The 61,800-nt window shown below is 34.4% G+C and overlaps 5 protein-coding genes across 5 annotated transcripts in view; 3 read left to right on the top strand and 2 right to left on the bottom strand.

Moving 5' to 3' along the window:
• Window positions 1–1,084: 1,084 nt before the first annotated feature.
• Window positions 1,085–8,229, bottom strand: LOC123662531. Its single transcript, XM_045597373.1, has 5 exons — window positions 8,175–8,229; window positions 3,228–3,305; window positions 3,147–3,184; window positions 2,650–2,800; window positions 1,085–1,380 (listed from the first exon to the last, which is right to left on the bottom strand). Exons 2-5 carry the CDS (start codon window positions 3,294–3,296, stop codon window positions 1,162–1,164), a joined length of 477 nt encoding a protein of 158 aa, XP_045453329.1. The 5' UTR covers window positions 3,297–3,305; window positions 8,175–8,229; the 3' UTR covers window positions 1,085–1,161.
• On the top strand, window positions 4,889–13,485 carry LOC123662555. The gene is made up of 4 exons (XM_045597398.1): window positions 4,889–5,148; window positions 5,730–5,906; window positions 11,714–11,841; window positions 12,481–13,485. Exons 1-4 carry the CDS (start codon window positions 5,055–5,057, stop codon window positions 13,267–13,269), a joined length of 1,188 nt encoding a protein of 395 aa, XP_045453354.1. The 5' UTR covers window positions 4,889–5,054; the 3' UTR covers window positions 13,270–13,485.
• Window positions 13,486–16,881: 3,396 nt separating this feature from the next.
• LOC123662530 lies at window positions 16,882–35,073 on the top strand. The gene is made up of 7 exons (XM_045597372.1): window positions 16,882–17,086; window positions 30,785–30,882; window positions 32,084–32,446; window positions 33,039–33,213; window positions 33,410–33,553; window positions 34,165–34,366; window positions 34,672–35,073. Exons 2-7 carry the CDS (start codon window positions 30,813–30,815, stop codon window positions 34,909–34,911), a joined length of 1,194 nt encoding a protein of 397 aa, XP_045453328.1. The 5' UTR covers window positions 16,882–17,086; window positions 30,785–30,812; the 3' UTR covers window positions 34,912–35,073.
• An 838-nt stretch (window positions 35,074–35,911) lies between these two features.
• LOC123662528 (putative transferase CAF17 homolog, mitochondrial) lies at window positions 35,912–36,952 on the top strand. The gene has a single exon (XM_045597371.1). It carries the CDS (start codon window positions 35,912–35,914, stop codon window positions 36,917–36,919), a length of 1,008 nt encoding a protein of 335 aa, XP_045453327.1. The 3' UTR covers window positions 36,920–36,952.
• Window positions 36,953–44,742: 7,790 nt separating this feature from the next.
• LOC123662527 (ubiquitin carboxyl-terminal hydrolase puf) overlaps window positions 44,743–61,800 on the bottom strand; it is a 69,926-nt gene continuing 52,868 nt past the window's right edge. Inside the window, exons 43-57 of the mRNA XM_045597370.1 lie at window positions 56,614–56,796; window positions 55,467–55,613; window positions 54,783–54,947; window positions 53,353–53,586; window positions 52,827–52,961; window positions 52,556–52,746; window positions 51,697–51,894; window positions 51,125–51,231; window positions 50,246–50,361; window positions 48,957–49,221; window positions 48,255–48,422; window positions 47,593–47,732; window positions 45,813–45,947; window positions 45,176–45,455; window positions 44,743–44,930 (exon numbers count right to left, since the gene is read on the bottom strand). Coding sequence (XP_045453326.1) covers window positions 44,743–44,930; window positions 45,176–45,455; window positions 45,813–45,947; window positions 47,593–47,732; window positions 48,255–48,422; window positions 48,957–49,221; window positions 50,246–50,361; window positions 51,125–51,231; window positions 51,697–51,894; window positions 52,556–52,746; window positions 52,827–52,961; window positions 53,353–53,586; window positions 54,783–54,947; window positions 55,467–55,613; window positions 56,614–56,796 — 2,652 coding nt within the window. The remainder of the gene's footprint in view (window positions 44,931–45,175; window positions 45,456–45,812; window positions 45,948–47,592; window positions 47,733–48,254; window positions 48,423–48,956; window positions 49,222–50,245; window positions 50,362–51,124; window positions 51,232–51,696; window positions 51,895–52,555; window positions 52,747–52,826; window positions 52,962–53,352; window positions 53,587–54,782; window positions 54,948–55,466; window positions 55,614–56,613; window positions 56,797–61,800) is intronic.

Below are 61,800 nucleotides of genomic sequence, written 5' to 3'. Positions count from 1 at the left end.
GCTACGAAAAATTAGGGAAGAACCGAATTTCTTCGACAACATTTTATGGAGTGACGAATCATCGTGCCGAAAGGATGGTTTTTACCGATTTTATGCAACTTGATTATTTTTGTTTATATATATATATATATATATATATATATATATATAGTATTGTATTGTATATGTATATTGTATATATATACAAGAATCGCTCGTTTAATAGTATTAGATTATATACATTTATCTGCTTATAAGAAGAGCTCAAACAAAAGCAAAATAAACGTCTCCTTTCTGGTTATGGTATTCGCATGTATAATAAAATCCCACAAACAATTTTGGAATTGTCTCAACATAACTTTAAAGTTTTTATTTCAAAAAAAATTAATAGATAAAGCGTATTATTCGGTGCAGGAATGCATGGTTGATAACGATGTGTGGACTTAGTGACGCTGTATATTTTATGCAACATGTTACTAATTTTGTACTAAAACACAGTTTATATACTTATTATTTTTCAAAAGAGTAACTGCGGAGTTTCTTGCCGGTTCTTCTCTGCAGAATCTATATTCCGAATCGGTGGTAGCTTTACTTTTACAAAAATAATAATTTAGTTTTAATTTGTTAAATGACGATTCGAAAGTCCTCATCAGACCTATTTGAATAAAGCTGTTTTTGGTTTTGATTAAAATCATTCAAGAAGTTAACCAAAGCAATGTGTTTGTCTTCGTAACTATTTCTTTTAATTTATACTCATTTTTCTTTTTGTGTAAGTAGTATTACTTACGTATTATGTATGTACTTACTTACTGTGTATACTAGTACTTTTTTATTTTGTTCTCAAGTTATTTATTTGTTTATGTATATAATAATATAGGTATATGTATGCGTATGTATTTATTTATGTATATGTGTGATATTTGCGCCCCTTTCCCACTAGCAATGCTAGTCCTCTGCCCAAACGTTGACTAGAGATAAGGCCGCCTTTTGCAACTAATACAACTTGATTATTTTTGTTCACTTAATTCAATTTTTGTTATCTTTTGTTTTGGTGTGCAAAAAAGTATAAATAAATAAGTTCGCATGTAAAAATAAAAGAAAAACATTAAAATTTGCGTGTTTTTTATTAGATGGTATAAATACAGCAGAAAGTAACAAGGGTTGGTGGTCTCTTTACATGATTTAAGCGAACAGTAGCGCAGATTTTTCTAGTATGTCTTTTAAGTAGGTCTTATTCTGATAAGGATAGCGATGATAGCGGCTTGTAAGAATGAAGAAAGGATCTACGGTGTAGCCAAGACCAGTGCATACGTGTAGGCCGCCGTTGCAGTAGTAACCGCGAGCACACTTCTGTCCGTAGATATCATCTTCCATTTTTTCAGTGCAAGTTTCTCCAGGTCCCTATATAACGAATAAAAAAAATCGTTTATTCCTTATTAAAAATAAAAAAAGTATATACTGGATGTTCGACTTCTAATTGCGTTCCTTTAAATGGGAGGTTCTGAAGGTAATAAGGATCACGTTCCACATGATAAAAATTTCCTAGCCCTTTTTTAAATTTACTTTGTCTCTAACTGCCACATATAACTAATGAACCGCATGTGGAAAACAATTTCTTTTTCTCGTAGATTGTTTTTCAACCGACTTCCAAAAAAGGAGGAATTTTTTCAATTCGATTATTTTTTTTTTATGTATGTTACATCTGAACTTTTGACCGTGTGGACCGATTTCGACAAATTATTTTTTAATCGAAAGGTAGTGTGTGTCAATTGGTCCCATTTAAATTTATTTGAAATCTAACAACTACTTTTCGAGTTATATCTAATAATGCGTTTTTACTTGACGCTTTTTTCGTCGACCTACGTTGTATTATACCGCATAACTTTCTACTGGATGTACCGATTTTGATAAAAAATTTTTTGTTGGAAAGGAGATATCCCAAGTTTAGTACCATGATAAGGAAACCAGGATCTGATGATGGGATCCCAGAGAAATCGAGGGAAACTCTTGAAAATCCGCAATAACTTTTTACTGGGTGTACCGATTTTAATAATTTTTAATTTAATCGAAAGTTGATTTTTGTCTTGTCATGTCATGTGTTACTTGACTATTTTTTCGTCGATCTAAGTTGTATTACTCGTCGATGTAATTGAAGTCGGTTTTTTTTTCGTTTGCGAGCAAACACAATTATTATTGCATATATACGCGGTTTCAAAAGGTATCGTGCGGAACGAGTCTATCGAAGTAGATCGTCTATTTAAACAAAGTCAAATTTAAAAATGAGCCAGGATTATTTTCACTCGGAACGTAATTTATTACACCTACAAAACCCCCCATATGAAGAAATGTAGTTAGGAGTCGAAGAACTTATATAATAATAAGAATAGAAAGGTATACATAATTAGCTTTAGTCCTATATTGAATGTATAACTTGCATTCCTTTAATCATTAAAATATGAGCTTGAGGATGTGATATGATGAGGATTGAAAATGTGAATATTCTGAAAGTAGGCATTGGTTATTAGGTAGTATTATATAGGTAGGTTTTTTCTATTTCCAACCGTAAAAACAGAAGAAAAGTGAAGGACATTTTTGTGAAAAAGTTTGTTTTATAATATGTAGTCAACAATAAAGTAAAAGTAACTACTTAAAATCTTATTTAATTTATACCCGGAAGCAGTCCAAACGGTTTCCACACTTCTCATTGTTGTAAGTACCCATAGTACATTTTTTGAACCGTTTGTTTCCTATTATAATGTCACATTTTTCTTGTGGAAGCAACCACCTGTGGGTATTTTCGCAAACTGGACATTCGACGATTCTGTAAAATGTAGGACGTCATACATTAACGCAAATGTTCGTGCAAAGCTCGTTTACAAAAATACCTAGTTATCATAAAGATACAAAATATAATTTATGTAAAAAGCACGTAAAAACTTAGTTGTAAGCTAGTTTAGTAAGTCTGTAGGCACATGAAAGATTCAAAAAATAAAATAATAAAATAATTTACAAATATATTCTACTTTCTTTTAAGCATGAACTACGAATGTATTCAGTCACGATGACTTAAATTTAAAAAAATACAAAAAAATATTTTTTGTGTTTTATATATTTATGCTATTTCTAAATAAAACTTAAACGAAAAAAAAAAATGCAAATAAAATTACCGTGATGTACACACAACAACAATTGACACAGAATTACCCTTCCATATCGAGTTGTGGCTCGTCCCTTTCAATAAGGTTTCTGGATTCGTAATCTCTATAATGAGCCAGACAATTGCCGACTATCAGGAGGATATAGATTACGGAATGCATGTTAGAGTTCTGAAATCAGTAATCATAGTTATTTAATTTATTAATGAAAGAAGGGAGAATACACCAGCATGCTTAGTATACCATATAATGATGTATTGCTATATAAAAGAAGAAAACAAGCAGGATCACTGGTCCCAAAAAAATAAAACTAAGTTTTACGATTTTAATTTGGCAATAAAAGTTTGAAAATAAAATAAAAAATAATGTAGATTTAATAGCGTTAAATATTTTACTAGGCATTTTTTTCTATCATGGTTTGAAACTCTTTCTTTTTTTTTCTACTTATAACATTCATGAATACCTTAATGATGGAAGAGCATAGAATTGGAAAAAGCTCGACTCGAGCTATGTCTATGCACTACTATGTCAATATATATATAGTTTTTTCGGCAGTTTTTCCTCAAGGCTTACATTAACGACATTAAATTTTTTTATTGTAACACGGTATTGACCTAAATGTTACAGGTTCATTTTCATCCGTTTTTAATTTTTTTCTCAGTGTTAATATTTGTCTTACATTTTAGTTTATCATTAATTTATTTCATACAGAAACAGATACCATAATTGACTATAACACTTAAAAAGTGAGCTGCAAATACCAGTAACATTTATTTTTAAAATAGGTATTAAATAATTAATAAAATTATTAATTGCAGCTATTGTTAAATTCATTCTAAGAATATATAAATGAAATGCAACGGAATCATCGGAATTATTCAACGCTATAAAATAACACTTTTAAACGTGATCGCTACATATGGGGTTCATACACAACAGCGAGAAAAATTAGATTTATTTATACTAATGTTGTAATAACTTCTTTTTGAATCATTAGTATTCTTTAATAATCACAATTGCCTAGCGTATGTACAAATGTCACGTTGTTTTGTTTGTACTCGTAGGTACGTGTTGTTTTTACGCCATGACGTGTCATTTAACACGTATTAATCTATTTTCATAACTATGACGAACAAACTTCACGAAACAAAATAAGAGTTATAGTTTTATTTATTAAAAATTTTAGAGGAAAAATAAAAAGGTAGGTACTTTCATCATGGTTCAAATTTTGGTATTCACCACAGGTTTGGTATTCAAACATTCACCTCGCGTGCCTGTTCGGTGGTAAAGTAAAAATATCGAAAAATCTCAGAAACTTTTTAATTAATAGATTTCTGGTTAAATGTTATTAAGTGCATAATTATTAATTATATTTATAATTCTTTTAGTGTTACTATCAAATATCTGTTCTTTTAGACCCAAATACTATTACCATTATTTATTCTTTTTAATATGATCGACATAATTTTTACAAATTATCATTTACAAAGATCATAGAAACTCTTTTATTATTAAAACTTTTCTCCCTATCACAATTCACTGACATGCTATTTAAAATTAAACCTAATTTCAAAATTGATTATCGCAAAGCATTTAAATGTGGAAATTTATCAACACGATGAGTCTTGCTGCATAACTTTCGGGTACAAATGATTTCGTTTAGAAGTAAAAGAGCTTTGGAATCAAAAGTATTTAAACGATTGGCACGACGAGGCAAGTGCGTCGCGGGTGCTTGCGCAAGCGCCGCCCGCCCAACGCCGCGCCCGCGATATGCGCATTCGTGAAACACAACTTCAACAATAAAGGCGTACTTCAAATTATTTCTGTGATAAGTGAACATACGTAAATCCGTTCAAAGGAAAAAACGATTCTGAAGTTAAGTTTTATTTTAAAACGTGTAAAAGCTCTACTACATAAATCATGGGTATGATTTCCCGAGTACGTGGACGCATTAGGAGTGATTCTTTCTCGAAGTTTCATCCAATCAAATCAGAAGACAAAATTGCAAACATTGGTATGTGAAATTCTGTAATAAAACATTATTAAACTGTGAATTTTTATATTACCTTTGAATAGGAAAAATAGTTTGATGATAAGAAACTTTGCACATGCTGTATGTTCATGATTGCAAGTATATAAATTAATAAATCCATTGATTGTTATTAAGTTATTTATTTATTTGTATAGTAAAGGTAACAGTTGTAAATAAATACGTATTGACTCATAGCATAAAGTTATAGTGTCACGAAAACTGACTTTCCTACTGTCTTTTGTAAAAAAAAAAAAATACAATTTGTTTGACAAACAAGCGTACGGCTTACCTGATGGTAAGCGAATATCGTAGCTTATAGACGCCTTCAAAACCAGAAGCATCGCAAGCGCGTTGTCGACCCTATCCCCCAATTTCCCCCAGGAGTAGGAAAAATAATAATATAACATAAGCTTATTGAACTTTTTTATGTCTAGTGACAACAAATCGTCCTTTTTAGAACGACTAAATATATTTTTAGATATATTTTTAAAAACGACTACTTTAATTTGCCTTGACGCTCCAACTACTTTAGTGATATAAAACAGCTCTTTTATTTTTTACAGTATGGCTGATATCATTAGTATTTTTACTCCCATATTGGGCTCCCAGAGGGTTGTTTGTCGCCCTGGGCGGTGCATGGTTAATGGCAGCTTACACTTGCTTAATGCTACCGCTGCTAATCTCCGCCAACTATCGCTACCCCGCTAGATGGTACCCTGCTGTCCTAAAAGTCGCACGAAGTAAGTCATTATAATTATAATTTATATAATGTTTGATACACAACTTTTTATTTAATTTAAACAGGAAAGAAACACCACCAACGTACAACTTGCTTAAAATCTATATTTACCTGTATTTAACTGATCAAAAGTATTTACTTAATGATCGATGCTGGATGTTTTTGTAGTATCTTATGATTTACGAAATTTACCTACTTATTGGAGCATATTAAGCATGTCTTCTGTGAACTAACAATTTTATTTAATTATTTTACTATGGAAATTAATATATTATCAAGACAAAATTCGTTGCATCAAAAGTCGTCCGAATGCTTCTAGGATCTTAGTTATAGTACGTATGTATATATATAATCGACATGGAAACACTTCACGAGTCATAGATACCATCGACCTTAATTGATTTAAGACTTTTGACAGAGAATTTAATTAAATTTAACCTAGTCAGTAAAAATAATAAACAATAATTCTATGATTCTTATGACATACAAATAGTACCTATAAAATAAAGATATTTCTTTTCATTTAACTATTTATCGTTTTACATTTCATATAAGTACTGTGTGTTTTATATACCTAAAGATTTTCTATTTTATTTCCTGAGAAGTAGTGAAAAGAGCATACAACGCCATTTAGTAAGCTGTTTTGTAAACAAGAGTAGAATCAATTGATTCGACCGCAGCTGTCTATGTTGTTTATAAACATGATGAAAATAACCATTAATGGCGCACATTCAGTGTTTACTGCGAATTAAAAATTGTATTACAATATGCATAATTATTCGCAGTTGTATTATTATCTCTGCGTACTTCACCTATACCTATGTATGGTACATATAGGTATGTTTATAGGCTTTAACTAAACAAAAAAAGAAAGAACAACGCCACCGAAGGACTAGAAATATTTGTTATGGTAAAAAAGTGTCTAAAATAATTGTCTCATAAGTGATTTTATACAAATTCATGTATTTCGTGGAACTTGGTAGTTTTATTGCTAAATGTACATCTTTAATTCCTATATAATGAATTCATCTTAAAATAAACTTATCAAAAATATTTTATTCCAAGAATCGGGTCACGTCAGTTTTTTGGTATCGAAAAATTCGTGAGTCAAGTCTTATACCTAAATATATCGCGTCTTGTCATCGAGATAAATGTTTTGCGAGCATTGAACATTTGAAATGACTTATGGCTTTACTCGTATTTTAATATTTATTTAATGTATATCTACTCTTAATTGATTTTCAATTATTATCTTTTTCACTTAGGATAATAAATCACATTCTTGAAATATTAATATTTAACTGTAAAAACACGAGATAAACTTCTAAATTTTTGTAGTACCAATATCTATATGTATATAGGAATACATAAAGGGAGTAAATAATAATAGATCAAAAACACATATGTAAATATATTTAACAAGTCCCACTAAAAATGTTAAAATTAAAATCAATTGCGTAGGTAATTGTATTAAAAATTGAAAGTAAAGATTAATATTTTGGCGAATTAATTGAAAAATTAAAATTAGTCACATAGTAGGTATTTATTATACTTATATTTTCAAACATCAAAGGTCAAAGTACGATTTAAAATAGTATATATAGGTAGTAAAAATGTTGCGTGGTGTTTACATATAGGAACATACCTATATAGTTATACGGTAAAGTCAGGTCATTGTCGAGAAGTTGAATGGAGCAACGGAAGCTGGCCCCGAGCCAGTATATTTGCGTCAGACCAATTTACCAATGCCTTTTTGACTTTTAGTAAATAAGTATTCTTTTATTTTTCAAGCTTAAAATTTACCAGATATCTTCACTGACTATGGTCTCGAAAAACGTTATTGTATTAAAGTCACAGTTTTAAATATTTATGTAAATTAAATTTAATAGGAACCTTATTTTATTAAAACATTATAGTTATAGTAATTTAAATCAGTCGTAGGTATTTATTTGATTTTCTTTTATACAATTTGTTCATGTTCTAACATAATTAATTATGTTAGACCAATTGTTAGACCAATGTCTATTCTAGCTTCGTCACTGTTATTTATAATTAGCTAAGACGTGGGATATAGCCCATTTCTATAGTTTTAAATCCGGTCAAGAACACTACACGGTACTTGGTACAATTACATGGTATTTAGTAACATGTGTGCGCCTGGAGAATTTTTTTGGCATTCTATCCGTACTTTATTTTAAAGTCAAAACTTCATTGTCCCCACAGGCTTTTTTATATATTTATATAGAATACTTTTAATGAATTTACTTACCAGAGTTATACTACTGAGCAGGATTTTTGATGTTGCTTCTGATGGATGGCTGCTCTGAACTGCTTTTTCCGAGGCAAGGGTTGGTCTTTTATACTCAACAATCCTTTGAAAAATTATTTCTTATAAAATATGGACAGTGATATGCCATACTAAGCATACAGAATTAATATTTAGTTAACACTAACAATTTTATCATCATATTACTGTCTTGATGAAATAAAGAATGTTTAATATACAATATATATAACGAAACAACAATAAATTTACCGAATTACCATATACTTACAAAAATATATATATTACTGTTAATGAAATGGAGCGGAATCAAACTTTTCAAGGCCTAAAACCCTCTTTCTTGTTCTTAATAATGACTAAACGGTACATTCGTCGGTGGTTAGATATTTTATGGATGTTTTAAAACTTCTTTGCTTATAAAAGGTTAGGACTCATTCAGTATGTAATAAATAAGTGTTGAAACGCTTAAATGCTTGACAAAGTCCTCTATTCCTTCAAAGGAGAAAGATCATATAAAGTATACATTAAATTGGCGCGCGATGACGCGTTCTCGCCACGGTCACAGCCCTGGTTTGCGACTGTTGCGCTGGCGGTTGCGGGTTCGATCCCTGCATATGACAAACATTTGTATTGGCCATACAGATGTTTGCCGTGGTCTGAGTGTTTGCGTTGTCCTTGTGGGTCTCCCCACTGTGCCTCGGCGAGCACGTTAAGCCGTCGGACCCGGTTAGTAGCAGTCAACGCGCCAACCCGCATTGGAGCAGCGTGGTGGATTAAGCTCTGATCCTTCTCCTGCATGAGGAAAGAGGCCTATGCCCAGCAGTGTGATATAGCAGGCTGAAGCGATATATTAAATAAAATAATTGTATTGTTGGTTTAATACTGCATTTACATTTTCTTTATTTCTGCTATAAGACGTTTTTCACCATAAAAAATATGTAAATAAGCGAAGTCTAAGTCCTATGAATCGGAAAGATTTCAGTGGTTTTAATACACTGTGACAGTTACTACCTTGAAATTTTCTCGGCTATATAAAATTATTTTTTTATTAATGTAAGATTTTTTTTAATAATAATTATAAAAGGAAAAAAGGTCAAATAAATTTGAAAGTCAAGACATCTTAGGGCAGCGTTTTCCATTCGCTGGGTCGCGACCCGGTAACGGGCCTTTAAAATAATAATAATAATAAATACTCTTTATTTATTGTATTGTTATAACTCCAAGACAGAAATTTTTTAAAAATAATCTGTGTATTAAAGTTTTTACGAAAAACTGATAGTTCCAAATTCTTGCATTCTTCTATAGTAAAACACGGTTACTTAATACGGTCTGAAAACTTATTCCTCGAAAAAAGAAATAAATAATAAAAATAAAAAATATTTACCTACTGAGTCTCCCCATTCAAGACTTAAAGTTATAGTTACTATAAAGAATCTAAAAAAGGTTTATTTTCAAATTAATTTGTAACGAAAAATGACATAGCTATTCAGTATTTTTAAGAGACACGACAGTGGATAGCGGCTAGTAAAATGAGTATCTTGCAGATTTCTTTGTTAGGAAACTGTAATAACATAATTAATTTAACAATAACACCTACGAAGTACATATCATTGTTTTATTAGCTTTGTAACGTCCTACTGCTGGCCATAGGTGTCTACTGCAGAGTTGAGGATTTATTTCCTACCATGAGTAACAATTACGATCAGGTTTCTATGATAACAACAGACGAGCTGAGGGTAGCTTGTGAGAAAACCCATAAAACAGACACCCAGACTGATAACAAATATTTACCCCAGCTTTTTTCGAAGTTATAATTATTATGTTAGGCCTTATTGGAACGAAGTTCCTTACGGTAGGCTTTTGACATTTGGCTAGGCGACCGAACTGAAAAAAATGTGATACTAAAACCGTAAGAAAAATATATAACAGAAGTGACGTAATATCAGTCACACGACTGTATAATATGACGTTTGTAAAACTAAAATATATCTAGTAAACTTTTTTTAAATTATTTATGTAATTTTATACTGTCGACAAAAATAAATAAAGCCATATGTTTTTTTTTTTTTATTTCACTTAATAGTTTGAATTATTGTTATTATTATTTTTTTTTTGATTTATTTTATTATACGGTATTTATTATTTTCTAAAATACTAAATTTCCTTAATACTTTTATGTACTTAATTAAAAACCAAATCAAGAACTAGAAAATATATATAAAATTCAAAATTTTCTTTTTCAAATTGTGTTGCTTCTATACTACCCGAAGGAACTTTGTTCCTACCTGGTGTCCCATGACACCACATAATTTTTTTAGAATACTACATTATACGCTAGTGTGTTCACACAGCGTAACAGTCGATTATTGCAATTTTTCAACAAAGGCGGTCTTATCACTTAGTAGCGGTCTCTTCCAGACAACCTTTAGAAATAGGAAAATATGCATTGAAAAGGTAGGTGCAGCAGCGCAATTATCTGTATAATTTGTAAATAAAACATTATGCGTGCAAACATGATAACATCAAATTTGTTTCGTAATGTAAATTCGGCTTAATCTTTTCACTAGCATAGACTACAAACTGTTATATAGGTACAAGCTTTAAAACGAAATCATTATATTAGACCCATGAAACAAATTATCTTAATATATATAAATCTCGTGTCACAATGTTTGTCCTCAATGGACTCCTAAACTACATAACCGATTTTAGTCAAATTTGCACACCGTGTGCAGTTTGATCCAACTTAAAAGATAGGCTATATTTTATTTTGATATATTCTGTTATTATTATATTTCAGAAAAAAATAAGGTGATACGAAGTTCGCCAGGTCAGCTAGTATACTTATAAGCTTGAGTTTAATTTTTTATTTCTTTATATTTTTTTAATATGAATTTACAGTTATAATAATACACAATTAGAGTTTATACATATTAGAAAATTACAAAAATCAATTAAAAATTCACAGATAGACATGAAATAGTAATTAAGGCATAAGTTGAGCTCGCAATAGAAACAACTTTTATACACATATTGATATTGGCGTGGGATGGTTTTTATTCTACTTCAAAATAAATGTTTGAAAGCTTGCGTCTAGCAGAGATATGACTTAAATTAAACAGATCGAAGTCAATAGTCATACACAAGTCATTGAAGTGTTTACCAACTCTTAGAGAAAATGAATTCCGCCTATAATTGCTTTTTGCCAAAGGCACATCATCATCATCATCATCATTACAGCCTATACAGTCCACTGCTGGACATAGGCCTCCATAAGCTCACGCCAAAAATAACGTGAACTTATGTGTTTTGCCCATAGTCACCACGCTGGGCAGTCACCAAAGGCACATAAATAGGTTTAAATTTTAAATTAATCGTAGATATCCTTTGAGTTTGGAACTCTATACAAGAGTTCATAGAAAGATTTATTGTTACTGAAGGACCAAAAAGGCCGTATAACATTAATAATATTATTATAATATTGTACATATTATAATGAATAACACATCATTATTTTTATACAGAAGTCGCCCACCGTCTTCGCGCTCCCACCTCTCGTGTGCTGGGAGTGCTTAAAGCTGCGTATGCGCCGATCGACCGTGCCGAGAAATTATTTCTTCAAATGAACAACCTATCCACAATGATAAGTCAGGTAGATAAAGTGTACTCTTCTCAAGATATAGTAACTATTAAATGTGACAACTAAATATAGGTTATCTGTAAATCGAGACTTCAAGTGAATCTTAGCCAAAAGATTGTAAGTGTAAATGGAAGTTAGTGCTGCTGAATTTTCCTGAATAGGTTGTTATTATATAGAACCGTAGAATACAATTAATAATATTAAAGAACCAATTTATTCAAAACCAGCTGTGTCTGCGACTTCGTCCGCGTGGAATTTAACAAAAAAGTTATTGTTCAATCCACAGAGTTATAAAATAAATTTCTAAAATAAAAGTAGCCTAAGTTACTCCTTACTATATCAGCTATCTGCCAGTAAAAGTTCCGTCAAAATCGTCTCAGCCGTTTCAGAGATTAGCCGGAACAAACAGACAGACATACAAAAATTGTTAAAATGTTATTTCGGTATATGTATCGTGTATACATCTATATGAATTTAGTAAAAAGCGGTTATTTTAATATTACAAACAGACACTCCAATTTTGTTTATTTGTATAGATTTTGTTTTGACATTTTACGTTTTCAATATTCATTTCAATCAACAATCAATTATTGTAATACTTTCTAACCATTGTTCACCGTAATAAAAAAATCCTATTGTTTTCTATTTCAGCTACTCATATTTACAGCATGCGACCGCCTCCTTGTATTTCGCGGCAGATTGACTTGCCTCTACTCGTTGATGTTTTATAACGTCATCACGTACTCTGTAAACTATGTTCGGGAAATTTGCACCAAAGAAGATTGGTCTCCATACGTCAATGTGACTCGGCATTCCCGAGTTAAGCATCTCGCGATGTCTGCAACAAAAATAGTATTGGAGTGGACCAAAGCAGTTACCTTCATAGTCACGATGACTTTTATTCTTTTAACCCTAGGTTTAGAGCAAGGCTTAGAACATTTCCGTCCGACAGCCCTGTACACCATCGTTACAGGATCTTACTATCTTCTGTCCGAGAAAACATTCCTAGAACTGTGGCCGATTGCTTTATCTGTATTGAAGTTGGAGCGACTCGAAGGCATGGAAACGCTATATTGTGGAGTTTGGGCGAGAGGCATAACTACTGCTATAGCAGTTCCTCTAGTCCCAATGTTGGCATGGAATGAGCGCTGGCGATTAGCATTTCTAGTTATGTATATTTGTATCATTGTACACGGACGTCATAGACTAGGGGAAGCATTATCTAAGTTGAATGAAGCTCAGGGATCCTTAGCTAGGTTCAGACGAGCGACTGCTAACGAACTCTCAACACTAGAAGATGTTTGTGCAGTGTGCCTCGGTATAATGAAATCCGCAAGAGTAACGCCTTGCGCTCATTTCTTCCACGCGGATTGCTTGCGGAAATGCCTCGCGACGTCTGATAGATGTCCAATATGTGTAAGGGAATACGTGTTTTGCTAGGAAAGGTTTCAATAAGACTGTTTAGAACTCGAAAAACATTCTTGTTTGAATTATTCGAACGCTATTTTTTTTTTGTCTGACAATTGTGTGATAAAGTTAGTGTATGATAAGAATTATGTTATATTTAATGGAAAGGTTTATTAGGCTGAGTCACTAAATGTAGTGACTTAAAAACGAGGTGATAAATATTAAACTGTATTACAAGCTAGAAACTCATTATGTTTTGTACTTATTCACAACACTTAATTTAGACTACTTATGTTTTTTAACGGACTTCCAAATACTTGTGTTTGCTAGCAAACGAAAAAAACCGACTTCAGTTAAATCGACAATTAATACAACGTAGGTAGACAAAAAAAAAATTAACAAATGCACTAGTCGCCACTACGATTTTCGAAGGTTCCCCTCGATTTCTTTAGGATGCTCTCATCAAATCCTGGTTTCCTTATCATGGTACCAAAAAAAAAAGAATCATCAAAATCGGTTTATAAACGACGAAGTTACCCGCGAACATACATAAAAATATATATATAAATATTTAAAGTCAGTTTTTTTTGCGAGCAAACACCATTATATAAAATTTATATATGTTATTATTATACATAACTTTAAGATAGGTACCTAATACTTAGTTATAGTTTTTTTTTTCATAATTTCATTTTAAAAAGTTCCAAATTAAAAAAAAATTCAAAACCTATCCAAATGTAAAAATATTGACGTTTTTTTTTCTCTTTTAATTGATTGCTATGATGTATATCAGTTAGATGTTAGCTTTTCATCATTTGTTGCCTTATAAGTATTAAATGTAAGTACAATACGTTGTAATCAGTATTACGTAAATGCGATTTATCGTTTATACAGATAAAGATAGGTATAGTTGGAAAAGCGTTTATGGTCGAAAACATAAAAAAATAACTGAATAATAAAAAACAGAAAATATTTAATAAACTATTTTCTACACGATAAATCTGTATTTAAATATATATGTTATGAAAATGTTTATATATAGTTTCACCCAAATTAAAATATATCATTAATAGTTTTCTTCGATTCTTAACTTTCCCTTTTTTATCGCCATAGCTTAAAAGTAACTCTTGATTTAAAAAAGAAATCTGTAAAACAAATACCCATATATTTAAGTATACATCATTATCACTTCAGCCTATCGCAGTCCACTGCTGGACATAAGCCTCCACAAGTTTGCGCTAAAAATGGCGCGAACTTATGTGTTTTACCCATAGTCACCACGCTGGGCAGGCGGGTTAGTGACTGGCTCTGTCGCACCGAGGACGCTGCTGCCTGTCTTCGGTCTGTGTATTTCAAAGCCAGCAGTCGAATGGTTATCCCGCCATCGGTCGGCATTTTAAGTTCCAAGATGGTAGTGGAACTGAGTTATCTCTTAGTCGCCTCTTACGACACCCACGGGAAGAAAGGGAGAGGCTATATTCTGTACTGCCGTAGCCACACAGCTAAAGTAAAGTATACAGCTGTACCTAATATAAAAAAAATGAATTACACTTAAAGAATGTTAAGTGCGCTTAAGACTAAAACTGATATCTATAATCTATAATCTATAATATATATAAAAGCGAAAGGTCACTCACTCATCACGAAATCTCCGAAACTATAACACTTACAAACTTGAAATTTAGCAGGTAGGCTCCTTATAAGACATAAGCATCCGCTAAGAACGGATTTTACGAAACTCCACCCCTAAGGGGGTAAAACGGGGACTGGAAATTTATATGAAAGTTCTATGTTTTTGAAGTAAGAGACTTGAAATTTAAAATGCAAACACTATAGATGGTGAAAAGGTGTCCAAATAACGTATCTTTAGAAATCATCTTTCTTTTGGGGTTAAAACGGGGGATGGTATGTTGACATACTCATCACTAAATCTCAGAAATTATAACAGTTACAAATTTGAAATTTGGCAAGTAGGTTCCTTATAGGGCGTAGACATCTGCTAAGAACGGATTTGACGAAATTCAACCCCTAAGGGGGTAAAACGGGGGCTGGAAGTTTATGTGAAAGTTCTATGTTTTTAAAGTAAGAGACTTCAAATTTAAAATGTAAGCTCTATATATGGTAAGAAGGTGTCCAAATAATGTATCTTCAGAAATCAACTCCCTTTTTGGGGTAACTTTGAAAACTTTGTGACACAATGATTTCAACGCGGGCGTAGCCGCGGGCACAGCTAGTCTTAACATAATTATTTGATTGATGATTTGATAGATTTTTATTTAATACCTACTGGTTTTTACTAAACATGCTGAGGTAGGGCACAGCAGGATACATCTTGCTCAAATCTGGAGCAGCCTGACTAGGGAAGAATCGACCGAGTCTCGACCTTACAAAATATCATAGCTAAATAATACTGCTTTCATGCAGTGTTGTGTTCTTGTGGTGAGTAAGTAAGTAAATAAGAGTAAGTCTATAAGCTACGGTAATCTTACTTACGTACTTGTTTGCCGACATAAGTAGTAATAATATAACCTACGACTTAGTAATAATAATAAACCTGATTTAACCATTTCTTTTCACAATAAGCAAAAAAAAAAGTACATCTGTATATTTTGCAATTAAACACGCTTAAAATGTGTATAGAACACTAAAACACTACTTTTACATTTTGATTTTTGGGTCCAAAACCTGTCATTATTTATTGAATATTTAATATAAAATATAGACATACATATAATTTTTTATTTTGTTACTGTACATCCCTCTTCATTAAAAAGATTGAGCGTAAGAGTAAAGAAAACCTATATTATGTCGAGGCCAGATTTCTAAAACCAGACCTTTGAGTGGTTATACTAAAAAAAAACCTTTACCAATTCTCTAAACAATAAAAATCCAGTGAATCTAGTCTAAGTAGTAGTAAATTAAATGAAACTAAAGGTATTAATTCTTCCTGAATTTGAAAGCTGTCGTTTGATTTTGTTTTACTCGTAGTGAAAATCATCATGAACATAATTTGTTCTCCGTATTATATTTTCTTATTCTCTTTCTTATACTTTCATTTTACAGGAATATTTTTACTTGTATAGATTTACACTTGCAGGACAATAAAGTAGAATGGAAAATTCCTTAAGCCTACTGCGCACGCAGAACAAACGCTCTGATACCACAGCTTCCCCAACACGCTAAGATTCATTGATCGAAACGGTAGGTTAGACGGGCTTATAAAAGAAAATCGATAGATAAGCATAGTAACTGAATGAAGGCTAAATTATCCATTATGTTTAATACTTAGTAGAGCAAGAATTATCAGCCTATGATGTTTTTGAAGATGGTTGGTACAAATATTCATTCTTAGATTATTTTTCAGATTTTATAAAATAATTAAACTTTCAGAAAAGTTTTCTTAAACTGCATATCGTAACCAGTAAGCACAAGTTTCTATTTGAAATGGCGTTGCCATGACATCACATGGTTACGTCACCCAAATATACAGCAGGCTGCAGTCGTATTTATACAGTCGTCTCTGTCGCACATATAGTATCGTACCTATTACCAGGAAAATATCATATTAAAACGCTAACATATTATATTTTCATGTTATCTCTTTCTTGTGGAGGATGATGAGTATGCTCATAGGAAAAAAGTCGTATGTAGCGAATTGAATAATGAATTCTATTTGAGTTAGTCTCTCGGTCGTCGCACTACGTCCAGCTACTTCGATACGTAGCTAAAAACAATTAAATTAGTTGAAGCGGTCACTGTGAAATAATATTATTATCAATTAAAATGTGAATGGTTTGCTTTGCAGAACACAGCGATAAATTAAATAGTGCTATCAGATGTTGATAATAAGGTTTGTAATTTTGTATCAAATTTAGAAATGCACAGTTTTTTTTATATACTTACCCAATGGAATTGATAAGTAACAATGTTGATGTACATTGATTGATAAGCACGTGAAAATTGAAATGGGACACGTTTATATAATTTATAAATATTATTACAAAATCTAAACTTTCGTATTAAAATTAAACAAAAAGTTGTAAGCAACTAAGTAATTTTTTTATACCGATTGTTTAAAAAAATTACCTTAGTTGTTTTAACTGGAAGATATATTGATAAATTAATATAGGTAGGTATATCGGCATTCCCACAATCTTTTAATAAAATTAGCTACTTATAGAAAATTCTCTAGAAATTTTAATTTAAAATTGAGCAAATCAGTATGCGTATATACTTATCTTTTATTTTAATTTTTTGTCTTAATCTATTTATAAATTTAAGTACTTACCTACATTATAAGAAATTACATTATACGTAAGTGGATATGTATTAAGTGTATTTACATATAAATGTAAGTACCAAATTGAAATTGTTATTTTGAAAATGTACCAAAAAATATGTCACCTAAAAACTACGCAATAAACAAACCTGACCTCCACAATTCTATAATTCTCTAACCTTGTAAGCTGACATCATAACAGGAGACCTCTTGCAACTAAAGTGATTCAGTTTATCCAATATATTTTTAATTAAATTCATATATTTTTATAAAAATTGTTAGTCACTTTTTAAAACGTAATGAAATAATAATAATAATAATATTGAAAACCTCGTGAAGCCGCAACTGAGAAAAAACGTAAATATCTGGATCTGGCGCACGAGATTGTCGACATGTGGGATCTGGGGTCCGCTGACATCATTCCTATCGTAATATCTGCCAACGGTTTGATCCCGGTTAGCCTCCTCACCATCTGAGGCAACTGGAGATCCGGGACGGTTCGGTCGCAGCCAGGATGCAGAAGGCGGTGTTACTTGACTCGGTTAGGATTGTCCACCAGTTTCTCAGCCTACAGTCCTAACCCCCGGCCGTTTGATCTCCCTGCCGAGGCGTATCCCTCTACCCGCTTATTTTTATATATGTAAGTATAAGTAAATTCACTATATTATTTATATAAGTATTTATTATAATATATGTATCTATTGTATATTAAGCGATTGGAGTGACATCCATTCACATAATAATAATAATATTCTTTATTGCAAACCATTAAAAGATACAAACAAAAGTAGTACAATTAGAGGAAGATGTACAAAGGCGGTCTTATCGCTAAAAGACTGATTTCTCCCAGAAAACCTTTGGGTATAAGGACAGGGCATAGAAAAGCGGTTAGGAAGTGTACAAATAATTGTTATAGGGATTAGATATAAATTACAATAGAATATAAAACTATACATATATACATACCATACATATATATGATACATACATATACACACATACTTAAATATACACGTATACATATATTTATAAATATTCATACATACACATATACATATAGAAGATATTTAAGTTAGTATACACGGAGTAAAAGCGTGAGTTACGCTTGACTAACGATAAGTACAAAGAAGAGTTAATGTTCTTTTTAAAACGGATTTCCTTTACATCCTGCTATTTCAGGTTACCCATATTTCTACTTCAAAACACGAATTAGATTTACAAATTAATGTTTATACTCGTACAATAATCAGCATACCAGAACCCTAACATAATTAAGGAATTTTCTAGGTACTAGAAATACGGTACTAGGGACTAGGTACCCGATATGCACACAAAATTTCATAAAAATCGGTCCAGCCGTTTCGGAGCAGTATGCGGTAACTAACATTGTGACACGAGAATTTTATACGAGTAAGCTATATAAGAAGATTATGTCGTAGTAATTATTATTTTTTGACGGTTGGTTGGTGCAGTAATCACAACAGTCGGGTGATGCACTAACGCGGTCACGTATTCGATTCCCGCACATTTCAAAAAATTGTACCTGTAAGCAGCACAGATGTGGTATAGTCTAGATGTTGGTAATTGTTTTATGTATGTTGCGGGACCTCGGACATATAGAATTGATATAATTGGGTATATGATTTACTTTTTTTGTTGAATATCAAGTGATATCAGGTGAAAGTGTAATTTTGTTTCTGGGTAGTATTCGGCCGAAGCCTCGTTGATAAACCAATTATATACCTTATTTTTCTTCGCAAATAATTAAATACACAATAATTGTGTTTGCTCGCAAACGAAAAAAAAAACCGACTTCTATTACATCGACAAGTAATACAACGTAGATCGACGAAAAAATAGTCAAGCAACTACGCGTTATCAAAGATTACTCAAAAAGTGGTTATCAAATCTCAATAAAATTTATATGTGACCACATAATAAACACCAGCTTTCGATTAAATTAAAAATTATCAAAATCGGTTCACCCAGTAAAAAGTTATTGCGGATTTTCGAGAGTTTTCCTCGATTTATCTGGGATTCCATCACCAGATCCTGGTTTCCTTATCATGGTATCAAACTAGGGATATCCCCTTTCCAACAAAAAAAGAATTATCAAAATCGGTACATTTAGTAGAAAGTTATGCGGTATAATATAACGCAGGTCGACGAAAAAAGCGTCAAGTAAAAACGCATTATTCGATATAACTCGAAAAGTAGTTGTTAGATCTCAAATAAATTTAAATGGGACCAATTGGCACACACCACCTTTCGATTAAAACAAAATGTGTCGAAATCGGTCTACCCGGTCAAAAGTTCTGATGTCCGCCTGCCCAGCGTGGTGACTATGGGCAAAACACATGAGTTCACGTTATTTTTGGCGTAAACGTGTGTGCGTCCAGCAGTGGACTGTATAGGCTGTAATGATGATCTATTGTAGATCACACCCCAAGTATTATTTTTTAAAAATATTCAATGTACAGTTTTGACTTTCCTACCATTTTATTATATGTATAGATGTCACCATTTAAAATGCATACATACAGAGTCAACAGCGCGCTTATAATTCTGCTGGTTTTGTGCAGTGCTTGCAGTGACTTCGGGTGTTCATAGGCTTCGGCATCCGCGTACCAGCAGGCGGACCGTACGCTTGTTTACCACCTTAAGGTATAAAAAAACTGGCATTTTGGATAAAACCTAAATATTGGCATAAGTGACATCATTTTTAGTAACGCAACCGTCAACACTGATAACATTGTAACTGTGTATTTAGTCTTAATCAGCTCGTTGAGCGCAAGCGATAGTCATAATATATAGGTACTTATTCCATATTCATTTATTTGGATTAGCTTTAACGTAAAATACAAACTGGGGAGATAAATGTTTCAAAAAAACAAATTACATAGCTTTGGATAACCAAAACTTTACAAAACCTAAACTTTTTTATCAAAGCTACAAACCTATACTGAGGTATAAACATTTTTTAATTATAGCACATTGAACAAGTCACAAGTCATACTACCACCCACTGCTCCTTAACCTGAGCACAACAAAAACGCTTACTTATAAATTTTCCGTTTATTTATTTATTAATACTATATTGCACAATACATTAAAGAATTGTACAAAAGGCAGGCTTAATGATAAAAATATTCTCTACCAGCCAAACTTAGGACGTACAAGAGCAGACGTTTGTAGGTGTGCAAGATTGAGTATTAGTAAAATTCACATTAAGAAGAAAAAAAGAGAGGAATAATAAGGTAACGTTAGTGGCAATCGTTATATTACATAGAAGAGCAAATAATTCATATATATATACCATACAAAAATATACATTTATAAACAGATACAAACTTGCATACATACATACATACATACAGATATACATACATACCTACATACATAATACTTTTTTATATTTATTATCTTGCTAAAATATTTTTTAGTTAGTTTTTCACATTATTATTATGTTCAGGGTTTGAGAAATTTTTAAACTCAAATCTGAGAAAAAAATGAGCATCTTATCATGTCGCGTACAGATGTAACTAATTAACACCTTTGTCAGTATATGTTGACGTGAAGCTAATTATTTTTTATACTATCTATGTAATTGCGATAATTATTAATTCATATATGTTAAGCAAAATGGAATAAAGTTACCAACAATACTACTGAATATATATATATATATATATATATATATATATATATATATATATATATATACATATATATACAAACGTCTGCTCTTGTACGTCCTAAGTTTGGCTGGTAGAGAATATTTTTATCATTAAGCCTGCCTTTTGTACAATTCTTTAATGTATTGTGCAATATAGTATTAATAAATAAATAAACGGAAAATTTATAAGTAAGCGTTTTTGTTGTGCTCAGGTTAAGGAGCAGTGGGTGGTAGTATGACTTGTGACTTGTTCAATGTGCTATAATTAAAAAATGTTTATACCTCAGTATAGGTTTGTAGCTTTGATAAAAAAGTTTAGGTTTTGTAAAGTTTTGGTTATCCAAAGCTATGTAATTTGTTTTTTTGAAACATTTATCTCCCCAGTTTGTATTTTACGTTAAAGCTAATCCAAATAAATGAATATGGAATAAGTACCTATATATTATGACTATCGCTTGCGCTCAACGAGCTGATTAAGACTAAATACACAGTTACAATGTTATCAGTGTTGACGGTTGCGTTACTAAAAATGATGTCACTTATGCCAATATTTAGGTTTTATCCAAAATGCCAGTTTTTTTATACCTTAAGGTGGTAAACAAGCGTACGGTCCGCCTGCTGGTACGCGGATGCCGAAGCCTATGAACACCCGAAGTCACTGCAAGCACTGCACAAAACCAGCAGAATTATAAGCGCGCTGTTGACTCTGTATGTATGCATTTTAAATGGTGACATCTATACATATAATAAAATGGTAGGAAAGTCAAAACTGTACATTGAATATTTTTAAAAAATAATACTTGGGGTGTGATCTACAATAGATCATCATTACAGCCTATACAGTCCACTGCTGGACGCACACACGTTTACGCCAAAAATAACGTGAACTCATGTGTTTTGCCCATAGTCACCACGCTGGGCAGGCGGACATCAGAACTTTTGACCGGGTAGACCGATTTCGACACATTTTGTTTTAATCGAAAGGTGGTGTGTGCCAATTGGTCCCATTTAAATTTATTTGAGATCTAACAACTACTTTTCGAGTTATATCGAATAATGCGTTTTTACTTGACGCTTTTTTCGTCGACCTGCGTTATATTATACCGCATAACTTTCTACTAAATGTACCGATTTTGATAATTCTTTTTTTGTTGGAAAGGGGATATCCCTAGTTTGATACCATGATAAGGAAACCAGGATCTGGTGATGGAATCCCAGATAAATCGAGGAAAACTCTCGAAAATCCGCAATAACTTTTTACTGGGTGAACCGATTTTGATAATTTTTAATTTAATCGAAAGCTGGTGTTTATTATGTGGTCACATATAAATTTTATTGAGATTTGATAACCACTTTTTGAGTAATCTTTGATAACGCGTAGTTGCTTGACTATTTTTTCGTCGATCTACGTTGTATTACTTGTCGATGTAATAGAAGTCGGTTTTTTTTTTCGTTTGCGAGCAAACACAATTATTGTGTATTTAATTATTTGCGAAGAAAAATAAGGTATATAATTGGTTTATCAACGAGGCTTCGGCCGAATACTACCCAGAAACAAAATTACACTTTCACCTGATATCACTTGATATTCAACAAAAAAAGTAAATCATATACCCAATTATATCAATTCTATATGTCCGAGGTCCCGCAACATACATAAAACAATTACCAACATCTAGACTATACCACATCTGTGCTGCTTACAGGTACAATTTTTTGAAATGTGCGGGAATCGAATACGTGACCGCGTTAGTGCATCACCCGACTGTTGTGATTACTGCACCAACCAACCGTCAAAAAATAATAATTACTACATGTTTTTATTGAACAAGTCACAAGTCATACTACCACCCACTGCTCCTTAACCTGAGCACAACAAAAACGCTTACTTATAAATTTTCCGTTTATTTATTTATTAATACTATATTGCACAATACATTAAAGAATTGTACAAAAGGCAGGCTTAATGATAAAAATATTCTCTACCAGCCAAACTTAGGACGTACAAGAGCAGACGTTTGTAGGTGTGCAAGATTGAGTATTAGTAAAATTCACATTAAGAAGAAAAAAAGAGAGGAATAATAAGGTAACGTTAGTGGCAATCGTTATATTACATAGAAGAGCAAATAATTCATATATATATACCATACAAAAATATACATTTATAAACAGATACAAACTTGCATACATACATACATACATACAGATATACATACATACCTACATACATAATACTTTTTTATATTTATTATCTTGCTAAAATATTTTTTAGTTAGTTTTTCACATTATTATTATGTTCAGGGTTTGAGAAATTTTTAAACTCAAATCTGAGAAAAAAATGAGCATCTTATCATGTCGCGTACAGATGTAACTAATTAACACCTTTGTCAGTATATGTTGACGTGAAGCTAATTATTTTTTATACTATCTATGTAATTGCGATAATTATTAATTCATATATGTTAAGCAAAATGGAATAAAGTTACCAACAATACTACTGAATATATATATATATATATATATATATATATATATATATATATACATATATATATATATATATACATATATATATATATATATATATATATATATATATATAACATATTCTGTTATAAATTTGTAACAAACCATTTACCAAAAAATTTAATTGACGTAAACAACAGCAATAGTTCCGCTCGTTCCGTATATAAGCTACTCAATTTGTGTGGCCCACCTACCGTGCAACATAAAAAATAATTAATACTTATCATATAAAATTTCTCTTATTTCAGCCCTAATGTTAAAAAATTTCGTTAAAGAAACAATTACGGTTGTGTATGTACCCATTATTGTACCATCTGTAATTCACGCGGGCAAAGCCGCGAGCTGAAAGTTAGTTACAAATTTATCGTAAGTCAAATATTTGTTTTTAAATAAAATATAGTATAATCTATACAAATAAATAAAACTGGAGTGTCTGTTTGTAATATTAAAATAACCGCTTTTTACTTAATGCATATGGATTTATACACGGTACATATACCAAAACAATATTTTTTACAATTTTTGTCTGTCTGTTTGTTTGTTCCGAGTAATCTCTGAAACGGCTGGACCGATTTTGACGGGACTTCCACTGGAAGAGAGCTGATGTAATAAGGAGTAAGTTAAGCTATTTTTATTTTAGAAATTTATTTATTTTGTAAGTTTGCGAACTGAACAATTTTTTTTAATTACACGCGGACGAAGTCGCGGGTACTGTTAGTTTTTAATAATTCTGATGTTATTATACTCGCCACAGTTCGACATGCCCGTCAAGGCTAACAAGATTTGTTGATCTTTAAATAAACTGCTAATTTATTAAACTCTCTCTTTCTTAAATAATTAAATATATAAACAAATAATTATACTGAGTCTTTTGTTATTTTTTTATTACTTATTGTTAGCATAAATTTGATGTTGATCCGTATAAACAGAGGGTAGGAGGTTATAAATCTGTATTAGACGGGTCTTCGAACTATAAGGGGCCTCTGTGTACACTTTAAAAATACATCGGCGTTTTATTTGATACTACACTACGAATTGGTTTACGATATTTTAAACAAGTTATTAGTTAATTTGTTGATGTATTCAATTAAGAAATTGATTCTTTCGTGTGATATTTTATATTGTTTTAAGTCTTAAAATCATTATTAAAACTTGTATTTTTTAACCGACTTCAAAAAAAGGAGGAGGTTACTCAATTCGACCGTATATATATATTTTTATGTATGTTCGGAGATAACTTCTTCGTTTATCAACCGATTTTGATAATTCTTTTTTTGTTGGAAAGAAGATATTCATAGTTTGGTACCATGATAAGGAAACCAGGATCTGATGATGGGATCCCAGAGAAATCGAGGGAAACTTTCAAAAATTGTAAAGTGACTAGTAAATTTAATCATGTTTTCATTAATTACTATAAAGCACTACTATTTAATAAAGGTCTGGAGTCGATCTGATGATGGAGGAGAAAGATAGTCGAGGGAACTCTTCAACAATTTATAGCAATTACCTGGTTTTTGAACTTAATTCGTTTCTATTGATGAGAACTTTGCACCTGTATGAGTTATAAGTGCCATTACAGTCTGATGATGGAGACAAAAGTTAGTCGAGGGAACTCTTTAACGATTTATAGCAATTACCTGCTGTTTGAACTTAATTCGTTTCTATTGATGAGAACTTTGTATATATATGAGTTATAAGTGCCATTTCAGTCTGATGATGGAGACGAAAGATAGTCGAGGGTACTCTTCAACGACTTATAGCAATTACCTGCTGTTTGAACTTAATTCGTTTCTATTGATGAGAACTTTGCACCTATATGAGTTACAAGTGCCATTACAGTCTGATGATGGAGACGAAAGATAGTCGAGGGAACTTTTCAACGATTTATAGCAATTACCTGCTGTCTGATCATCTGTGTCGCAGGATCAGGTTTGATGATGGAGCCCATAAACACTCGAGGGAATTTCTCAACAATTTACAGCAGTTACCTTTTGCTGTTTGACGACCGCTTTGATATAATGGCGCATGTGCCGTGTCGGCGGCGCCTAAACACCGACGGTCGCGGGTTCTATTCCAGCTCGGAGTGGATATTTATGTTTATACAAATATTTATTTTCGGTCTAGTTGTTAATCCTTATGGTTCTCCCAACCTAGCCTCGGAGAACACGCTAGGCTGTCGGTCCCGGTTGTTATTACGTACACCTGATAGCGAACTTTACTCATAGTATGTCGACGCGTTAGCGCAGCGGTCACAGCACCGGCTGTTGCGCTGGCGTTAGTGGGTTCAATCCCCGCGCACGACAGACTTTTGTATAGGCCATATAGATGTTTGTCATGATCTGGGTGTTTGTGCTTGTGTATTGTGTATGTTTCCGAACCCCCGACATAAGAGAAAAAGCATCCTTGTTAGGTCTACCCATCACTAAAAATTGTAAAATAAAATAATTTTTAACAAAAAAAACCGACTTCAAAAAGGAAACTAAAAAGTGAAAAATAAATTTACTTAGTACAAAGTAATTCATATTTTGATTTAGTTAATCAGAAATGGTTAAATAAATATTTTATAATTTTGAAGTTGGTGCCAAGTAAATACTACAACAACCTGGCTACAAAAACAAATACAAACAACACACACACAACAAACAAGTACAAAAAATATTATTAGATATGTCAAAACAATAACAGAATAATAACAGTATACAACCTAATAGTCAATGAAACAAATTATGAAAGAAAACTAAATACAACTTATGAGTAGATACTAGAGTAGTTATTGTTTTACTTATATATATATACGGTCGAATTGAGTAACCTCCTTTTTTTGAAGTCGGTTAAAAAAATGAAGATGACGAAGTAGTGTTGATAATTACCTACTTTCTGAATTCAACTTCAAAATTCCATTCTACTTTCTGTTGGTTGACTTCTAATTAAATTAAATTTAGTTGATATCCCTGATTGAGTTTTAAATAATAATAATTTGATCGTTGTATAATTATGTTATATAACGATATGTTATATATCTATACCTAGAAGAAAGTCTAATAAAATTATTGCTTTCCTCATCCAGCCACCATCGGCAATCTTACGTAGATTGTCGGTCCAGCGGGCTGGAGTGCACTACTCCACTAAACACTAACAACTAAACTGCTAAACTGCACACCCACACTAAATTGCCTTTAATTTGATTAATGACTCATCATTGTTTAGGTTATTTAAAACTAGTTTAATCCAGACCTCACTGTTAAACAAACTGTTAAACAAATAGAGGTAGGTATCAAAGAGCACAACCCTTCGAAGAATCAGCTCTACATAAAGGTTAAGGTAATTCGCTAACGTTACCTACTGATAACTTAAGTAATAATTAAAAATCTTACTTGTGGCGTGTGACTTTATTAAATACCTATGTTATAACACGCGTATGTGTACTTACTTTTGATGTATTTTTTTGTAAAAAAATATTGTAACCTCAATTCCTCATTAAAATTTACCTTCTTCCTCATTACAATATTATTTTTTATTACAATATTATTAATTCGTTAATCTGAGTATTAATTACACTGGTAAATAAAACTGCATTTGTTTTCGAATCTACCATTAGCTTGGCGAATTGCCATAATTTATAACCAAGACCTCATTTTTGGTGTAAATATAATGTTGACTTAGACTTCATTAGACGTAATCATCTAGCGAATTCAACGAAAGGACGAGGTCATTCATTACTTACAATATTCATTTCATATATGTGATTGTACTTTACAAAACCCACGGTCGGTGTCCTCAGTTAATTCGCTTTTATAAATAATTTGTTTATGTATATACCTACGACTTCCCCGCCCAGCGCCTGCCCAGTAGTGACTATGGGCAACACACATGAGCTCACGCCATTTTTGGTGCGAACTTGTGGAGGCCTACGTCCAACAGTGGACTGCAATAGGCTGAAATGATGATGATGATGTAGACATGCGACTACAGAAAAATGCAGTTCTTTTGTAAGAATACCCAAAAGAATTACACATTGAGTCTAAAATTTTTCACCGGTGGCTTAATTTTATTAACATTATAACTTGCAGATATGGGACTGATATGTCTGTGTAAACAAAAGTCCCTAAAAAAAGAAAAGAATTAAAAAAAACTTACAGTTAGTGATTCAACATAACGGAGCCCCTTCCCCCCCTAGGTGCTGAAAAAACCTTACGGTGCGGTAAATGGGGGTGTTAGTAAAGATCAAAAATCTTCGAAAAGCCTTTCGTAATACTTTAGGTTCAACAAATCTAATTGTATTCAGAGCGGCTCGTAATCTCGTCAACTACATGACGTAATCGCTACTTATTATTCAGCTTTGTAGTTCGTTCGTAGTTTCACATTTGGCAATACAATACATGACGATTGAATAAACGTGCTATTTTTTGCCGACGAAAATATTTGTTTGTGATCATGTACTTTGTTGCATCTACTAATAAATCGATTGGACCATTATTTATAGGTGTTTGTTATCCACTAGTAATACGCCTTTAATTTCTTTAATTACTTATGAAACCTATAAGTAACCTATTATTGGATAGTAGACTTTCATGAAACAATGAACTTATTGTAGTGTCTACATCTTTGTTTACACGATTACCGACAAAAATAAAGGATTGTGCTTGTACAATGTAATGTACACGATCGAGTCTTTTTTAACCCACTTCAAAAAAAAAGGAGAAGGTTCTCACTTCTATTAGATTGTATTATATATATAGATATAACCTCAGAACTTCGTTTCTTGTTTTAATTAAAATTTGACCAAATCTGATGTTGACTTTTTTGAGTAATCTTTGATAATGCGCATTTTACTGGACTATGTTTTCGTTTACTTACGTTGTATTCTCGTCGATGTGATTGAAGTCGGTTTTTTTTTTTCGTTTGTGAGCAAACACAATTATTTAACAACGTAACCTCTAAATTGCTCAATTTTTTTTAGCTACTGGCGAGATTTTTATTTAATACAACTAGGTTGGCAAACAAGCGTAGGTACGTCTCACCTGATGATAAGCGATTACCGTAGCTTATAGACGCCTGCAAAACCAGAAGCATCCAAATAGCTGTGCCGACCACATCCCCACCCCAATCCCCCGAAGAGCTCTGGTCATTAATGCTCAGGTCCTATTGGTCGTAGCGTGATGGCCCATAGCCTTCCTCGCTAAATGGACTATTCAACACAAAAATAATTTTTCAATTCGAATCAGTACTTCCCGAGATTAGCGCGTTTAAACAAACAAACAAAGTTTTCCGCTTTATAATATAAGTATAGATTGTACCTAAGGATTTAAAAATAATGTCCAAAAAAGTTTTTCCTTGAACTTAGTACGCAAGTATTATAGTTTAAGATTTTCTTTTGAAATTTTAACGTAAATAAAATATTTTTTCATCATAAACACATTAATAAGTTACTCGTATAATTTCAGATGAGTTTAGATACATGGATTCCCTCACAGCCTTTTTTGGTTTTTGTATCTTATATTTGAGAATCTAGTAGATATTTTATATTTTGCCGTTGTTTATATGAATATATATCCACGCGGACATGATTTATACCAAAACTGTCTGTAAATTAGTTCTTAAGTTGTGAATTGTAAATATGTATAATCTTTAAAATATGTAATAGAGTATAATGTTAATAATAATAATAATAATAATAATAATATCTTTATTTCACAAAACAATATCAGAAGTAATGAGATTAGCATCTGTAACCTTAATGTTACTTAATAATAAACAAAAAGTAATTTACTTATTATTTTTTTTAATTTAATTTCAATGTCATTTGTCAGCTAATACTAATTATAAAACAACAGCCGACTTAAGCCCGTGGGAAATGAGAACATTACAATAAAACAAAAGTTTTATCCTTAATTAGACACCAATAGCATGACTAATCGAAATAAATATTATTTTCGAGGATCGTTTTGACCTCTTAGCACCAATTATCTTCACAAAACTAGTATTCTTCGCAGTTTTCATTTCCACCATACTTGCAAAAGACTTTTTTTATACGACAAGAAAACGTAAGGTAAAGGTTTAATTTTTTTTTCTAATGTTTACGTGAATTTCACTCATTATAATGAAACAACTTTTTCACATTAAATCGCGATTTATTAGGTTTTTTTTTACATTCCCGACGTTTTGGATACTTTAACAGCACCCATGGTCACGGGAGGACTCACAGTCTTAATAACCTAACAACTTGACTAACCTAATAATCCGCGATAAAATCGGAAAAAGTTTTTTCATTATAAAGGTTTAATTTTGTTAGGATTAGACAAAAAATAGTATTTTTTAGGAGTTGTCCTGCACATACCGGAGTCCCATGGAATTTGCATAATTCATCTGTGAGGTTTACGTAAACATGTACTCGTCCAATCCTATATATAAATATAAATTTATATGTTGTTTAACGGTGTCTTCTCGCCCTGCATTATCGACCGTGCACACAAAGCCGCCTGTGCCGCTATATCAGCCTTTCCCAAAGTGGGCGATAACGCCCCCTTGTGGGCTCTGCAGGCTTCAAGTGAAAGAGAGACCCAGAAAAAAATGGTAGCGATGTCTCTTCACATTCGTTTTTATATTAGAATCGGTTATGTTTGTTTTATAAAAGATGCTCTGTCTAAATACTATAAAGTTGCGTTTCAATAATCATTTTCATTGGCCGGTGTTGCGGCTGTGTATACCTACTGCGCTCAGGTCTCAAGTTAACTCTTGCGGGTTATAGTAAAAGTCTCGTTTAGAATTAATGTTTAATCTCCGCTAATATAGCTCGCAATAATTAATTTAATTTGAAGTTATAGTGTTTTTTAAGTTGGCGAAAAAATGGGGGCACTATAAAATAATTTATTTTCAAAGTGGGCAGTAGATAAAATAAGTTTGGGAACCCCTGCGCTATATGCTGCCATAAATTTTCCTGACATGACAGGATGTTTGTCCTTATTATTGTTGTGTTTTACCTTAGTGAAAATATTGGTATATAACCTACTTATTTTATTTTTAAGCAATATTTATAATTAATTGTTATTTTTATATTACTGTTTCAGAATGAAAATGGATTAACAAGTAGTTATAATGACTATACTACTTTACGACTACAGGGAGCTGGAGGAAAGGGCGGCCAGATACCTTAATGTCTGGAAGGGTAAAAATAAATATTTTTATTAAACTTATATGATTTCACTTTCTACTCTTATTATTGAAATATAACACATCATTTTTCACTGCTTTTTAAACCAATTAGGGACTGATTTTTTAATAAATATATCTTTGATGACAAAGAATTATGTCGGATAATAGCGACCAAAAAGAAATAATTTATATGTTTTTTTTTTAGATTTTTTAAATATTGGTAATGATGTAAATATTCGCGTTGGCGCAACGCTTACAGCCATGGATTGAACCTGTTGCGCTGGCGGTTGCGGGTTCGATCCCCGCACACGACAAACATTTGTATTGGCCATACAGGTGTTTGCCGTGGTCTGGGTGTTTGTGCAGTCCTTGTGGGTCTCCCCACCGTGCCTCAGAGAGCACGTTAAGCTGTCGGTCTCAGTTGTTATCATGTACACCTAATAGCGATCGTTACTCGTAGTAGGGAATATATCCGCCGAGCAGCGTGGTGGATTAAGCTTTGATCCTTCTCCTACATGGGGAAAGAGGCCTATGCCCAGTAATGGGATATTACAGGCTGAAGCGTATAGGTTTTCTAATCAGAGGCCTCTATCCGATAAGATATTATTCACAAGTCAATAATATCGCTCAGTTAATATTGTGGCCAAATCTGAAAAACCAAAACTATTTACAATTTAAATGTATATTAAAAGGTTAAACAAATCCTATCCATAATATCCATTTGTTTTGTCTAAATATTTTTATATCGATATTTTTACAAGTTATTTAAATAACTTAAAATCTGAACTAATATATCTGGTATACGAATAGACCGCACGTGTAACCTTGAAAAATAATCAGTATGACTAATAACTTATGGCTTACTGATGATAAAAGCTAAAAATATTTGCCACGAGATATAGGACGGGATATATTTACAAATGAGGTCGGTTTGTTGCGGCAACTTCTGTGTTAAACGTTACTGCGCTCAAAGCGTTGTATATACCTACTACATACATTAATACTAACCATTGATAAGTAGATTAAATTTAGTCAATTATGAAAATCTTTTGCCTTAGCATATTATTCCATCAGACCAAGCTTTAAAATTTGTCTTAAATCCGAAATGAAGCAATTACTTATGTTAAATGTTATTCTTTCTTTGTTTAATAAAAGTTATGAATACGTATAAAAACATTTATACAATGTTAACTGAAATGAAAACTTTGTTTCAGCATGGCATTTAATAATTTATGCACTTGCCGCAATTTTCGGAATTCTCAATTATGTTTTCCTACAAAATACTATGCAACTCGTCGACAACAATTGCGTATTGTATCCCCGAGACCTAGAATTCCGATTTATATACTTACCTGATGTGCCAGAAATAAGCTCATTGAATACAACAGGGACTCTTAATGATACAAACTATACAAAACTCGAAGATAACCATAAAGCTCAAAATTTCTCCGTCCAAGAAGAAAGCACAAAATATATTGAAGAGATAAATGTGAATCAACCAAACATTACAGACACAAATATAACACAAAACATAACTGATACAAGAACTATTTATAACGACGTCAATATAATTACTGGTAAGTTTAAATTGAAAGGTTTCTGAAACTAATTTTGGAAAAAAGAATAACCGCTTGAATGAATTCAGCTACCGGTTCTACTATTTTTTAGTTAGTTTGTTAAAAAAAAACAGTTGTCTTGTAAAAAATGTATAAAAAAATAAAAATACCATAATTTAAACCGCTAATATACCATAATTTATTACATATACTTCTACATATGAACTAAATGTACCTAAATATCCTACTTATATCATAAATACGAAAGTTTGTGAGGATGGATGTATGTTTGTTACTCTATACCGCAAAAACTACGATATTGATTTTGATGAAACTGGGTTCGTCTCCAGGTACCTGGAGATCTAGAATGTCACATAGGCTAATTTTTATCCTGACATTCCCGTGGGATCGAAAATTACGCGAGTCAAAACGCGTGGTGCAGCTAATTCTATAAATATCAACTAGCTGCAGTAAAAAATAAATTTGAATTCAGATGTTAAATGTTTTTCTTTTAATTGGAAAACACTTCCAATTCGTTTACTTAACTAACTAGGTACTTATAAATCATATCTACCAAATAAAAATTATAACTGTTACAATAATAACAAATGTAATTTTGTTGCAGTAAATGAAACTCATCGACTAGTTTTAGACACATCTCGAACCCTCTTTGGTTATGACGATGACTGCCAGTATGCTGAATATATGCCAATAATGTCCATGATCTGCGCTGCTGCCTGGGCAACGTTCTTTACAATGTGTCCTGGTGGCGGCTATTCGAGATCAGGGTGAATATTTTATTGTATTTTATTTGAAATTTAAAGAACTATTACCATAAAAAAGAGTAATTACACAAAAAACTACAGTATTTTTTTATTTATTTAGATATCTAATTGTTTTGGTCTGTCTTAAAAGACAAAACTTTCAAGTCTTCGTTGGAAAGCTTAACTACGTTTTTGTTATATCATCTTATATTTTTTTCAGTCTGCAACAACCGTGGCGTATCTTGGCACCGGCCTTGCTTTTTTCCATAGTTATGGTCGGTCTTACTGGTCACAGTTTTATGAGTACAAACCGAGGTCTATACGCATTCTGTTCAGCATTTTACAACGTCACTAATGCAACTACGTAAGTAAATATAAATATTAAGTAACCAAGTTATATTTATAAGCCAACGTCCCATAGAAGATCGTCTCACATATTAACAAAAATCTTTCTGAATGGTAACCATGAAAAGTGACCCAGGCTTTTCCGGCGGATTCAGCCGCTCTGCTGACCCCAGGTTAAATCGTTTGAAAGAACAAAAGAATACCATTACTTCTTTTAGAAAAGCTTACAGCTATATTTCTTTGCTTACATGTAAGCAAGATAATCGTTAACCTTAGGCCTACTTGGCACTTTAAATAGGAATAGGTTATAACTTTGCCTTTTCCCCAAATAGACTGAGTTCGCTATTTTCTCGGCGAATTTATCTTAAAGCCCACATATGCATATATTTTACGAATATAATTATATTTTTATATATTATCTACATCACTCAAATTAAATAATAATTTATACGTGATAAAGTTCCATAAACAATATATTACATATTTCTACATGACTTCATTTTCTGGTAGGTTATCGTAAAACGTAGTAAATTCCTCCCACTATATAATTAATCTACCCCTAACTAATACAAGTGTTAGTGCCCGTCATCCGTCACCCAGTATAGATACTGATCCAAGCTGTACGTGTAGTTGCTCGTCCGCGAGCCCGTACCTGGAGCGCGCGTGGAACGCGTCGTGGTCATTCGGCGGGCGTGCGGCCGCCACGCGCGCGGCCAGCGCCGGCGTGTGGGCGAGCTGGGCGTGCGCCGCCGCGCTGTTCCTCGCACGCTGCCTCGCCGCGCCCGACTTCGCGGTCAGGCGCACCGGCGTCTACCTCAAGGATCCCCACCAGGCACCTATTTTGTTCCTCGAGTTTTGATTTTTTTGTTTTTCACGTTATTGTTACTATACACTTACTACATATATAGCGTTACGTCCTATAGTCTTCTCTGATCTTTGGCACAATTTTGTGTATGTTTTAATCGAATGTAAGTGGAACAAATCATTTAAAGAAAACTTAGCGCAGTACTTAAATTGCGAATTTGCTAATTTATATGTAAAATTCGTTATACGTTAAGAAAGAAAGCCAAAAAGAAAGTGAAAAAATATGACTAATGAAGAGAACTACTGTACTCACAGTATATATTTTGGTTTCAGATAATAACACCATATTTGAAAAAGTCGATAGGTAGACGTCCCTTGAATACTTCTCCAAATAAACGTGACACCGCTTCTATTAGATCAGAACCGACTGTCACCACGGAGCTCGTTACTGCTTCCATGGAACAGGGACAGGATACCGTACCGCCTTCCCCTCAAATAACTCCTTTCAAACAAGCTAATGGAAGAGAAGATATTGAAATGACCGTGACACCAAATCAAATTATTGTAAAGTAATAAATAAGGAATACAAAACCAAGGCGGTTTGTCCAAAGTGGTTTTTACTATAAGTAAAAATATATACCCGTCTTTTATTCTGTTATTCAATAGAACGTTTTACTCGAAATATTTATTCTAAGCTTCTAATTTAAGCTTAATAAATCAACGTGAAAAGTAAAACTGACTTACATAATGCATTTGAATTTTACTTATATTTTTCTTTCTATAAAATGTTAATTTTATTATTTATAAATGTTAAGCAAGTTTGTGTTTATTAAGTGAAATAAATGTTTAAGCATTATTCGAATTTTATTTTCCTAAAATAAATTAGAGAAAACTCGAAAAGAAAACGAGTGTGACCACACGACTGAAATAAAACTTACGAAACGTAACTCTCTCTCTCTCTCTCTTTCTATCTTCATTAAGTGCTTAGTAGTTATTTATTAGTATTGTAGTATGTAGGTCTAATTTAATACGCTCTAAGTTCCGGCCTGTAATGTCTCACACCAGAGCAAGTGCCTTTTTTCTCAATATAAGATAATGGTTAGAGCTTAATCCACCAGGCTTTGCCAGCTGGTCCGGCTGCGATAGAGAAAATTTCCTTATCTTAAGTAACAATTGCTATCAAATGTCTATGATTAATAATCGAGACCGACAGCTTGATGTGCTTTCCGAAGAATTCACTCACAACCCCCACATTCACTCAGTGAATATTTCGCATGGATTGGAGTTATACTTAATTCAACATGGATTCCCGGGAATTGATCGTTGCGTTTTTGCCGAATCGAATGAGAGATAACATTCACAATTTGACAGTTATTTTTTTAAAATTACCGCCACGTTTTGATGAAGGCCTTATGTGGAACGCGGCCATAATATTATTCATCTGCGCTTTGTATCATACTCGGACTATCTTTATTATGTTTTGAAAATGTCAGTATCCTAATGTCATGTGTCAGAGTAAATTAATTAATTCTCGTTGTCTTCCTTGCACAATCTTTAAAATATAGTGTTGACAATGATATTTAAACAGGTAAATAAAATTTTAAACAACCGTTATGTTACAAATCAATTTTTACGCAATGTGAATACTGAGACATCGGCAAAAGTTTTATATCCTCTAAGTAGTCGAGCATTACTTAAGATTGCTGGTCAAGATGCTTCAGCCTTCCTCCAAGGGCTCATTACGAATGATATGACACATTTCGAAGAAGGTGCTAAATCTATGTACGCAATGTTTTTAAATAACAAAGGTAGGGTGCTGTACGATACCCTTATACATAAATGGGATACAGACGAATCATTTCTAATAGAATGCGACAAAAAACTAATTACTTTATTACAAAAACATCTTAAAATTTATAAATTGAAGCGAAAAGTTGAAATTGTAGATGTTGATAAAGATTTTAAGACATGGGTTTTAATTCAACCAGAAAGTAACACATTACCTCAACTCAAAAATAATGTAAACATTTATAAAGATCCTCGTCTTGCTGACTTAGGTTATCGTATAATCTCTTCAGCGGATACAAAAGATTCGCACATTGTAGACATAATTGGAAAAGATATTGTCTCTAAAGATAATGAGGATGGATACAAATATTTAAGATACAAACTAGGGGTTAGCGAGGGGGCAGAGGACTTGCCACCAGGTACCAGCTTTCCTTTAGAGGCAAATTGCGATTATCTCCATGGTGTCAGTTTTCACAAAGGTTGCTATATTGGCCAGGAACTGACTGCCAGAATTCACCACACAGGTGTCGTAAGAAAAAGGATTATGCCTGTAAAGTTTAGTCAAAGTATATCAGAAGATATAGAGAAGGATTCTGTGATATCGGCTAGTAATAATCCAAAAAGTAACTTTGGAAAATTAAAGGGTGTTATAAATAATTATGGCATAGGATTGATAAGAATTAAGGAAGCTCTTGAAGCAAAAGTTCTTATGGTTGGCAACTATTCAGTTGAAGTTTTGAAGCCTGCATGGTGGCCACTAGAGGCACCAAAAGAAATCCAAAAAAACGAATAACTCTTATTTAATTGAGGATGAAGCAAATTTTTTTTTTTTTAAATAATGTCATAAAAATCATGAGTAGGTATATTTTATGAATTATTTTTTTTTTTAACTTTAGTTATCCTGCCAATATTTATAAAAATAGTAAGTTATATTGCTCTTGCACAATAATTAATATAATGTAATGTAATATAAATATTTATTAATATTAAATATTATGATAGCTGACCCCGCAAATGTTGTTTTGCCATATATAATATTAACCCCCTTAATCCTCGCCCCTCATAACTTGAGGTATAAAAATAGATGTTGGCTGATTCTTAGTCCTACCCAATATGCACACAAAATTTTTATAAAAATCGGTTCAGCTGTTTCGGAGGAGTATTATAACTAACATTGTGACGATAATTTTATATATAAGACTAGCTGACTCGGCAAACGTTGTCTTGCCGCTAAACGCTATTTAAAAATAGGGGTTGGTGGTAGAAGGGTGAAAATTTAGAGCTGTATGTATTTTTCACTGCCAAATCATAATAAAATAAAAAATAAATAATTTATCTAAAAACTAAAAGAAACATTTAGGGGTGGACTACCCTTAACATTTAGGGGGATGAAAAATAGATGATGTTTGATTCTCAGACCTACCCAATATGCACACAAAATTTCATGAGAATCGGTCAAGCCGTTTCGGAGGAGTTTAACTACAAACACCGCGACACGAGAATTTTATATATTAGATTATCAAATAGCTCATTGGCTCATTTTGTAATGACCCTGTTTCTGCTCCGGGTACATACACATTTATTTATATATGTTTTATTTTTATGTATGTTTATAGAATATATGGCTATATCAGTCAACAGTTATCTAAAACAAGCAGTTGCTTATGTTAGGAATATTCGACCATGTGTTTATGTCATAGATATTTATTTATTATTATTTAAAATCAGAACTATTTCAAATTTTTCTATTTATATATATACATTTCATTTATCACACTCGCCGGCACGGAAACTTGGCCAAGTATAAAATTTGTGATAACTTTAATTTTTTTTTCAGTTTACACTGCAAAAAGCCAATTTTGATGGTTGTTCATCCAATTACCGTCCTTAATCATTTTTAAACACAAATAATGTTTTTTTTAAGTTTATAATGAAGTTTAAGCGCAAAATCACATTTACACAAAATTAAAGACTGCAGTTTTGAGCACTAGTAATTAAAAACTGTTTAAACTGTTTGATCTTTGGTGACCTTTTTAATATCGCGTGTTTCCTTCTCTAGCCCTTATAGCCGCCTACATTCGGCTACATGCTTTGGAGGACATTTTTGATGCCCACTTGCGACAAGTCGCGCCAGGCAATCAATGCAGCATCTTGAAGCTGGCTAAGAGTTTGTGGTGGATTCGATGCTGTTTTAATTGTCCTTTTTAGCTTATCCCAAATATGCTCTATTGGGTTTAAGTCGGGGCTGCGAGCTGGCCACTGCAATTTTTGAATACCAACTTCTTGAAGGTACTCATTTACGACATGAGCGACGTGGGGACGTGCATTATCATGCATTAAAATGAATTGGTCATATCCAATAAACCCTCCGAAGGGTAAAACATGTTCTTGAAGGATATCCTCGACGTATGTTGTTGCAGTTAGAGCGTTATTGACGATGACCAATTCTGTACGTGCATCAGAACTAACGCCACCCCATACCATTATAGAGCCTCCATCAAAACTTACTTTTGGAGTGGTAGTGTTCGCCAGATATCGTTCACTTTCCCTTCTCCACACACGTTGTCGAACATCAGATGCATTTAAAACGATCCTGCACTCGTCGTAAACATTGTTCATGAGACCAGTTAGCATGTTCGCGGGCAAATTGAAGTCAAGCTGCTCTATGCTGTGGGAGAAGCTGTGGGCCACGGGCTGGTCTTCTTGCCCTTAAATTAACTTCCTCCATACATCTACTCACTGTACGCTCACTAACACTTACATTCCTGGAGATTAGAAGCCGCTGTTGGATATCGACAGCAGTAAGGAAACGATTTTTTAAAATCTAACAATAAAGCGGTCGTCATGAACTGACGTGCAATGTACACCACCACTACCTGGTCTGCGTGTGGAGAGGCCAGTCTCTTGGTACCGTTTTAGTGCATATTGCATCGAAGAACGTGGTACGTTAAGGATAGTAGCCACTTCACGATAGGTCATCCTTGTTCGACTAATGCCACTGCTTGTGCTATCTGACTTGGTGACAAAGGCATTTTTATGGATTCTTATGCGTCTTTAGATGTTTATTTATCACAATAAAACCAAAGAACTTCAACAACTTAACACTTGCAAATTCCAGAACACAATTCAAAACGTAAAGTTCGCCGGATAAATGACACGATTCAACTAATCTTCAGAGCCCAAACCAAAATGCACTTCAACTCAGTTAATTACCCTCTTAGGAATAACGTAAATATTATTTCTACCTACTTATACCATAAGAACAAAGTTAGACACACCTAAAAATTTGTTATCGCATGTTATGAGTTTGGCCATGATTCCGTGCCGCTGAGTATATAAAAGTATGTCCCTATTTCGCTTGGTCATATCATAACTTGATGAGACCGATTTATTCGTCTTTTTTTTTACTTTTACTTATACTTTGTAGAAGATTCTTAGGAAGTGAAAAATTAAAAAAAAAAAAATGGAAAATCTGCATAAAATTAAAAAATTATATAACTTCCTGTGTTTGAAAGTCAGCAAGACCTTGTCAGTATGTTTCTTACACAAAGGTATTATTGTTTCAGAAGAATGGATGAGTCTAAACCAAAAGAAGAGTGTACACAAGTTACATACAATTTCAAATGCGCCGAGTGTGGTATGAATGAAGAAGCTCACTATAAAGGTGTGAGTCCACCATTTTCACGCAAGATTCAACTTAAATATTCGAGCTATGTGATGAAAGATCCATTCAGCCCTCCAGGAAAAGGAGAAATATTAATTCTAGGTGCTGATTGTGCCATTTGTAACAAAGCAGTTTGTATCAACAAAGAATGTAGCATTTTTTATTTAAAAACATATTGTTTGAAATGTGTACAAAACTCAATGGATAAATTTCCTAAAGAAGTTATTAATAAAATTACAAGGAGTTAAAACTTTTTTTTTTGTTTGCAAATTACCACTTACATGAATGAACTATAAATTTATGTAAAAATGTAATTTCTTAAAGCAAATCATTATCATTATATTATTTTTTTTTTTAATATAAAGTTGATAAAATGTGCGTGCCGATAAAACTTATAAAGGAGTCCCGGCACGATAAAGGGACATATAGTGTGATAGCCCTTTATCCCTCCTCGAACAAGAAAGTTCCCGTTTTGACCTATAGGGCGTGTTTTTAAAGAATATAAGAGCTTTTTCAACCCTTCAACTTGGAAATGAAGTGTAGTGGCGCCATCTGTTGTCGAGTATTAGAACTTCATTCAGAACAACGATTATTTGGGTTGCATTCCGAAAGGCGCTGCGAGCAATTGCAGCATGTGTAGTAATGGCGCGAAATTTAAAATTCCAATTTCAATAAACTCTTAAATTACATTTGTTACTTAAAGTTATTAAATTTTATGTATCTATACAGCAGCAGCTAACTTATATTTTGGAGTTACAGCGACATAATTTTAGTTATTCAAATTAGTTCTGAAAACATTTTAAAATTTAAGTTTTTAAATTTCGCGCCTTTACTACGTATGCTACAGCTGCATAACCTATTGTTACGCCGGACGATAATGTCGAGAACATTCTAGGTGTAAGAAAGAAAATATTCTCAATCTTTCTCGAATATCCTAGAGCCTAGCTCTCTGAATATATAAGAGCCCGGTGTCGCCTGCCAGAGTTAGTTCGATTTGAACAGCGAAACAAGCGATTTCGAAACGAAAAGGAAAGAAGTTATTTAAAAAAATTTGGGATTGGAAATTTTTGTTAAATACCCGTGCGAAGCCGGGGCGGGAAGCTAGTATTTTTATAGAAATTACACAAATAAAACACTTTTTTTATAAAATACTGTTTTCTTTGGCTTTCGAATCCAATTTACAGTATTTTTATTGAGTTTTCACAAATTAGTTCAATAACACAGTTACATTCGACCAAAACGTTTGATCTCTTCATAGTAAGAATAATACATAAATAACTGTTACAAGCCAGAATTTCATACAATACTATAAAAAGCAACCACCAACATTAGTCACACCTCATTGAAAACTGAAGATATGATCCTAAAATTATTAAAAAGATAATTACAGCATAGTTACATTTAAGATAATATATTAATAAGCTCTAAAATGACAAAATTAAATATATATTATATATAATATATATATTATGTCGCCACTGCCTGTCACTCGATTCAGATTTCTAGCACCACAATACCTCGTAACCTTTTCTAAAAGTGACCATTCTCACCAAATAATAAAGATCTTAAATATAAAACATAATAATTAGTGAAATGTTTATCAAAATATGTTAACGGCAATGATAGATAATTATTATATAAATTACAGATTAATATTATTGCTTCCTGTGTTCCCTAGTTAGCTGTTTCGTAAAATATTTGAGAATGAGAATTAAATTCAAATCATTTGATGTAAAAAATACGTTCTTCGGAAAAAGCTTTGTGATGGGGGAAGTATAATAATTTCATATCGGAAATGGACATATTTGAAGATGAATTTTGAATACGATACATTTTAAACTACTTACTGACAAAATACTACGAGACACCTTAAATGTAATATTTGTGTAAATATCTGGGCAGTGTGCTATTTCTTTATATAATTCAATTAAGTCTTAAATAACACTAGCGATTACGAATAAAATAAAAACGCCGTTAATCTAATTTGTTGATGACAAAAAAATATTAGAAAAATTATTCTACTCCTTATCTTGACTTAAATTGTAGTAATGATTCGGCTGCCTTCAAATTATTTTTGAATAACATTTCCAAAAGTTCTTAATCTTGTTATAATTAAAACACTATTGTATTGGCGAAACTGTTAATAAACATTTATTTTACACATTATAATTAAAAAACAACAATATGACGCATCGGACTATAAAATTTAACTGGCCTAGTTACAAAATTCCGCAAATAAAGTAAGTGGGCTTTGGACGGGTAATTATTCTCTTACAGTAGATTAAAATCGTGTTCTATGTTCAATTTCACTGTGTACTCTTACTCTTACATGAGTCAGAGGAACAATCTTTGCACAGTTTATGTTAATTCTACACTAACATAATTTTCACAGCCGAAACGTAATTATAATTTTGATGAAAATTAAATAAATTTTAAAACTATCTATTATAGTTCACGGATACCGATTCTACCATTACATGTGTGTAACAATGCATTGGCAATGTTGTTTTAGACAGTTTTGGTATTCAGAAATTTATTCATTTACAAAAACATTTTAATTCGAACATTAGAATTCATCAGCTGATTAAATTAATGTACACAAAAAAAATTATATTGTCAAATTAAATAATAATAATTAGATAAAATTAACTTAATTCAGTATTTTACCGAATATGTGAAATTTATAAATAACAACTATGTTTGAAAAATATGTCATAATAAAAAATTGGCACTTGAAATACATTTTATAACTGAAAAATTAATCCATGTGAAATGTAAATGAATGAATTCTCTTCATACCTCATACTATCGGATCTTTGTTTAAGATCTGAGACCTTTGTATAACATTCAAACACACATTTAACAATAGAATTTGTGAATTGACCTCTTATTTAAATTACCCATTTCTATCTTGTTTTTAGCTTGTTTATTACATTTAAAAAAAATGCGAATTATAAAAAACAAAAGATTTCGTAAAAAAACTTTTTCTTCTTCATTGTTACTTATGTGACCATATAAATTCAAAAGAAATTCATAATCTAAACACCTTAAAACTAGATATTTATATGGTGTTATGATCGCGTCTAGGAATTAATTGAATTTATCCCAAGAGATCAGGCAATAAAACAAAAACACCTACCTATTTAACACTCAATACACAATATTTTATTATCTAATATGGTCACAGACTAATTTAAATTTGGTGTCGAAACAAAATAGTAACTAAGTAAAATTTCATCGGCCATAGAACTAACAAAACAAAGGACTTTTCATGAATATGCAGAGCAATATTTTTTGTAGAAAACCTTGTATACAATTATAAAATGTTTCGAAAAAAGGTTTTGTATGTCTAATACCAGTATGTTGTAATATGAAAACACACTAGTAAAATACATAAGCTTTGTTCTTAAATAAAAAAAGGAATTTATTTTTCTTACGACCCAATTAGAAAAACGAATCGTTTTTTGTATATAGGAACCAGATTAGAATCAGTTGAATCAATCCGATATCCAATATAACAACTACTGACATCTGTGACCAATTACAAACAACATTTAATAAAATAATAATTTCAAACAGACAGCAAACAGACTATACATATTTAATTTAAGCGTCGTTCGTTTCAAACTCCTTATAATACACCAAACAAAAAAGATAATGTCTAAAATTGTTTATAAAATTACACATTGAGCCGTATAATAGTTTTGAAAAATAAGTCAAACTACCCAACCATTCTGATATTTTGATTTGTTTTTCAGACTCTTACATAGATATTTTCAAATTATTTAGAGAATACACGAATTTCCTCACAAGCGTGGTGAAATATATGAGGTATATTAATTTGCGTCTTACTTTATGTAAAACGGAAAAAAATACACCGCAAGCTTATTCTTGTAGAAGTTGTTCAAGGTTTTGGAATGTTGTCATAAATTGTCACTTTTTTAGATTATAAATATTTATTTTCCAATAAGTAAACACATTATGCATATGTTCAAGCACCAGATATTCGGTTTGCAACAATGTTCTTTCAATTTGTTATTTTTAATTTAACTGATCGACAGTGCATTTATTGATGGATATAGCTTATAGTTATGTGTTATGTAGGAGATGGTGTTATTTTAGGTCATTTATTGTTAAAAATAAACATCTATACAAAAGGATGTTTAGAAATATCACTTTTGTGTTAATTTTTTTTTCATATTTTACTGTGATTTTAAGAACTATTTTTTTTTTACAAAATTAACAGTAAACATTTATTTCGATTCAGCCTACAAAGTAACCGTTTTAAAATCGAGAATCGATTATATTTTGCAGACAGATAATATTTACAGATATGTGCTTAGTATAATTTATATCGGTACTACAAAAGACTTTAGAAACAACTTAATTAATTTTACAAAGTCCACTTTTATATTCTAAATTTCAAGGATGTAAAAGGTGGGTAGAGGAGATAAAAAATCATAGTCCAAGACGCGTGGTTCGGTACACGAAATAGAGCCCAAGTTAATCACGAACTCGTTAACTCATCGAACCACTGACCAAACGTTCATACGAAATTGACGAAACTTAATTTTTTTACAAGTAACTAAACAAATATATTTACAAATCAATCATTTTCATTATTACCGAGACTTTATAAATATAACAAAACTGTAAATTAAAGATACGATTACTTGTCAAGATACAATTACTTGTCAACGATCGAACCGAAACAGTACCGGCCACGGCGGAGATAAAGTTCACCCATAGATTTATGCCCAGTTGCTATATTCAATAAACGTTTTAGTCACGAATCGCTAAATTTCGAACAAGACACGTTCTAAATTTAACCTTTCGTAAGCAAAACTAACGCTTTTCTGTACAGGGCAACCGAGGGACCGGGCGTCAATGGGGCCCAGCGCCGGCAGCACGCCGCACGCTGCACGCCGCACGCGCACGCCGCACGCCGGCGCTCAGTCGGCGGGCGGCTGCAGCTGGTGCAGGCGCCGCAGCGCGTGCGACAGCAGCGGCAGCTGGTCGGGCGCGGGCGAGGGCGCCGAGTCCGTGGACTCGTCCGACTCCTCCGGCGGCTCCTCGCCCTCGCTGCCCTCGGCGGCCTCGCCCGGCGCCGTCGCATCCTCCGCCTCGCCGCTCTCCTCCTCTGTTATCGACACTACTGTTACGCGTTATGTATTGGAAAAAATAATAATTTTTATTTTGTTTCGTTTTTTACATTAAGTTTATAAGAATAAATAAGGATTTCTCGCTACGATTAAATGTTAAGATTTTTTTTATTGCTAACGTTAGGATTGAATATTGTTGTAAAGTGAGACAAAAAGCTCGACGATCTCTATCGTTACTAAATAAAAATGAATAGGACAGCATGCAGGGCATGTGTGTAGGTACCGGTGGGTCGCAGAAGCCTCTGATGCAGCGCCGCGGCGGCGCGGTGCAGCGCCCTGGCCAGCGGCGAGGCGGGCGCGGGCCGCGCGCGCTCCGCCAGCAGCAGCAGCGCGCGCGTGCTGCCCAGCAGCGCGCCCAGCGGCAGGCGCGCCGCGCCGCCGGCCAGCTCGTCCGCCAGCACCTCGGCCGCGCGCGCCGCGCCGCCCGCCGCGCCCGCGCTGCCGCCCGACCCGCCCGCCGCGCCCGCCGCGCCCGCGTGACACGGGCTCGACGCACCGCTCAACTGCATTGTATATTTAAATGCCTAACAGATCTGTTCTGAACTGATCATTTATATACTGACATCTAATTTGAGCCGAAATAGAATCCATGTCGGAAAGGAAATAGTGACCGTTGACCGTTCGTTGATGGATGTACGTGATACGTTCTTATAATCCACATTTTGCTAGCTTAAATGCATTTTCGTAAAAGAAATCTCTGCTAGCAATGGGACATTCATAGCGCGTACCATTTTACGCGCGTTACAGAATAACACTATTATAACTTAACAAATATAGCAACTATGTAACTAAAAATTAATAAATGCAAAAGGTATGGATGGTTGTTTTTAGAATGTACAGTGAAATTTTTAATTTTTTACCTTGGGATAATAATGTTGCATGAAATCATAAATGGCGGGATCGGCTAGCGACTCCCGCTCATCCATCAGCACGGCATCTATGTACTCCGCGACGACGCTACACTCCAACAACATCTCCTCTAGCTTAGCGTCCGCCTGAAACAATACATTTTTTTTTATCTATAACTAGCTGACCCGGCGAACTTCGTATCGCCTAACAGTCGATTCTATAATTTTAATTTTTTTTTTTTTTTTAGAATTTTTCTCTCCGTAAGAACCATCCTCGTACTTCAAGGAATATTTTAAAAAATAATTAGCGAAATCGGTCCAACCGTTCTCGAGTTTTGCGCTTAGCAACACATTCAGCGACTCATTTTTATATTATAGATATGTCGTCTGTTCCTAACGTAAAAAACTTCATGCTTTTATTATACGAATAGTTATTGAGCTAAGTTCAATATTTATTGAAATCAGGTTTGATCCAGTGTTCAGCGAAGCAAAAAAAGAAGCAATTGTAGGTGCAAAAGAAGTATGGTATTATGTATTTTTTTCATTAATTTCGTTAAAGATATATCAATTGCTGCAATCAACCGACATGGTTCTCGGCGAATTTAAAGAAATGTTGAATAAATAATGCACTTTTTTTAAGAATAGAGAAATACAGGCTTAAAAAGCATCATTTTAACCGTGAAGGAGTTAGCTGAAGTACTACATTGAACTTATGTTTAGAACCACTAAAGACTGATTTGTTAAGCGTCAAGCTAGTGAAATTGTCCGTGATGAGCCTCTTGAGGATCTATTTTTTCTTCTACAAATAAAATTCCGTAAATAAAAGATTTGAACAGTTAATTGAAAGGTTAGTTAGAGGCTTTTTTGATCGATCTTATCAAATTCTGTCTTGATCTCCAAATGTAATTAACTGTTGACTCTAAAATATAGATGATTTAATGCTGAGTGATGAATTCATAAATCAAAATTTTTTTTGACCTGATGATTTCTTTTTATTTCTATAAAAGATTGCAACTTACAAGAAATGTATCCAAATATATGAATTGCGTTGTAAATATTATTGACTATATCTTAAACAGTTGCCAGTGGGGTGAAAAGTTGAAGAACTTTTCACCCCCACGCTTTTAAGCTTAAGCTTTTGAAAAAACTTATTTGCAATCGTCAATATATCAATGTAGATTGACAAATTTTGTCAATCGAAAGCTAAATTGTTGAAAACGACGACAAGAGAAGAAAAGGAATACGCTGATATAAATACTGGAAAATTAAAATTTCAGCAATGTTTTTTTTTTATATTGAGGGTTATTATATATTTTACTGAAGTTTGTAATTACATCCATTGCTTTTTTTAAATATGGAATTGAATAGCAATCAGGCCTTTGAAATCTCGCCTAAATCGCTGATAGTACTAAAACCGGCACTGTGTGCTGTCCTCGTGGGTCTCCCCATCGTGCCTCGGAGAGCACGTTAAGACATCGTCCCCGGTTATTATCATGTACACCTTGATAGCGATCGTTACTCATACTAGGGATATCTCCGCCAACCCGCATTGGAGCAGCATTGTGGATTAAGCCCTGATCCTTCTCCTACACGGGGAAAGAGGCCTATTCCCAGAACTGAAGCGAGCGAAATAAACATATATTATACCCAGACTCGGGGTGGAAATCGAACCCACGATTCCCGGAGTAGAAAACAGGATCACTAGAAACTACGCCAACGGGCTAGTCAACAGTTGAAATAAGCGAAAGATCCGCAAGTGTCACGTAAGTCGAAAACAGTCAGAGCAACTCACCGGCGAGGCGGCGACGTCCCTCCAGAAGGCCGCGAAGTAGTTGAACCGCAGCGGCACGGCCTCCAGCGCGCACAGCGCCGACAGCAGCACCAGCTGCTCCGACATGCAGCGCTGGCTGCGCGCCACGCGGCAGCACGTGTCTGACGAGCACAGTTCGACCGTTCTTACTCGCTCCGTTATAGTTAAAGAAAAGAAACTCGGATCGATATGATTCGAGCAGAATTCGTGTCCCTTTCGTAAAAGATTGGACGAAAAAAATCTTGCAACATTAATTACAAAGATATAAATGAAATTTGGCGTCGATTTACCACTTATTAGTTTTAAATAAGAAACTGCTAACCGAATCACTGATATTAGACCTGTTTTAAAGTAAAGATATTGAATGAATATAGAGTAAATGGCTTTCACAAGTAAACATATTATGGGCTCGTAGATAACGCTATTTAACTGTTGACGGTATTCGACAGATAACAGTTTTCGTTTATTAATTAAAAAGAAACTCAATGACTCACTCTGCCTCGTGCCGTTTAAGTCGATTCGAAATTTATTCGCAGGATAAATTTTGTCTACAGCCTGTGAAATCGTCCTTGAACAAATACAAGAACGTAGAGTGGGAACGGCCGCGAAGGCCAGGTTCGAGCGCTCGGGTAGCGGCGACTCACCGATGAACTTGTGGTAGGGGCGGTGCAGCGCGGCGCGCGGCGGCGCGTGCGCGGCGGGGCGGCGCGGGCGCGAGGCGGCGCGCGCGGCGGCGTGCGCGCCCGCCGCCAGCGGCACCAGCGCGCCCAGCGCCGCGCCGCCGCCCAGCAGCACCAGCTCGCGCAGCACGCCTGCGGCCGCCGACTCACTACACTCGCTGCCGTGTATCGTGCGTCAGCTGACTAAAGCGCACTGCTACGCCGGTTCCGGCCTTTAGGTCGTTTCGGACAAACGTAGCTCTCGGAGCTACACTCCTCCGAAGCGTGTGACCTAGTTTCTTTTGGTCGGTGACGACCACCACAAATATGCCTTTTATATTGCTCGCAGAAGACTGTTGAAGACAGCGAGCACAAAATAGTAACATCGATGTATGTGCGATTTTAAGTTATGACCTATCGTTAAAGCTCGAGTTGTCCCGGTGAATTTTATTACAATGTACATTTTTAAATAATGAGACTATCACTGCTGACTAATACAAAATGAATAACTTAAGCCAGCAATGATAATGCTTTCTCTGATAATTTTATTAGAAAGCAATCTTAAAAAGAACAACTGACCGCAAGACGACTGCGCGGTTATTTAGGTAATTTAAGTATAAGAGGTCATCTTAATAGAATAAACGTTGAAATGTGAGGTCTCATAGAGGTATGAGCGTGTGCGGTTACCGAGCGCGGCGTGCGGCAGGCGCGGCGTGCGCTGGTGCAGGTTGAGCAGGGTGAGCAGGCGGCGCGCGCACTCGGGCCAGTCCTTGCAGGCCAGCAGCAGCGCGCGGGCCTCCTTGGCGTCGCGGCGCATGCGCAGCGTGCGGCACAGCGAGCGCGCCCAGCGCAGCGCCGCGCCCAGCTCCGCGCGCACCGCGGCGCCGGCCCCCGCGCCCACGCCGCCCACGCCGCCGCCCTCCACGTACACCGCGTGCAGGCTGTGCAGCGCCTGCGGACGGTTGAGTTACGTTAGAACTGTTTCATGTATTGTGTATATCCACCGATCTAGTTAGTGATGTGTGTGCCGTGTAGGCGCCTACACTTTCGGGTCGCCAGTTCGATTCCCGCTCGGAATAAATATTTGAATAAAACAATTGTTTACGGTTTAGATGTCCGTCCTTGTGGATCTCCCCACCACACCTCGTAGGACACGTTAAGCTGTCGATCCCGATTGTTATCATAATTATTGGTTGTTAACATATTACACCTGATAGGGTTCGTTACTCATAGTAGGAATGTATCCACCAACCTGCAGTGGAACAGAACGGTGGACATGAAGAAAGAGGCCTAGGTCCAGCAGTGGGATGTTACAGGCTGAATCGTATGTTTGTATTATCTGTACCCATTTTAACTATATATGTTATATAACGTTATCAGATACGGATAATTAATAAGACGTCACACAACTGCGTCTGAGAAACTTAACTTTTTACCTAATCCCTGATTTAACAAAGTATTAACTTTAGTAAAGTACTTTTAATTTAAGTAAGACGTAAACTGTTTGCGTTTTACTAATGTTAAATTTATAATTGTGTTTGCAGGCAAACGAAAAAAACAGACTTCAATTACATCGACAAGTAATACAACGTAGATCGACGAAAAAATAGTCAAGTAACTACGCGTTATCAAAGATTACTCAAAAAGTATTTATCAGATCTCGATAAAATTTTAATGTAACCACATGATAAAAATCAGCTTTTGATTAAATTAAAAATTATCAAAATCGGTACACACAGTAAAAAGTTATGCGGATTTTTGAGAGTTCCCTCGATTTCTCTGGGATCCCATCGTCAAATCCTGGTTTTCTTTATCATAGTACAAAATTAAGGACATCTCCTTTCCAACAAAAAAAGAACTTTATGTGTTGGCAATCCTTTAAACGAATAAAAAAAAAAACAAAAAAAAAATATTTCAATATTCAGAAATTAATATAAACCATGTAATAAAAATTAAAATTGCAGTCATATACTCACTTCAAAGGTCATTTGCAGTCCGCCATTATAAACTACGTACAGCCTATCATCCTCATTCTCGACGAGCGTGCAAAACGCAGATATTAACGTCGTCCAGCACGTCCGCCCGTTTAAACCTGCAATAACTGTGACATTACGACACGTACTTATAGTTATCACGTAAATAAAAAGTGTAGGTCAGCTCCAAAACACGACTGGAGTAGTCCTTAAGAATGATTATCGTGATATTTAAAATATAAATAAATAAATATCTACACAATACACACACGGTCGTCTGTTCCTAAAGTAAGCAACTTAATGCTTGTGTTATAGGTAACAGCTGACTTGTATATGGCTACTTTTTTTTTTTCGATAAACATACTTATAAATAATACATATATAAAAAAATATTTATATTACACCCAGAATCGGGGTGGGAATAGAACCCACAACCCTCGGAGCAGAAAGCAGCCAAAAACGGCCTAGTAAAAATATATATTCCTTCTCGCAAGAGGCTTTGCGCGGTAAAATTCACTCTTAGCGTCACTGCTCAGCAATACCGGTTTCTCACTCACCATATTTATTTCATATCTGCCTTACACTTACATCGTTTCTCAATGAGTAAACTCCAATAAAAAATCAAAGACGATTTAATTTGTATCTTTCAAACCATAAACCTTGGGACGTTACATCTAGTATTAAAACTTAAAATATATATGGGTTACTTTAGTTAAAAATATTTTTGGAATTATAATTTTAAAATCAAATATTCCAAACATGACCAACCAAGAGTATGATTTATAGGTGTTTACTGTCTATGACGTAGTGTATGGATGATAGCTGGGCTGCGATGAGTGTTACGAGTATAGTCGTACCGTCGTATCGTATACATAGTCGTACCCTGCAAGTAAGCCGAGAGCGTGCTTCTCCTGAAGGCGGCGACCTCGCGCGCCTCCGCGCCCTCCGCGCCGCCCGCCCCGCCCCTGGCGGCTAGGATGCGCGCCAGCCTGCATTTCATTTTATTTTCAAATGGTTATATGTATAATGACATATGAGAATAAATGTGGAATATGAAGAAACAATAAGAAAGTATAAAATTAAAATACAAATACTTGCCAATCCTAAACTATTTACAAAATATTACGCAAACAGAAGCAGTAGTTTAAGTTGTTATAAACACGTCTAAATCTATTTTGCCTAATCATTTATATAACGCGACATACAATTGTTGTTTTTTTTTTTGATATTTGTTTGGATGGTATATTTAGTCTCGTGCGGAGTACTTAGGACTGTGTAGGTGCGCCATTTTTAACGGTGACATTTTATGGGTAATGGGTTGGTGGTTAAATTTTGCTTTTAGATTCAATTTTTTTACAACAACAAACAAGTGGATAGTGCTCCGATTCATTCTCTAGGAGTCCTGTGGTTAATAGTCGAGTACGAGATTAGTGGTAGTGCTATAAGCCAGTAACCGCAGCAGCTCGTCCGCGGCGGCGGGGTAGAGGTGCGCGTGCGGCGCGATGTTCCGGAAGGCCCAGTGGATGTTCTGGTGCTGCGAGAGCGCGCGCGCGAAGGCCGCCGAGCGCCGGCAGCACAGCCGCAGCAGCGCGTAGTACGGCGGCAGCATGGCGCGGTTGTACGCCACCACCTCGCCGTCCTCGTGGTCGGCCCTGCGGCACGAGCGGACGTCACACGACACGTGCTACACTCGAATCGAATGATTCCTTTCATACCGATATGAGTGTAAGCATGGGTATGGTAAGGCCGGTGGTAGGAGGATACCGTAGTCTGTGGACGCCTAGATTACTGGAAGCGTTGAAAGAACATCGTCGACCCTACTAGCACCACTGCAGCAGAGCGGTTGTTAAAGGAAAGGCCTATGCCCAGTATTGAGTTATTACAGGCTGAATCGTGATGGTCGACCCTATCCCCCCGGCTCTCTACTCTCTCAACTCTGGTTACCTTACTTACTTCACGAACATGAAACTACTTTAGAGCAATGTTAGGTGTTTGGTTCAAAACTTTCATACTCGACAGCTCCGAGTAGGATGAGAATTTCGAAATAAATATACCACTGACATTAAAGGCCCAGATCACATTTTTATGACCTGTACAAATACTTGCAATGAGCGAAGACTAAAGTCATGACTCTTAGTCTTAGCGCACAAGCTAACCATGCGTTTATAAAATTTAAATATTAGATTTAAAATCGATGTGGTTTTGTCTTAACTCTTTATTATTTTACAAAAGTATCATATAATTAATTAATCATTTACCGATTCTTAAAATTATTTAGTATATTAACATTACTATAAAAAATAATTAACTCACAGTATATAGTTGAAAGCGATGTGCTTGATCAAACGTTGGTTGGACAACATTAGCTGCACGTTTTCTGGGCAGTCGACGGACACCGCGTGCCAAAACGTTAGAAGCGCTTGCTTATTTGGGTGTACGGCTACCGAAGGTTCCGATATCGCTGGGTGGTAGAGCTCCCACAGGTCGTTAAAGTATTGACCGAACTGAAATATACAACAGATAAAAGACATATATAATATTGGACACATAAGTAGTAAAGTAAGAAACATCGGTCATAACATACCATTAGCTTCTCCACCCTGCTAACGATACAGTAGGACATCACTCCGAAATAAGCGGTAAGCTTCATAGTTCCGTGAACGGCGATGTCCGTGTATTTTCGAGCCGCTTTCAATTTGCTCAGCAGCATCGTGTATACCTGGAGAAGAATACCATTTAACGAGTGTGTGTTGAGAGCGCTGCAACACAAAAAACTCTCACAAGATAAACACTTTGCCAACCGACTTCAAAAACAAGACGAGGTTCTCGATTTGACTGTATGTACGTTATCTATAACTTTTTGATGCATGTATCAATATTAACGATTCCTTTTTTATTCGAGTTGGTGCTCGTCACGTGGTCACATTTAAATTTGAACAACATCTGACGAGTAGTTTTTTAATTATCCTTAATATTGCACATTTAGATAATAAGTTTTTCGACTACCTTTAAGGTCCCAATTTTATTACTCGTCGATGTAAATTGAAGTCGGTTTATTTTAATCATCAAATAAAAACACTCAGTAGAGAGCGGGCCGGTGCGGGGGATACCTGGTGCAGCGTGTGGTGCGCCGGCTCGGGCAGCTTGGCGGGCGCGGGCGCGGGCGCGGGCGGCGGGCGCGCGCGCGCGTAGCCGGCGCGGAAGTGCTGCGACGGCACGAGCGCCACCAGCAGCAGCGCCGCCGCCGCGCGCACGCGCGCCGCGCCCGCCGCCAGCAGCTGCGCCTCCAGCCAGCGGTCCGCCGTGCGCAGCGCCCACGCGTGCGCCGCCTTGTTGCGCGGCACCTGCGCGGCACGACACACGTTTATCCGGAACGTTACGCTTCATACACACGGTGCCGTCCTCGCTCAAAAAAATTTTACGGTCTTAACGTAAGACCTCCTTCGATTTGTATAATTAAAAAAACTTATGGCATAGAAATAATTTTAATCTTTTAAATTACGCGCCGTATTTTCTTACTTTTAATGTACTTTATTCTGTTATTTAACTTGACGAATAAAAATTAATGGATTAATAAAGGAAGTTTTATTTCACAAAATAAAATAACAAAAATAACTAACATGTCAACTAAACATAAACAAAAATCACCAAAATAAACAGTACTTAATTACATATAAATAAATAAATAATCAATAGTTTCAAAAAAGTTATTTTTATAATTTACTCAACTCGAAGTGGAATTTAAAAAAAAAACCAATACTGATTTTCATACACACAAACACGCGTGCGTGCGCGCGCACGCACGCACGCACGCCCTCCCGCCCGCACGCACGCACGCACACACACACTTCAGCCTATTATCGCAGTCAACTGCTGGACATAGGCCTCCACAAGTTCACGCCAAAAATGGCGTGAACTCATGTGTTTTGCCCATAGCCACCACGCTGGGCAGGCGGGTTGGTGACCGCAGGGCTGGCTTTGTCGCACCGAAGACGCTGCTGCCCGTCTTCGCCCTGTGTATTTATAAGCCAGCAGTTGAATGGTTATTCCGCCATAGGTTGGCTTTTTAAGTTCCAAAGTAGTAATGAAATTTATTCCTTAGTCGCCTCTTACGACACCCACGGGAAGAGAGGGGGTGGCTATATTATTTACTGCCATAGCCACACAACACTGATTTGCAGTGATGCCCTATTTTGATGAGCGCAACAAGTATTATTTAAAGCAACAGAACAAAAAAGAAACATACTTAGGCATTACATTTTTTCATATACCCAATTATCGTATAAAACAAAATAAACATAAATACTACGATTACGATACAATACGTAAGATATACGATTATGAAAGGAAAGGATCAGAGCTTAATCCACCACGCTGGTCCACTGCGGGTTGGCGAATATATTACCTACTATAAGGAACAATCGCTATCATCTCATAGGTATTTATGATAACCGGGACTGACGGCTTAACGCCCTCTCCGCAGCGGGAATACACTAAGCGGTTAACAAAAGTACTATAAAGAGATGACAGTAGTGAGGACCTGCATGGCCAGCCATTCCAGCGCGGCGTACGGGCACACGTCGCCCGCGTCCCACAGGCGCGCCAGGGCCAGCGCCGTGAAGCACGGCAGCCCGCCCGACGCGCCCGCACCGCCACCGCTACCCTCCACCAGCAACGTCAGCAACTTGAAGAACGGTCCGCAGTTCTACCGCAAAATAACGGATTACTTTATATTTTCTAATAAAATATATTTTATGTTGTAAACACCAGTAAGGACAAATTATACTGTTTAATATGCTATTATGACTGTGCTATTCGTTATAACCACAATGTTCTTATTATGTGTTTATGGTGTCTCTGTAAAACAAATAAACGGTGGTTCTTAACCTTTTTGTGATTTTTTTGATAAAATGTCTTTTTTGTCAAGGACTATCAACTGTTTTGGAATAAAATCTGAAATAATTGTTATTTTGTACAATATTAAGGAATTTTGTAGGTATATGTAGGTAATCGACGATATTAATCTAGTCGAACTTTTTTTATTGACAATGAAGTCTATAAATGAAACAGAACATACAAATTAGCTTAATAAAACACACATCTCTGCACACTGCCTTTGCAGACCACTTCGGTTGCTTCCAGACCGCGACAACAGGTTAATAACCACTGTTCTATAATAACGTGTTCCACTTCGCCATCTGAGTTTGTAAAATGTCATACTGACCTCCGAATGTTTTGCGATCGCTTGAAAGATCATGTTCACGATTTTTTGCGCTAAAGCCTCGTTCCAGCGACACAGAGCGAAGATCAGAGACTTAGTCTGCTGCAGATTTAAACTGTCCCTCGTTTGTTGGTAGATAAAAGGAAACCCCTGTAACGTGAAATTGAAAAAAAAAAAAAATAATAAAGCTAGCGAACTAAAAGAAAAGGAAATATTTAAAATTAGTCGTATTTAAGACAACAACGCTCTGGTGTAACAACCGCTCTGGAGTAGTGATGCGAGTAGTCGCCCAAAAAAACACCGACGGTTTGCAGGTTCGATTCCCGCTCGGGATGGATATTTGTATTTGTACAAATATTTCTTTCCGGTTTGGATGTTTTCTTTGTGGTGCTTCTAACGTGCCTTGGAGAGTAAGTTAAGCCATCAGCCCCGGTTGTTATCATAAATACCTAATAGCGATCGTTGTTCATAGCAGGGAACATATCCGGCCCCGGAAGTTACCATAAATACCTGGTAGCGATCGTTATTCATAGTGGGGAACATATTCGCCAAGCCTCAGTGACAGGACAGACAGGGAGTAATATTGAATGCGTAGTAATCCTATATACCTGTTCTGTCCTATAACAATATAAATTTTTAACCTTTCACTATCACTATGAATACTTTTGATTACACTTTCACGCCTAAATATCAAGATTTAAAAAGTAATAATAACAGTAACTACCGTAGAATCAAAACTGTCACGTACAATATCATGACCAATTTAATAGCACCACATACTACAATCCAATAAATTGTTATATATTTAATATGGACGGACTTATACACATAAATATACACACACACACACACAAACACGCAGACGCACACGCACACGCACACGCACACGCACACGCACACGCACTCGCACTCGCAGACGCACACGCACACGCACACGCACACGCTCTCGCTCACGCACACGCACACGCACACGCACACGCACACGCTCTCGCTCACGCACACGCACACGCACACTGAGATGCAGACGCACACGCACACGCACACGGACACGCACACGCACACACGCACACGCACACGGACACGCACACGCACACGTGCATACGCACATACACACGCACATACACATGCATACACAGCAAGCGCGGCGTACCTTGGCGTGCAGCAGCGCGCGCGCGTCGGGCTCGGCCAGCGCCACGTGCCCCGCGGCGTCGCGTGAACGCTCCACGAGCCCGCCCACCAGCGCCACCATCTTGTCGAGCGCGCCGGGCCGCAACTTGTCCCCACAGCTGTCCGCCACGCCGCTGCCGCTCGCCTCCTCGCCCCCCGCCTCCACCTGCAACACCGAGCTCTTATATTATATTTTCCGCTTTTTACAAATGATTCTCACACTGCCTGAGCGCATAACGCCTAAGCCTAGTATATATGTAAGTATACCTTGTGTGTTGCAGTCCACTGTATTTAAAAATTTATTAATTTATTTATTTATTCAAGGCTCATCAACGCAATAAAGGCGACACTCGGATAATTTATCAAATAGTAATACATATTTTTTACAATGAGTCACATTTAAATATTATTGTACAATATTGTTAGCAAATTTTCAAAACGTCGCCTTTGTTAATTATATAAAAAAAAAAATATTCTAGATTGAAAAAAGTTTACAGTGGGTTAACTTAATAATTTAACAATTTCTTAGATCTATAAGACAATGATTAAATAATAATAATAATAATAATAATAATCAGTCTTAGAAAACGACACACATAAGATCTATTTTGATCGCGCAATACTTACAGACAAAACCATCCACTACAATAGACCGGATATAACGTTCCAAAATAAATTAAATAAAATAACCTATCTGATAGATATTGCTGTTCCCAACACTCATAACCTACAAAAAACAATTTCTGAAAAAATCAACAAATATACTGAACTAAAGGATGAAGTAGCTAGAATTTGGAACCAAAATAAAGTATACATAATCCCAAGAGCTCTTTCCACCACAGGTGTTATCCCAAACCATCTGTTTACATAGTCTCAAACTACTAGAATTAAACGAAACTCTTTACATCACCTTACAAAAAGCCGCCATTTTAAATACATGCCGAATCGTAAGAAAGTTCTTGCAAATTGACGAACACGAAATTCCACACAACACATAATTTTATCACACCACACGCTGTATTTACTTGGTTTTGACCCGTAAATGCAGACAAACCAGCCAAAGGCTGAGAAAAAAATACCGATAATAATAATAATAATAAAAATCAACTAATCGAAATAACTAAAATAACAGAACAGTTCACAAAAGACATAAAATGGAATTTGGGATTGATAAATGTAGAATCAACTCAATTAAGGCAGGAAAAAATTATCAACATCAATATAAGCTAATAACAGGAGAAAAAATTGAACTATTAAATGAAGAAGACACCTACAAATATTTAGGATACGACCAATCTTTACAAATACATCACAAGGAAGCTAAGACTAGACTGACACAACAATTTCAACACAGACTAAACACAATACTAAAAACACAGCTATATTCACGTAATACTATAAAAGCAATCAATACCTTTGCAATACCTATACTTACATATTCTTTTGGTATTATAAAATGGACAAAATCGGAACTCAAGAGCCTACAACGAAAAATTAACACCACCATGACTAAATCTCACAAACACCACCCCAGATCATGCTTACAAAGACTAACACTACCCAGAAAAGAAGGAGGTAGAGGCCTCGTAGATATTTTAAATTTACACAATAAACAGATTTCTACTCTCAGGAAATACTTTTTTGCTAAAATAGAATATTCCAGACTTCATAAAATAATAACAGAAATGGATCAAGCTTTTACGCCTCTTAACCTTAAAATTAGGAGTGCTCAGAAAAATGAAACACTAATTGACAACAGAACTAAAATCACAGAATGGGCCCAGAAATCTCTACACGGAAGACACCGCCAGGATCTATGCCTTTCAAACGTCGACAAAGAAGCGTCGAGCGAGTGGCTTCATCGAGGTGCACTCTTCCCAGAGACTGAAGGATTCATGATAGCTATACAGGATCAGGTCATTGAAACAAAAAACTATAGAAAATATATAATTAAAAATTTAACCACCACTGATTCTTGTAGAAAATGTAACAGTAATCCAGAAACTATCCAACATATAACCGGCGCGTGCAAATCAATAGCCCAAACAGACTATAAACACAGACACGATCAAATAGCCAGTATCATACACCAAAAACTTGCTAATGAATGTAAATTAACAGAGACATTATTACCATATTACAAATACACCCCAGAACCCGCGTTAGAAAACTCCACTACACGACTGTACTTTGACCGAGGCATCCTTACAGACCGCACAATCCATTTTAATAGACCCGATATAACACTAATTGACAAAATAAGCAAGAGTGGTTTTCTTATTGACATAGCAGTACCCAACACACATAACTTACAATCAACAATAGCTCAAAAACTATCTAAATATACCGAATTAAAAAATGAAATAACCCGAATTTGGCATTTACAAAAAGTTACAATAGTCCCAATAGTACTTTCCACAACAGGAGTTATACCTACTCAACTACATACGTCTCTACAAACACTAAAATTACCAGCGAGCACTTACCAATTATTTCAAAAAGCAGCAATTCTAAACAAATGCAGATTGGTAAGCAAATTTCTCCAAAGTGAGCCCAACCCATCTGACTAAAGACTAACACTTATATAAACTGTCACACTAACGATTATGAAATATAATGTATATAAATTTAATAACCCTTTATTTGCTAACCCGTTGATGTACATTTGGCCTAGGCCCGTGTGACGACTAACCGGCTTAATGGTTACTAGCCGAGATTATACAACGTAGAAATAATAATAATAATAATAAAATATAACAAATAGGGAATACAGAAAACTTCAAAAGTGTAACATAGTTTGTGTGTAATTGCAATTGATTTGATCAAGAGAAACCTTCTATATTTCAATGGATTTATACAATTGTTCTAAATTTCGTACAATTGTTAATACAATAAGAATAAAAACATAAAATTCACAATCCTAATATTTTCAAAAATGTCACAACATGTTCACAATTAATGACCAAAACTAAAAATAAAAAATAGAAGATTAAAAAAAACTTATTTACAGTCGATTTTCGATGATTTCGTCAATAGTAATAAAAAACAAAATTTTCAATTTACAATTAAAGTGGTAAAATTATTAATATTCACAAAAAAAAAGAATTTAGGAAAAAGGAAACCATATACAGCTATTTTTTTTATCAAATTATATAAAAAATAAAGTATAAGTACTTGGAAGTCATTTGAAATTTCGGTTTGATAAGATTAAATTACAATTTCATTCTTTACAATAAATTAATATATTATAATGTCATTCTTTATAATTAATTAAAATTAAATAATCAATAACGTCACACTATTTTGTCCATTTTAATATACCTTTATTTAAATTAATACAAATAGAGAATAAAAATAAATTAAGGTACAGTTGATTTAATCAAGATTAAGGATCTAATATTAATGATTCCGATTTATAATATTTCCATATTTTAATGTCACTTTTCATTAATAATAAAAAATAAAAACACTTAAAAATCGTCAATAAATATTAGTTACTAGCATTAAGCAAGATTTAATATAAATTAAATTTATACTATATTATTTGCGTCATTAATTTTAATAACTTTTTTAGATTTTGTCAACGAGTCACTAAATATATCAATTTTTAGATTGGATGTAGCTAGTTTATTGTATTCTCGCACAAGTCTATTTATGGGAGAAATTGAACCTAGGTTAGTATAGCTGCTATATGCAAAGGGCTTGTATTTACTAATACTTGTATAATTAATAACTAATTTATTTAGTTGAGGGCAATCAAATACGCCGTTTATTGGTTTGTATAAAAATATTAAATCGTGCATATGATGCGCTCCTCCAGCGAAGTCATTTTAAAATGTTCGAGCTTACAGCGGTGATCTCGAAGATATAAGATATACTCGTATAGAAACGCCAGAAGCCATAAAAACTTTCTCTGGATTCGTTCTGTTATACCCCGGTTATGCAAGAGGAATTGCTGAGTTCTGTGACGCTACCACGTCAGCAATATTGGCATATGATCATTGTCAGATCCTTTGGTAATCAGTCTCACCTTATCTCCCTTAGGCAACGGATGCCTAAGAATTCATTGATATTCCATTTCTATACTAAATCCTGTTCTAGTTCAAGTGAATAAACATAGTTAAGGCGAATAAATGTAATAAACTTTTAATGAATGTCAATAAATAGGTTTTTTTTTAAACTAAAATATGGGTGGTGGCAGCGTGATAGGATTTCCGGAAAGAGATCCCCGGTACGCCTTCCAGTGTGAAAGTGAAATCAAACGTGTAAATAAAATTAATTAGTGATAACTATTTTACTATTTGTGTTATAATACTATTTCTGTGAGAAAAGTTTAAGAGCCATTTCACAAAAATCGGTAACAATCCACGAAATTGTAATATTTTGACGTCGTTAATCTCAGTGTTGGATGGAATAATGTAATTTATATTCTTAAAATATAATAGAGCAACTTTTGTTGTAGTCGATAGTCAGATCAGAATTTTGATTTATATTATGTGTATAAAATTATTAACCTTTTCATCAGCCTCCTTCCTGGGTAAACGGTCGCAATGTATACTTTGGAGTCCTACTTTTCAATAACCTCTACGTTGAAACCATTTTAAAAAATATCGTAATATGTGGAATATAATTTTGTTGAGAACTATCACAGATTTTTATTCCATTTGTATCTCTATTAAACGATAAAAAAAAATTAAAGTTACGAATATTTTCCAAATAAGTACAATTTTAAAAGCGATATTTTTCTTAGAAAACTAAGAAATTTTAACGAACTATCTTCATCAAAGTAAACTTACATTATTAAGGAAAACAAAAAATAAATAAATTAAAAGATATAATCATTTTTAATACATTTCATATTAAATAATAAAAAGATAGTATATATTACCACGCATCAAGCCCAGTAAATCAGTCGAGCGCTAGCGCTCTTAGAGGTAAGGTCCACGCCAAATTCTGCGCAGCCGTCTCTTTCGCTCACACGCGCCAAGCCCCTGTTGTTATAGCGGATAAACCGCATTTGATACTTTCATAATAAAATATAAATGAAATAAACATATTACGAAAATGACTGTAAAATAATATAATGATAATTTCTGTAAACAAATGTATAATTTAATTTTCTTTTTTCACATTATCAATACAAATAGGCATTTCAATCTGTTTGTCTTGT

This window comes from Melitaea cinxia, chromosome 18 (assembly GCF_905220565.1).
Source record: "Melitaea cinxia chromosome 18, ilMelCinx1.1, whole genome shotgun sequence".
Classification (NCBI taxonomy): Eukaryota; Metazoa; Arthropoda; class Insecta; order Lepidoptera; family Nymphalidae; genus Melitaea; species Melitaea cinxia.
This window is presented reverse-complemented; position numbering and strand designations above follow the sequence as displayed.

Bases quoted from the DNA above. Each gene is read 5' to 3' on its own strand.
- LOC123662528 (XM_045597371.1), top strand. From the start codon at position 35,912: ATGATATTTAAACAGGTAAATAAAATTTTAAACAACCGTTATGTTACA.
- LOC123662555 (XM_045597398.1), top strand. From the start codon at position 5,055: ATGGGTATGATTTCCCGAGTACGTGGACGCATTAGGAGTGATTCTTTC. The intron at 5,907-11,713 runs GTAAGTCATTAT...ATTTTTATACAG, and splicing joins TGTCCTAAAAGTCGCACGAA to AAGTCGCCCACCGTCTTCGC. The intron at 11,842-12,480 runs GTAGATAAAGTG...TTTCTATTTCAG, and splicing joins TATCCACAATGATAAGTCAG to CTACTCATATTTACAGCATG.
- LOC123662530 (XM_045597372.1), top strand. From the start codon at position 30,813: ATGACTATACTACTTTACGACTACAGGGAGCTGGAGGAAAGGGCGGCC. The intron at 33,214-33,409 runs GTGAATATTTTA...TATTTTTTTCAG, and splicing joins GGCGGCTATTCGAGATCAGG to TCTGCAACAACCGTGGCGTA. The intron at 33,554-34,164 runs GTAAGTAAATAT...CTGTACGTGTAG, and splicing joins AACGTCACTAATGCAACTAC to TTGCTCGTCCGCGAGCCCGT.
- LOC123662531 (XM_045597373.1), bottom strand. From the start codon at position 3,296: ATGCATTCCGTAATCTATATCCTCCTGATAGTCGGCAATTGTCTGGCT. The intron at 3,185-3,227 runs AGAAACCTTATT...TCGATATGGAAG, and splicing joins ATTATAGAGATTACGAATCC to GGTAATTCTGTGTCAATTGT. The intron at 1,381-2,649 runs GTATAAATTAAA...TTCGTTATATAG, and splicing joins ACCGTTTGGACTGCTTCCGG to GGACCTGGAGAAACTTGCAC.